The sequence below is a fragment of the Peromyscus maniculatus genome, chromosome 1 (assembly GCF_049852395.1).
Source record: "Peromyscus maniculatus bairdii isolate BWxNUB_F1_BW_parent chromosome 1, HU_Pman_BW_mat_3.1, whole genome shotgun sequence".
NCBI lineage: Eukaryota > Metazoa > Chordata > Mammalia > Rodentia > Cricetidae > Peromyscus > Peromyscus maniculatus.
Genome location: NC_134852.1, coordinates 9,619,440 through 9,691,528, shown reverse-complemented (window position 1 = coordinate 9,691,528; position 72,089 = coordinate 9,619,440). Strand labels below are relative to the sequence as shown.

Below are 72,089 nucleotides of genomic sequence, written 5' to 3'. Positions count from 1 at the left end.
TCATGGTTTGCCTGCATGTATGTAAGTACAGCAAGTATATAACTAGTGTCTGTGGAGGTCAGAAGAGTATGTCAGGCTCTCTGGAATTGGACTTGCAGATGGTTATGAGCCACCAAGAGGGTTCTGGGGCCAGAATCTAGGTCTCCAGCAAGAGCAGCAAGTGCTTTTATTCAGTGAGGCATCTCTCCATCCTTTCACACTGATTTATGTAGGTCAGACAAACCCTGCAACCTTGGATTGCGACCAGGCTGGTCTTTATGTTATTTTCTTAATGTGTTGTTCAGGGTGCAAGAGTGTTTACCAAGATTCTTCCCTCCATTGATTCATCAGAGAAATTGGTCCGTAGGCCTTAAGTTTGTTGTGCCCTTGTTTAGTTTTCATGTCTGGATAAGGTTTTGAAGATTGAGTTGGTCTTGTTCTTTTCCTTCTTGGCTTGTGGCTCTATCTATCTATCTATCTATCTATCTATCTATCTATCTATCTATCTATCTATCTATCTATCTATCTACATGTGTGTGTATGTATCTATATATATGTGTGTATATGTATAATTTAAATTTGTTCTTTGACATGTTTATATATATAAACATGCATTCTGATTACCGTCCACCCTCCTGTCCCTCATATCCCTCCCACACACATCCTTTTTTCTTTTTTAAAATTAAATTTATTTATTTTACAGCCTAACCAGTTTCCCTCCCTCCTCTCCTTCCATTCCCTCTCCCCAACCTCTCTTCCACCCCCATCCATTCTTCCTCTGTTTCTGTTCAGGGAGGGGCAGGCCTCCCATGGGTGTCAACAAAGCATGGCTTATCAAGTTGAGGTAGGACTGAGCTCCTCTCCTTGTATTAAGGGTGAGGCAACCCAGTATGAGGAATAGGTTCCCCAAACCAGCCAAATCATTAGGAACCGGCCCTGCTCCCACTGGTAGGAATCCCACAAGTAGACCAAGTTACACAATTGTCACACATACGTAGACGGCCAAGGATGGTCCCATACAGGCACCCTGGTTGTCGATTCAGACTCTGTGAGCTCCTATGAACTAGGTTAGTTGTTTCTGTGGGTTTTCTTGTGATGTCCTTGACCCATCTGGCTTCTACAACTCTTCTTCCCTTGAGTTCAGCCTAATGGTTGGCTATGGATCTCTGCATCTGTGTCCATCAATTGTTGGATAAAGGATCTCGGACAATTGGGGTATTCACCAATGTGGTCACTCTTTTTCCTTCTTACAAGTCCCTTTTCCATATCCATGTGTTTTTTAAAATTGTTGCTTTGATTGATATGGATCAATTTGTTGAACTTCTCAATTTAACGTTGGTTTTTCTGATTTTTAATTGTGTTATTTGACAATTTCATGCACATCTATAATGTTCTGATTATTCTCCCACCCCTGACCAATATTCCTGCTAATATTCCTTCATCACTCCCAGTACTCTTTCTAGGTTAAGGACTTTGACTTCTTCTCTTTTTAAGTTTTCTGTCTTCTATAATGATCCTCTGTATCTTATTGGACTCTGTATGCCTTTCCTCTTTAAAAGTTGGTAGTGGGTGAGGGAGGACTTGGAGGAGTTGGGAGAGGGAAACGTCTTCAGTTCTACTAATTGAATCTTCTTTATTTTGGTCAGTTTGGCTAGGCATTTGTCAATCTCCTCACTACCCCCAAAGAATCAGTTCTGTTGTATAGTTTTCATCTCATTAATTCCTGCCTTGAACTTTGTTGCTTGTTATTGTATATTGCTTTGGGGTTGAACTTCTTTTTTTTTTTTTGAAAATTTTGAGGTATGTTATGTTGAAATATTTCTGGTTTTTAAATGTAAGCATTCATTACTATAAACTTTATTAAATTTCTTTATCAATAGTACAGAGGATAAAAAGTAGAGCCCTATGAGCCCTGTCCCTTCCCTGACTGTTGTTTGGGCTGGTTTTATGTGGGTCCAGTGCAGGTAACTATAATGGTTAGTTAATGATAGCAGTTTTGTTGAGCCTAGAGAATGGCAGTGTGTAGCCCATCTGCCCTATCTTCTGGCTCTTACACACTTCCTGCCCCCTGCCAAACACTGCTAGAAAAAAAGAGTTGTTCCTTGGTACTCATAGGGCGCTGTCTCCTGGACCTGCCAAGACACGAAATTGGTGGCTGCTCAGGGCCTTTAAATGAGATGGCATGGCATTTGCATATAGCTGTATAATGCCCACTCATCATATTTAAGTTATCTCCTGCCTTCTCCTAGACACCCTCCTAGCATGGTTAGGATAACAGGTTGTGGCCCCACAGTCAGATAAAGCCTCTTTGTGAAGTTTCTTTTACAGCTGTGCTTTGGGAACATGATGAATAAAGGTGTTAACATACCTGTATCTTTTATTCAAGAAAACAATGACTCATTTAGGTACATACTTGGGAAAATGGTCAATGTCGATGTGTATATTTTACAACAGATGAAAAAAGATTTAGTGATGAGCCCTCACCATGTGTAACAATGTAAGAAGTCTTGAGTATTCAGCATCTGATTTTATTTTTAGCCTTAAGAATGTAATCACCATGGTAGGCAAGTGCTTAATATTCAGCCACATCCCTGTTCTAGATAGTTCTTAAATTAAAAAAAATTGAGTGTCAAAGTATGTATGCACACATACTGTGTGTAGGTGTCCACAGGGGCCAGAATATCCAATCCCCTAGAGGTAGAGTTACAAGTGGTTATGAGCCCCCACCTGATATGGGTGCTGGGATTTGGACTTGGGTCCTCTGGCAGAGCAGCAAGTACTCTTAACTACTGAATCATCTCTCAATTTTTTAAAATAAATTTTTATTTATTGATATTTTTTTTCAAGACAAGGTTTCTCTATGTAACAGTTCTGGTTATCCTGGACCTTGTTTTGTATACCTGGCTGGCCTAGAACTTGGAGATCTGCCTGCTTCTGCATGTTGTGATTAAAGGTGTGTACTACCACCGCCAAGCATATTTTTTATTTTTATTCATGTAAATGTATGTGCATCTCTCTGTATATATACGATGTCTAGTTCTATGCCCATAGTGGCCAGAAGAAGGCACTAGATCATCTGGAGCTGGAGTTACAGGCGGTTGAGAACTGCCTGATGTGGGTACTGGGAACTGAACTCAGATTCTCTGGAGGAGAATCAATCACTCTTAACCTGCCAAGCTTCACTCCAGCCCATATTTTCTTAATTTGGTTTTTATGACATGTTGCTATCCTTGGTACATCAATGAAATCTGGTAAGTTCTTGCTACAAGACCATTGATGTCTTATCCAGTGATACTTATTTGATAACTGGCAACTCTTTTTTCTTTCTATTACCAACTTACCCTTCAATGCAGAAATCTGAGGTCCCATTCTTTGGCAATCTACAATTTCGTCAGCCAGAGTTTAATGTGAAGGCTTTTCTGGCAAACCTGAAGATTGATGAATTAAAGAAATTTAAATTTCAACTAAAGACCTTTCCAGAATTCAGAGAAGACCTACAAAAGTCCTCATGTTGTGAGGTAGATGAGGCTGATAATGTGAAACTGGCAGATATTCTGATCAAGAAATTATCAAGTGAAAGGCTGAAGTTTGTGACCCTGTCCATCTTGGACAAGATTAAGAACACTGAATTGCCTCAACCCTCAGGTGAGTGTGTTGATTGGTTGTGACAAGGGTTAAGAGTTCATGAGGATTTTCTTTAGAGATTTAGATTTATCCCTTATAGACCATAGGATCTTTTTCATAACCATAATTTTTTTATTCTTAACTTTAGCATTGTCTTCAATTATTTCTATTCATAGTAAGTCAGTGAACATTTTTCAAAAATCTGTACTTCCTTGATTGACTTTCTTTTTAATTAAGAAAAATATTTCCATTCCTTTTTACACATCAATCAAAGATCCCCCTCTTTCCTTCTATCATGGTATCTCTTTCATTGCTTCCCACTCCATCCCTGTTCCAACTCAACCATCCATTCCCTTATGTCCTCATCCCCTGTCCCCTACCCTCCATTGCCCACCTCTCACCCCCAGTTTACTCATGGAGATCTCCTCTATTTTCCCTTCCCAGGATGATCCATGAGTTCCATTTTGGGTCTTATTAGCTAGCTTCTCTGGAGTTGTGGGTTGTTTTCTGGCATAATCATAAATTTTAAAAACTGGCACAATTATACAATTTTGGATCATAGCAATTGCATACCTTTCTAATTTGAAAATGGCCATTTGATGATGATATATGATGCATGTGACTTTGTTACATTAAAACCTTATTGTAGGCATTTAGTGCTATACATTTCCTGCTTAGTACTGCTTTTAATGTGTCCCAGACATTGTTATATTTTTACTTACGTACAGGAATGCTTTGATTTCTTTATTCCCATTTATATTATGTAATTTATTTTAAAAATATATGTTCTTTGAGAATCTCATACAGTGCATTTTGATCATATTTATCACCCCAAACTCCTCACATATTCTACCCATGCCTTTGATCACAGCACTTGAGAGTCGGAGGTAGGTAGATCTCTGAGTTCAAAGCCAACCTGTTCCATATAAGCTCCAGGCCAGCTAGGGCTACATAGTAAGATCCTTTGTCAAATTGTTTCTTTATTCTTGAATATCATATATGTTTATGAGATAAAATCACACCACATTTCCTGCCTTCACCTCCCCTGTATCCTTTCTACCTTTCAGCTTCATGTATTTTTCTTTTTTCAATAGCCTACTAAGTCCAATTAATGTTGTCCATATGTGCATGGGTGTGGAGCCATTTTCTTTCATAAAATTCTTCCAATTCTTTGGGACTGGAGGGTTTTTTGCCTGCTTTTCAAAGTTTGGGAGGGCCTAGTGGTCTGATAGCCTCTTCATATTTCTCTTGTTGTAGTTTCATTTTCTTGCTGAAAATGAGCTATAATAATGCCTCCTCCCCAGAGAAGGTATTGCCTAGCTATCCATAAACATGTTCTTTATATCTTATAAACAACTGGCCACATAGCCAGATTATAAAGCACTATAATCCTAGTACTTGGGAGGTTGAAGCCTGCCAGTTCAAGGCCAGCCTGAGCTACATAGGAAGATCCTTTCTCAAAATAAATTGATCATGTAACATGTAATGTACTTCTCATCCCTTTAGGGCCACTGATCTTATATTCTCAATTCATGGCAATTGTATCTCTCCATAAAGCCTGGGAAGATAATCCATGAGACTGGTTTCTCCTTAGGCATCAAGTACATACATATTATGAGCTGCATCGGATTTTCTTTATAACTTCAAGTAATATGTAACCTTGAAATAGTAACCTACTATACTTGCCTTTTGATCTTCAGTATGTCATTATTTTGTTAACTAAATAAAGACTTAACTATTGTGATTTTTATGCTGTGATGAAACACATCTGAAATGCCAACTCTTGTGGCTTCGAGAGCTGAGGATTGCAAGTTGAAGGGTAACATTAGGTTTACATAGGATACTATATCAACAAAAGATGATAGATGTGCTGTGACTGGGCTCCCATCTCTGTTCAGCATCCCCCAATTCATATAATGAAACTTAATTGTCAAAGAGATGGAACCTTCATAGAGATAAGTCATGACTGTGCAATACTTATGAATGGGGTAGCTACTTAGAAAAGAGGATGCAGGATGTCTCCCTTTGTTCAATCTGAAGCATCATGAGGCACCAAGAGGTCCATCTTTGCTCTCACCAAATAATTATGAAGTTATGGTTGTGCTATATTGTATTTTCTAGTCTCTAGAACTGAGAAAATTTTATATTCTCCATAAATTATCCAGCCTCAGGGAGTTTGGCATAGGAACGTGTATAGGCTAACATCCCCACAACCTCAAAGCTGAATTCAAAATATCTAGAGCTCTCTTTGACTTTATGGTATATGCCTTCAAGATAAAACTACATAAGAACATAACTACCTTCATTTTCAGAGTTCACATGGTTCCAAAACAATTGGAAATACACATGAACAGAGAATAAAGAATCCAGAAAGGGGGAAATGGACTGGTATCAGCATCGCTAGGTGCTGAAATAATAGAAGGGTTTGGCTGCAATGGGCCATTTGCTCCGGTTACATCCCTTTCTGCACACCATCCATTGTGTCACCAAGAATGGCTTCTCAATGATGTCAGGAGCCTTTACAAGAGAAAGAACTTGGCCTCCTGGAAACCTAACAGTCTACTGTAGTGTGCTTGGGTCCAAGCACATGACATGTGTTATGGTGGTAGAAGCATATGAGCTAGAGCAGTCCTTGCCATAGCTGCTGTAAGATAATGCCCCAGGCCAGTGCCTTAGACTATGGAATTTTAAGCTCTTGCTGCTAAGAAGACTGACAATGTAAGATCGGGTGTTAACAGGGTTGGTTTCTTCTGATACTGGCCTTGAGACTCAGAAGTAGGCTGCCTTGCCTTCTTGCTGTCTCCTCATATGGCCTTTTCTTTGTATGTGTGTGTAATGGCTTTAGTCTTCTTTGTTTATAGGTCCTATTGGCTCCATTCTTACACCCTTGTCTCATCACGGGTTCTTGTCAATACATCCTCCTGGAGGACTTAGTGCTTACTGTAGAGGTGGTCAGATTATCCTTGTTTTTAAAATGTTTGTTTTACGTATGCATGTGTGGGCCCATGTGTGTGCACACACATGCCTGTGTTGGTGTGCACTTGCTGCAGTGTGCCTGTGGTCAGATGACAGTTTGAAGTTGATCCTCATCTTCTATCTTGTGGTTTCTAGAGATTGAACTCAGGTCATTAGCCTTGGTGGCAAGTACCTTCACCCACTGAGCCCTCTTGCCAGCCCAAGACATAGCCCAGGTTGGTCATGAGCTTGTGATCCTCCTGCTTCAACCTCTTAGCACATCTTATTGATATGTACTACCACAACTGGCTCCATCCCCTTAAATAGCATGTTTCCTAATGGTTCAGAGTTTTTTTTTTAACAAAATTACTATATACCTTAACCAGTCTCCTAGGATGTAAGTCATCCCTGCCCCCCAAAACCTGAAAGACAGGTGTGAATCAAGAACTTGTCTATGGATATTTATTTAGGAGTGAGATTATTTGGCAGTGTGTAGGTAGATATAACCAATGATTATTATCCAATGACAAAAGGGAATGGACCACTAATGTGTGCTAAACCATGAACAAAAGCCAAAGATGGCCATCAAAAGGAAATTAGTCATAAAAGGTTTTGTGTTTTTAGAATTCCATTTGTACAAAGTATCCTGAATAAATGAATTTACAGAGACGGGATGGTGCTTCTTAGCTTCATGAAGGTGTAGAAAAAATGTATTACAATCACTGTATCTAGTGGGTTGCAAGCATTGGAACTAAACAATGATAAAGCATATTGTTGATGCACAAATACTATGAAATTACATGTTATTTTCCTTTTCAGTGTTGGGGATTAAACTCGGCTCCTTGCTCATGCTAGGCAGGCACTTTATTACTGAGCTACACCCAATTCAATGGTTGAATTCCAACCTTTAAAATACTACATCTTGTATGCGTTTACTGTAACCAAAGAGACTGCTAGAAGCTGCCTTTATTTAGAATAATGGCCGGTATAGGAGGAAAAGGAAACCTCATATGTCAAGCTTACATCTCTTTATTTTTCAGAGCATTTATAGACATTGGAAACAGACAACTCAGTGTTGGGAGATATAAGACGTCAGAGACAGAAGAGCTAGGTAGGTGTACAGAGTCTGTTTTTATGGAACATACAAGGTTAAGCCCCTTCCTGCTTTTTTCATGTCTGGATCTGTATACTATGTTCTTGTAATTTATTTTTTATTTTTTCCTTTTATTTTACAATACCATTCAGTTCTACATAACAGCCACAGATTCCCTTGTAATTTTTATTTTTGAGAATTTCATAGCTGTATACAATGCATGTTGATCATATACGTTCCCCACACCCCCTCCAATTCTTATATCCTCCAGGGTGTCTCCCTCCCAGCTTCATTTCTTATTTTTAGTTGCCTATTTAGTCCAATTAGTGATGTCCATATATGTACAGGTGTAGGGGAACCCACTGGCTATTGGACAAGCTACTCGTGGCCATGGCCCCATCCCCAAAATGTGGCTCTCCTTCCTCAGCAGCCATTACAACTTGCCAATACTGCCTCAGCAAGGGGCGGGGCCTCGGCAAGGAGTGGGGCCTCATTGGCTTGTTCCCCATCCATTCTGAAATGTGGACTGGCTTGATCTTGTATAAGTAGCTACAGTTGCTGTGAGTTCATGAGTGCAATGGTCCTGTCATGTCCAGAAGACACTGTTTCACACTGATTTTCCCAAATTCTGGCTCTTACAGTCTTTGTGCCCTAACTTCTAAGATGTTATCTGAGATTTTTCAGGGGAGAGGGGTATGATATAGATGTCAAGTTTATGGCTTAGCACCCCACCATCATGTATTCTCTGCATTTTGACCACTTGAGAATCTATGTATTAACCTCTGTCCATTGTAAAAAAGCTTTTTGTGCTGAGAGCTGTACCAATCAACGGGTATTAAGATAAATGTTAAGAAGGCAGTTTGATACTCTGCCTGTATGACAAAATAGCTTCTCCCTATGATTGTCCCCAAAATAGCTGCTTTCCCAGGTTTATATTACCAAGCATTAGTTCTGTCCTGTATGACAGGCCTTAAATCCCACCAGAAAGTCATTGGTTGCTCTAATAATAATAACATTCATGCCATTATTGCCACTATTGTGCCAATGGACATATTTTGTAGCATGTTTTTAAGAGGATACCAAGTCAATCAGCAACCTATTTTTTTTCCTATCAAGGAGAAAAAGATGCTACAGCTGATGCTTATGGGTGAGATGGTGAAGCACAACAGATGCACACTGCAGTTCCTGAGGTAAGCTGCACAGTCACTGCTGTCCCCCAGGGTAACTCATTGTGGTGCTCTATGGTTGAACACATGGTGATTTCTGTTCTCTGAGGAAGAATTCATGGTCTGTACTGTCCCATGGGGGTACAACCCATGGTCCATGCTGCCCTCAGGAGTAGAACTCATGGTTGGTGCTGCCCCCGGGGGGTAGAACCCATGGTCAGTGCTGCCCTCTGGGGGATAGAACCCATGGTCAGTGCTGGCCCCCCTGGGGGATAGAACCCATGGTCCGTGTTGCCTGCCCCTGGGGCATAGAACCCATGGTCAGTGCTGCCTGCCCCCGGGGGGTAGAACCTATGGCCAGTGCTGCCCCCCTCCCAGGGTAGAACTCATGGATATTTCTAGAACTTTTAAACTGGACTGGTATTGTGTACATAACTAAAGCTGCTATTTCATGTGTGTAGTAGCAGCCACATATATCCAGAGGACAGTATTTCACAGGATTCCTTCCTATCCTCTGGCACTTAGATTATTTATGGCCATCCCTCTTCCAAGATGTTCTGACCCTTGTATTGGAAAGATATTTGACCCATCTACAGTCTTGATAAAATCATGTTTCTTAATACATTGAGACACCATAAGGATAGATGGCTGAAATAGAATTTCCTATCTCTGCTCATTTTTTGAGACAATTAAAATTACATCTTCTAATTACTGGAGCAGATTTATAATTCCATTATAATAGATTAAGGCACAATTGGAGAAAGGTACTAATTTTGAAGAACTCCACTCTCAAATAGCCAATGGTCCACTAGGCACAGACATGAAGGGATTATAATCACCTCAATCACCAATAGGAATAACTTAATATCAAAAAGGTTAGGTGACTTGTGAAGAGTTTTGAACCCAAGAGGTAGAGCCATGGTTTCTAATTATGACCTTCAGTACACACTTGAAGATTTTAAATGTATGTTTGCCAAAATACCTAGGTTCTAGAGCCAAATGTAATAAGTTAGAAATATTAAATTGATAACAAATAGCAACATATCAAATATTAACATGACATTTTCATTTCCAACAACAGGGCAAGTTCCCAATTCCTTGTATCCTTACAACACCCAAACTGGATGTACTTTCAGACCTGGCTGCTTAAGCATCAATTTTCTTGTTTCTTGAATTTTGAAATTTCAAAATTCAACTTTTAAGGCTAGCTCTTTGAGAGTTGGAGCTTTTTGGCAGTCCATGGAATGGAATCGAGGGTTTCACAAATGTTAGAAAAGTATCTCAATACTGAGCTACACTCCCATCACTGAGAATTACTCATTTTGGTCATAGAAGAGAATTGTATTCAAGATTAGTTTTTATTATGCTTGGAGATGAGGTTGTATGTTGATCAAATACCCTGGGAGTATTTTTTATTTAAAAATTTTAAATTCATTTTATATACCAACCACAGATCCCCCTCTCATCCCTCTTCCCACTCCCCATGCTTCCTTCCCCCTGACCAACCCTGCATCCCCTTCTCTGAAAGTGTAAGGCATGGGGAGTCGAGCAAAGCCTGGTGCATTTAGTTGAGGCAGGACCAAGCCCCTCCCCCCTGCATCAAGGCTGAGCAAGGGCGTCCCACCATAGGTAATGGGCTCCCTTGGGAGTATTTAAATAGATGTATTTGAATAGGGAGCACTGGAAAGTATTTCAAGTTATCTTTAATAATGAAGGGTAGGGGTGGACATGTGAATTATAAGGAATGAAGATATGGTCTTCAGGGGATGGAGTCATAGTGAGCAGTTTACCCTTTATGTCCTCTGAGAATGCCTTGCTTCTGTTTATGTCACAGGCTAGGATCTTGTTCTGCCTCCATTCATCAATGGAATGACTTCTTGTTTCTCCATATGAACCAGTTCCTGACATGTGTGGACTTCTCGGGCAACAAGCTCCTGGATGGGGGTGCCATGTTGCTGTGTATGACTCTGAAGTGTCCCAGGTGCCTCCTGAAAAGTATTTTAAAAGTGCTGTATTTTCTCTGTTTGTCTTTAGACATGAGGCATAGTGACATCAGACTTGCTGAGTAACCAATATGGATCCAGCCACTGACACAGATACCTGCTCATGTTCAGTCTGTGGAAAGTGGTTCATGGATCTTCTTATTCTATCCCAACTAGGTGATAAAGGATATGGGAATCAACAATGGCTTGAGCTTCTTTCATTAGGAGGCAGCTGAGAAGGCTATGCATTGGAAGGTGTTTTTCATCTGACCAGCTGTTTCATTCTTTTGAAGGATGGAAAACTGTCAACTCACAGAAACCTATAGCAAGGAGCTCTTTTCCTTTTTAATGGTCAGCCAGAAGCTGACACATCTGAGCCTGGCCAGGAAAAACCTCGGAGATGGTGGAGTGAAAATCCTGTGTGAAGGCTTGTGCTCCCCTGATTGTAAACTACATGTGCTGGTGTAAGTCTTCATGTCTAGTTTCTTCCCCTACACCCACCCCCTACACCTGCCCCTCTCCCTGCCCTCCCTCCCCGCTTGCATCCTAGGAAACCCCATATTCAGGAGCCGTGTGTTTCTTCATAGCAGAAAAATTTGATTTGATCCTCTATCACTTAGAGATAATTGTGCAGTCAATTTGCATGCTAGCATGTACAAATAAACCTGGTAGCATAAAGCTTGATGTTTTAAAGTTATTTAAAATAACTTCCCAGAGGTTATCGAGTGTTTCTTATTTTCTTGTTCTGGGGGATAGAGCACAACAACACAACTGCTCATGGAATCAAGCATATGTCAGGTGCTCTGTGGAGACTCTAACTTAACACACTTGAACCTGGGTCTGAATATCATAGCTGCTGGACAGATGGTGTTCTGTAACACTTTAAAAATCCAAAATGCAGTCTAAAATGCCTAGGGTAGGTTTTGGTGTTTATTTTATTTTATTTTTTCGAGACAGGGTTTCTCTGTGTAGCTTTGCGCCTTTCCTGGAACTCACTTGGTAGCCCAGGCTGGCCTTGAACTCACAGAGATCCGCCTGCCTCTGCCTCCCGAGTGCTGGGATTAAAGGCGTGCACCACCACCGCCCGGCCTTTGGTGTTTATTTTTAGAGAGTTTGGAATCTTTAATTTCTTCTAGAACATCTCAGATTGCAGAAATATTATTCCTTTTAGATAAACTCCTCTGGGACTCCAGTATAGGTAACTGACTGGGCTCTCACAACATTGTTCAGGGGCATTGAGGACATGGGTTGGGAACAGTTTACAGTGAGGTGAGTTTCTGGAAAACACTATTTCTGTTGGGATGCAATGACCAGGAAGCCTAGGTCCTGCCCCTGTTCAGTAATTGGGCAACCGAATGTTATACCATACCCAGAAAATGCAGTGGTCCCATAAAGAGCATGATAAACCTCATTTCCCTTCTGTCTTCCAAGTCTCAGCTAAACACAATTCAATGATGCAGCCTACTTTGAAGCCAGGGTTCTGGGAAAGAGAACCTGTGTGGTGAAATCATTTCATGACTGCAGAGATGAGAAAAGAAAAACAACACTAAAATTATAGATGCTTCTGCTCTGTTTTGACTGCGACTGGGAATTATTAACAACTTCTGTCAGGGTTTGTATAGATCTAGGGGTGGACTGGCAGAATGATGTTTGTGTAAATAGCAACCTCCCTTGCCTAATAAGAGCAAAGGCAGCATGGAGTTGATAAGGGGGATCCATTCCCCTTTCCCTGCCTACCCAACTTTGTGATCATTAAGTTAAATTTGTGCAACTGATTTGTGCCAACTGTATACTCTTAGATGTATGGTCATTCACTGGAGTATGGTCAACCCTACATAAATTGGATGTATATATCACAATGCCTCATCCTAAGATTCCAGGATCATTTTGAAAGAGGGTGCATATGAACTCAAACTGATCATTACAGTATGTTCAAGACCAGGTAAAGCTCAAATCAGACAAAATCCAAGCATTGGAGACTATGGTTAGGGCTACTATTGCTGTGGTTAAACAGCATGACCAAAAAGCAAGTTGGGGGAGGGGAAGGGTGTGTCTGGTTAACACTTCTATATCACTGTTCATCACTGAAGGAAGTCAGGACAGGAACTCACACCAAGGCTACGGGATCCTGGAGGCAGGGGCTGAAGTGGAGGCCGTGAGGGTTGCTGCTTACTGGCTTGTTCCTCATGGATTGATCCCCCTGCTTTCTTATAGAACCCAAGACCACCAGTTCAGGGATGGCGCCACCAACAGTGGGCTGAGTCATTCCCGTCAATCACTAAGAAAGTGTCCCACAGTCTTGTCTACAGCCAGATCTTCCGGAGGCATTTTTTCCCAGTTAAGGCTCCCTCCTCTCTGACTCTAGCTTGTGTCAAGTTGACATAAACCTAACCAGTACAGAGGGAGATGTGGTCATGAAGTCCCACCTCGAGTTGAGGATCAATTGACTATTGTTATCTTTTAGAAGGAAGAGTCGGTTTTCTTAAGTGAACCTTTTACTAGTTATTGGCATGCACTTTCAGTTTGTGTTTTTTTTTAAATAGTTGGGTGTGAAACCTCTCATCACCTTGTGCATACTAGATAGACACTCTGCCACTGAGCCATAACCCCAGCTTCTCACTAATTTCTCTATTGCTGAGACATGACTCTACCCCTTACTTGTGGATTCTAGGCAAGTGTTTCATCACTGAGTTACACTCTTAGCCCCTGAGCAAAACATTTTTTGAGATAGCACCTTAAGTAGCTCTGGTCTGGTTCCACATTTCTTTACTGCAGGATCCCTAGAAATACTATACAAGGCCTCAGCAGGAGATTACCAAGGAGTAAATGCTGTTTTTTTCCTTCAAGGCTCTGTGGATGCTCCATCAGTCCATTGCATCAGGAACTTGCCACTGCCATTGCTAGCAACCTGAAGCTGGAAACTCTCGACCTGGGCCAGAATATCTTGGGGAAAAGTGGAGTAACAGTGACCTTGGATGCTTTAAAAGATAATACTGTGCACTTGAAGACAATCAGGTATGGCCTTTCTGTTTGACCTGGTGAATTTTCCATGAAGAGATTAATGTCTTGGGGAGCTTTAAGTGGGAGTGCACACTATGGGATCCAAGTTAAGGCACCTTCCAATAGAATCAGTCAAGTTAGCCTTCTGATGATATCCTCTTACTTAGGAAAAGTTGATTACCTACTCTCCAAATGTAAAAAATATTCAATTCCAAGGAAAGAACATTTCCCAGAATACTCAGTGTTAAGAATACACAGATTGATGCCTTCCAGGGGTGTCCACCCTTTTGACATAGCAGTTGACAAGGTCATGTTGCAAACTTTATACTTAAGAACTGTACAATCAAATTACAAAATCACAAAATGTCTCAATATCCTAAGTTTATGATGTTTTTTTTTTTTTTTGGTTTTTCGAGACAGGGTTTCTCTGTGTAGCTTTGCACCTTTCCTGGGACTCACTTGGTAGTCCAGGCTGGCCTCGAACTCACAGAGATCTGCCTGCCTCTGCCTCCCGAGTGCTGGGATTAAAGGCGTGCGCCACCACCGCCCAGCAAGTTTATGATGTTTTTAAATGGACTTATTTTTATTTTATGCGAATGGGTGTTTTTGTCTGTATGTCTGTGCACCATGTGTATGTAGTGCCAGTGAAGGCCAGCAGAGAGCATGAGATACCCGGAAAATGGGAATCATGGATGGTTGTGAGCCACCACGTGGGTCCTGGGAATTGAATCCGGGTCCTCTAGAAGAACAGTCAGTGCTCTTAACTGTAGAACCATCTCTGCAGCCCCAAATTTATGATTTTTTGTATTGGCCTGTGTTTATAACATTCCTGAGGCACATCCTACAGAGTAGAAGCCTGAGTGTGCAGATACACACAAGTTCACACAGGTATTACATCATATACCAATGTGACTATGCAGTTATCCCCAAGGGAGCTCTAGGTTTCTGACTTTTAGAAATTTGTCCTACAGATGGACTGTCAACCTCATCTTATTTAAATATTCACTTTTGCATTATTTGGTTATATGCAGAGAACCCTAATATCATTATTTACCGTATTTTAGTGAGACAAATCTAAATTTAACATTTTAAGAAGACTGTGGGTGTCATCTGCCTTTCCATTCAGACAGTATCTCATACTGTATTGCAGGCTGTTCTAGAGCTCACTATGTAGCTAGTGCAGGCTGGCTTTGAACTTATGGCAGTTCTCTCACTTCAATCTCCCAAGGGCTGACATTACAGCTTTGCATCATCATGCTTTGCTTTAAAATTTCCAAGGACCAGGCAGTAAAGAGAATAGGCTACTTCATAGGCAATATGTGGGCATTATGTTTTTAATAAAGCTTTTCTTAAAAACAAACAAATAAAACCAGGTAGGTTGCTGGCTTTCACCAGTCTTGCTGGCCTCTGCTCTGGTTCTTCTTCACCTCTGTTTCCATTATTTCCAGATGGAGCACTAGTAGTGATGTGAGCCCAGGATTCTGTTGTATTTCTTACTACTCATGAAGCATTTCTGATGAACAGACCATTGTCATAGCTACTGAAAAATTTCATCACTCAATTTCTTGAATGTTAAAAGTGGCCTTAACTGGTTGCACTACTTTTCAGTTGCTGTGATAAAACACTGTGGCCAAGGAAACTTATAGAAAGAGTTTATTTGGATATAGGTTCCAGAGGGATAAGGGTCTATCATGGTGAGAGGCATGGCACTAATCCACAGGATAGCAAAGAGCCAAAGAGCAAGAAGCTGAGAGCTCACATTGCAACTATGTGTAGGGAGCAGAGAGTGAGTTGGAGATGTCATGGTGCCATGAGGCTGTTTTTTTTTTGTGGTGCCCTTGACTCTACTGGCTCCCCAAGCTCTGCCTAAGCCTGATGTTTGGCTGTGGGTCTCTGTCTCTGTTTTCATCAGTTGCTGGGTAAAGCCTCTCTGACAGTTGGGCTAGGTACTGATGCATGAGGATAGCAGAATATCATTAGGAATCATTTAATTGATTTTGAAAAATTAATTTTGTTTTATTCATTTTTTTTTACATCCCCAAATTTCCCTTCTTTTCTCCCCAGTTTCTCTCCCAATCTTCTCTCCCCCCATCTACCCCTCCTCTGTTTCTCTTCAGATATGGACAGGCCTCCCATGGATATCCTCTAGCTGTGGTATATCAAATTTCAGTGAAACTATGAATCTCTTCTTCTATTAAGTTTGAATGAGGCAATCTGGTAGGAGGAATGGGTCCCCAAAGCAGGCAACACAGTCAGACAGCCCCTGCTCCCTTGTCTAGGAGCCCCACAGGAAGACCAAGTTACACAACTGTGACAAATGTGCAGAGGGCTGAGGTCAGTCCTGCGCAGGCTCCCAGGTTTCAGTTCAGTTTCTCTGTGCTCCTATGAGCCCAGGTTAGTGGGTTCTGTGGGTTTTCTTGAGGCATCTTTGACCCCACTGGAGCCTATAATCTTTCCTCCCTCTCTTCTCCAGGATTACTGAAACTCGACCTAATGTTTGACTCACCCCCCATGTTTGATTCTATCCTAGGTCTGTCTCTGGGGTATCCTGCCTCTGAGTCCTGGCCCTCAGTGGTGAGCTCCATCTCAGGGTATGGGTCTCCAATTAGGCCAGTCATTAGTTGGCCCCTCCCACAATTTCGGTGCCATCTTTACCCCAGCACATCTTGTAGGCAGGACAGATTGTAGGCAGACACATTAGTGGCTGGGTGGTTGTCCTAGTCTCTCCACTAGAAGCCTTGTCTTGTCAAATCAGGAGTGTAGCCCACCCAACAGAGATGACTGGAATAGCTGATTAAAAGAACAAATAGCACATACTTTTCTTACTGTTTGCAAATTTCATACATAAGTGTCTTGACCAAATTCAATGCCCCCATTCTCCCCTTCCCACTTCTCCTGTGCCCACCCCACCCCACCACTCTTCTTTCTCATGCCGTGTGCTCCCTTTACACTCAGCGAGTCCACTCTGTGCTGCCAATGTGTGCCTAGGGTCATCCACTGGGAGTCTATCAGGGTCAAATCCTGGAAGCAATATGATCCCTCCCCACCCCCTACAGCCATCTATTTCCTATAACTCTTCAGTTAGGGGTCAGAGCTTCCTGAGAAAACATCAACTTAATGATATAATTTACATTACAGATGCTAAGCTAACAAGTTTTCTGCCACCCTGAAACAGATTCTTTTCTTTGGTGGGAGCAGTTAGGAATGAATGTCTTGAAGACAACATGACTTAAGCTCCCTGGGAACATTACTGCTCTGTGGTCTTACAGGTTGAAGATAGATAATTCGAGCCTGGATAATGGAGAAACTGTTGGAGAAAATAAAAGAGAGCAAACCCAGCTTGAGGATTGACAACGCCACCAGCACAACTGCACCATCGCCTTGTGACCTTGTCTCCGAGTATGCTGAAACTGTTCCTCTGACAGCTTAGGGAAGGCAATCTGGGCTGGAAGACATCCGGAGCACCGAGTGATACGACTTGACACTCAGTGACTAAGACACTGACTTTTTCTCTCTGCTTAATGGTAAATTCTGCACACATCACACACCCACTTTTGTCCACCATGTGTTCTCACCAGCATAATAAAAGTTTTAAGTCACTCCATTTAAAGCTTCACTTATTTTACTTTTTTTCACATACTGACCACTGTTTCCCTTTATCTCTTCCTGTTCCCTCCCCACACCTCCCTTCTACCCCTGTCCCATCCACTTCACCTCCATCTCCATTCAGAAAGGGGCAGGCCTCCCACGGGAGTCAACAAAGTGTGGCACATCAAGTTGAGGCAGGACCAAACTCCTCCCCCTGCATCAAGGTTGGGTGAGGCAACCCAGCATGGGGAATGGGTTTCCAAAAGCCAGCCAAAGTGCCAGGGACAGGTCCTGATCCCATTGCTAGGAGCCCTATAAACAGATTAAGCTACACAACTGTCACACACATGCAGAGGGCCTATATTGGTCCCATGCAGGCTCCTTAGGTGTTGGTCCAGAGTCATGAGCTCCTGCCAGCTCAAGTCGGTCATCTCTGTGGGTTCCCATCATGACCCTGACCCCCTTGCCCATACAGTCATTCCTCTCTTCAATAGGGCTCACAGAGTTCAGCCCAGTGCTTGGCTGTGGATCTCTACAATGTAAAGCTTCATTTATTAACAATCTCAGAGGCCATTTGGCAATAAATTTCATGATGGACATACTTAGGAATCCACAAGGATGACCCCAGCTTAGACTAGCAGTAGTGGAGAGGGTGCTTGAACTGGCCTACCCTGGTAAGCAGATTGGTGAATACCCTCACTGTCCTCATAGAGCCTTCATCCGGTAACTCATAGAAGCAGGTGCAGAGATCCACAGCCAAGCACCAGGCTGAGCTCCAGGAGTCCAGTAGTCTGGAACTCTTGATCTTCTGCCTCCAGCTGCATACTGAAGAGGTGAGGTGAGTGCATTTCACCACATCAGTTTTTAAACGTTCACCGCCATCTCTGTCAATCTCTGTACCTCTTTATATAAGCCTGTTCTCTCCCCCTCCACCCCTCACTTTTTTTTTGGTGGGAAACATACTTTCCCCTGTGTTGCCAAGAATCATTTCTTTTTTTTTGTATTTATTTTATAATACTATTCAGTTCTACATAATAGCCACAGATTACCTTGTTCTCTCCCTTCCTGCCCCCTCCCCTTCCCCCCAGCTCACCTCCCATTCCCACTTCCTCCAGAACAAGGTCTCCCCTGAGGACTGGGATCTACCTGATAGACTCAGTCCAGGCAGGTCCAGTCCCCCCGTCCCAGACCGAGCCAAGTGTCCCTGCATAAGTCACAGGTTTCAAACAGCTAACTCATGCAACGAGCCCAGGACCTGGTACCACTGCCTAGATGCCTCCCAAACAGATCAAGCCAATGGACTGTCTCACCTATTCAGAGGGCCTGATCCAGTTGGGGGCCCCTCAGCCTTTGGTTCATAGTTCATGTGTTTCCATTCATGCCAAGAATCATTTCTATTAATTGAAAATTCAGGTCGACTTATGAATTTTTCTTAGAGAAAAAGTTCAAAGTTACTATTTAATTGAGCATTTGTTCCCAGGCATTGACACAAGGTAATTGGTCTGCAACTTCCCATGATTTTTTCCACCAGACTCAAGTAGACAATCACTACTTTGAGTCAGCGTTCCTACATTCATATTCTTATCACTGATTCTGTAGGATGAAAACCTAAGGGACAGCTTTAAAGTCATTGAGAATTTCTGAGTCTACAATGTGTTTTGGTCATATATACTTCTCCTCTCTCCACCGTCTTCCCATGGACCACATCCATAAAGAAAACTGACTCTTCCCTAGCAGTCATCAAAGGTCTGTGTCTCTTCAGGGGGAGGTTGGGGGCACATTATGAGCCTCTCCCCCACCCACACTGGAACGTTGCCTGGCTTGATCTTATGCAGCATTGTCCCACCCAGGAGACACTGTTTTGCATTGGTCATCCCTGATCTCCTCACTCTTAACAATCTTTTCTCACTCTTCAGTGTTCCCTGAGCCTTGAGCAGTCTGTACTATAGATGTCCAATTTTAAATTGCTTTCATATAGCACCTCCATTTTCGATGGCTCCATGGTAGTAAGTCTTGCCAAATATTCAAGATTTCTGTAGTATTTGGGATTGTGCTTGGCTGGTGTTAACTCAGGCTTTGGGGTAACTATAGTGGGGTGAAGCTAGGCAAAGAAGTCTGGTACATAGTTCACAATAATAGAAAATATGTTGGAGAAATTAAGAATTGAGATTTCAATAAGTTATTAAATGTTGGACTGAGTCAAACATTTGGGTAAAAGTGATCTCATTAGAGAGTCTACGTTGAAATGTATAGTTTAAATATTTTTCTTTTGCCATGCTAAGGGGTTTATTTCATGGTCTTGTACAGGCTGGATGGGTCTTTGGGATATACCCCCAGTACTTTTAAATTTCATTGAGAACGTCATACATGTATACAATGTATTTTGTTCATATCTGTACTCATTTCCACTCCAACTCCACCCAGACTCTCCTACAGCCTGCCTCTCTCTCTCTCTCTCTCTCTCTCTCTCTCTCTCTCTCTCTCTCTCTCTCGTGTGTGTGTGTGTGTGTGTGTGTGTGTGTGTGTGTGTGTGTGTATTGATAGCCCACTTGAGTCCAGTTAGTACTTCCAGTATGCTATGGGTCTAGGGCTGACCACTGAAGTATGGGCAATCTACCAGGTATGGGCCATGCCACTGAGGAAAACTGACTCTTCCTCAGCAGCCATCAACAGCTCCTCAGCTATGGGAGAAGTCTTGTGAATCCCTCCCACGTCCATGCTAGAATGTTTACTGGCTTGGTCATTTGTAGGCAACCACAGCTGTTGTGAGTTCACAAGTGCACCGGTCCTGTCATGACTTGTAGACAGTATTTCACAGCAGACCTCCCCATCCTTTGACCTCTTCCAAGTTGTCATCTGACCCATGGCGAAAAGGGATGTGATATTAGAGTAGAGCACCCCACAGTCACATGTTCTCTGCATCTTGACCAGTTGAGTCTCTATTAACCTCTACCCACAGCAAAACGCTTATGGAGCTATCACATAATATTTGTACACATTTCTGCTTGTCACAACTAGGAGGTGCTGTTAGCACTAATGGATGGAGATCAGGGTTCTTCCCATAACATCCAAGTTATCAACACAGAGGACAACATCCTCTACTTCTGGCAAAGAAAGATCCTGGTCCAAATGTCACTACTACAGACTGCTGTACTACAGAAACCCTGCAGTTCTGATCTCAAAGAAACACAGGTGTGGGAAGTGGGGATCATCAGGTACCCCAGAGATAAATTTCCTCACCCGGTATTAATACTGAGGTAGGCGTGTGTGTGTGTGTGTGTGTGTGTGTGTGTGTGTGTGTGTGTGTGTGTGCAAAATCCTGAAGAGTGTTCAGGTAGGAAATCCTAAGCTATTTATTCTCTATTTCCAAGGTTTCAACATCAGTATGGTTGACATTAAGGGCCAGATTCTTCACCGAGTGGGTAGTACACATTGTAAGATTTTATTAGTCTTGCAGTTTCTGCTCACCAGAAGCTTATAGAACCAGCAAGACAGATGTTTTTTTTTTTAAATAGTCAGATGCGTAGATGCCAATTAATGGTTGCCAGGGGCTAGAGGAAAAATTCAGAATAACTTGTTCACTGGATGCAGCATTCTTGTTAAATATTTTTCTATTACACTTTTAATTGTATGTGTTTGTGTGTTGATGTGCACATGTCATAGCACCCTTGTGGAGGTCAGGAGAACTTTCTAGAGTTGGCTCTCCCCTTTTACCTTAGGGATCACAGAGCTTGAACTCAGGTTTTCGGTCTTGGCAGTAGATCTTTTTACCTGCTGAGTCATCTGGCCAGCTCTCTCGAATTACCTTTTTGGCTGATGTAAAAGCATAGGAAGTAGCTAGCAGTGATGGTCACACACAATGCTGAGTGCAAAAAGCCACTGGGCATCAAAGGGTTGAAATGTTTTTAAATTTGTAGGGTGGTGATAGTGTGTGGGGGTGGTGGGTGGCAGGGCGGGCAGAATATCCCTCAGTTGATGATGGACATCTTAGTCAAACATGAATATATAGTGTGGCATCTACACATAATGTGCTATAGGTGATAATTGAATTTTGAAATAGAAAAAATTGAAAAGATTTAAAAACATCCTACACAAAGCTCAAGCCAGTAAGTTTCCAGCATGGATGGCTATGAAGGCCCCACCTGCAAACTGAGGAACTATTTGCAGTTAACAGGTGATGGGGGTTATTTTTTCTTTGAGAGTGTAGCCACTGGTAAGTTCTCTGGCAGGTTATCCTACATCAATCCACATATGCACAGCCAGTGGTTTAAGAAATGATTTTTTACAAAAATTCTCACTGAGACTGATGAGATGGCTCAGTGGGTAAAGGTGATTTCAGACAAACCTGATGTCCTGGGTTCAGTCCCCAGGACCCACAGAATGATGGGAGAGAACCTCCACATGTGTGCTGTGGAGTGTGAGTATGCGCGCGCGCGCGCACACACACACACACACACACACACACGCATAGTTAATAACTTCAAAACTGCATAAACTTATTTTAAGTAGTTGTATGAGTTTTAAAGTTAGCATACAGGAGGCTGGAGAGATGGGGAAGTGGTTGAGTGTGTGTTGCTCTTCCAAATGGCCTGGATTCAGTTCCCAGCACCTGTATCAGGCAGTTAGCAATTATCTGTAGCTCTAGTGTGGAGGAGTCTGATACCCTCTTCTGGATTCCATGGGTACTTCATGCACGCAATGCATATACAGACATTTGCATGCGTGCGTGCGCATGTACACACACACATACACACACACTCACACACACACACACACATTCACACAGTTAGCATAGAAATCAATGGGTTTCGTTATGGCCCCTTCATTTATTGTTTTTGTTGACTGTCTTGCCCCCATCTGTTCACAGAGCTTGCTGATATGGCTCGTCTTCTAGCTGCTTGCTCTAGGGACTCTCTGTGCCCACCTTCTGAGGTTGGAATTACAGGTGGGCTTCTATGTACAGCTAACATTTACATAGGTTCTGAAGTTTTATGCTCAGGTCCTCACACTTTTATGGCAAACATTTTAAACACTGAACCATCTCTCCAGACCCCAAACTTTATAATTTAGGCACGATAAGAGATTAACAATAAAGTAAAAATAATTATGAAATAGGGTGCCTCTGCCTCAATGTCCCAAATCCTCACTGCACTGTGGTAATATTTTTGGAGACAGGGCCTCACTATATAGCTATGAGCTGGCCTGGAACTAACAAAGATCCACCCGGCTTTGCCTCCTGAATGCTGGAATTAAAGGCTTGATGTTTTTGGATGATGGTTGAGCATGTGTAACTGAGACTATTGCCTAAGGTGGAGGGTAGAACAAGGGGGATGCTGTATAGTCTTGTCTTTGTAATTGGCTTTTCATAAAGAAGAAAAGAAAATGAATTTAGGAAGGGTGGTTTTCACGATATAATTCTCCACTTGGAAGGTGGAGGCTGGAAGATCAGAAGTTTAAGGTCATCCTGAACTAATAGTAAGTTTAAGGCCAGCCTGCGCTATATGAGGCCACTCTCAAAACAACGATGCAAATAACTTTTGCAATAGAAATGATATATTTGACAAAATAGGTTATCTGAAGAAAATCAAGTTTGACAAGAAATATAAAAGCACTGTGGTATCAGAGACCCTTTATTTTTTTTATTTTGATTGTTTTTAGTATGATAATATCCAGACTTTTATTTTTTTCTCTTTTTGTTCTTTTATTCTACTGAATGGTCTGGCTTGTGATTATCAAGAGTAATGCAGTTGGAACTGAGCACCTTATTTTTTTAATCTCATTTTTAAATTTACTTTTTTTTTTCATTTTACATACTAACCACAGTTCTCCCTCCCTCCCCTCCTCTACTATCCTCCACCTCCCCCAACTCTACTCCCCAGCCTCTCCTTAGAGAGGGTAAGGCTTCCCATGGGGAGCCAACAAAGTCTGGCATATCAAGTTGAGGCAGGACCCCCGCCCCGTATCAAGGCTGAGCAGGGTATCTTTCCATAGGGAATGTGTTCCAAAAAGCCAATTCATGCACCAGGGATAAACCCTGGTCCCACTGCTAGAGGCTCCACAAACAGACCAAACCACACAGCTGTCACCCACATTCAGAGGGCCTAGTTCGGTCCCCAGCAGGTATGAGAGACCTTTTAAGTGTATTGCCAGGACACAAGTGAAAAAGAGTAATGGCGGAAAGACAGACAAATACGTTTTCTCGTATTTGGGATGTAGATTTATCGCAAATGACATGAAAGTAGAGGAAGATTATTTATGGGAAAAAGGGGATAAAGCGGGCCCTGGCAGGGTGACTATGAGCCAAGCACAATGATATGCTTTCATGAGTGTGTTACAAGTTTATTTTATCATGCCTCCACCAGTGGCAAGGGTCTGATGATTCATGTTAGCTGATTTGTGGGTTTTTCTGCACATGTGTCAGTATGAGTGACTGTGAATGGGGTTAAGGTTTTTTCAAACTTGGAGGAACAATTTTGACTATGAGAAAGTGGTGGATCTAGGGAATGGAGTGACAACTCAGTGGTTAAGAGCGTGTGTTGCTTTTTTTTTTTTGGTCTTTTTGGGATAGGGTTTCTCTGTGTAGCTTTGCGCCTTTCCTGGATCTCACTCTGTAGACCAGGCTGGCCTCGAACTCACAGAGATCCGCCTGCCTCTGCTTCCCGAGTGCTAGGATTAAAGGCGTGCACCACCGCCCAGCTGTGTTTGTTGCTTTTACAGAGGACCAGAGTTCAGTTGCAGAACGAAGCTTGGATACCGCACGACTGCTTGCCATTCCAGCTCCATTGATTGTGACATCCCTATTCTTGACTCCATGGGCACTTGCATGCACATATTACGTGCAAATAAAAATTTAAAAAGAAAATTATGAACCCTAGTTTAATGGAAGAAGCTGATAAAAGTGATCTGAAGTTCTGAGGCTATAGTTCAGAGAAAGAGATTTGGGTATCAATCTGAGGAAAATTGAAGCAATATGCTTGGCCAGCATCAACCCAGGCTTTCATCTATGGACAGGGCATATTATCACAGAATGTGAAAGATCTGGCACTGGACTGAAAGAATCTGCCAGCTTACCTTATCAGCTCCTTTTCTCATTCTTGTGCCCAGATATATGACAAGATGCAAATTTAGGGAGGAGAGGTTTACTTTGAGTCATGGTTTGTGGGTGTATAGTCCATCAGAGAGGGGAAGGCATGCCAGCAGGTGTTTCTGTGATTGCATCTGTAGATAGCTTAGTGATGAAAAGCAGTTCACAACCATAACTCCTGCTTCAGGGGATGTGATTCCATCCTTTGGCCTCCACAGGCACCTCTCTCTCTCTCTCTCTCTCTCTCTCTCTCTCTCTCTCTCTCTCTCTCTCTCTCACTCACACACACACAGCCCTCACATAAATAAAATATTAAATTAATAAAAACATGTTAAGTGGAACTGGTGTTGGAGAAGCTTGAAAACACGATAATACTATAACCATTTGAAGATAAGCAGTGAGATGATGAGAGAAACCAGAGCAATGACAATCTCGGGGAAGAAGTGAACAACGTATCAGATATAACCAACAAGAGGTGAAGAGCACATTGTGTGTTACCTTACCAGAAACTTGTTAGTGATTATTACAATAGTAGCTTGAGAGGAAACAGTGGTGGAGAGAAGATGATTTCCAGGGACTTGGGGAGTCACGTGAAGAAAGAAAAGGTAGCCAAAGAGAGGGGTCTTATGAGAAACCCTGTCCACATGTTGATCTTAAAAATTAAATTATTTTTAGACAATATTGCACATGTACACCTTGCATGGTGGTCACTACCACCCCCACCTTTCCACCACTCCTGCCCATGCCCTCATCCCCACAAATCTCTTATGTTCATTTTGTTTTGTGACCCACTGAGGTTAACCAGGTCCATCTGTGTGATGGTGGGTTTGGAGCTATGCTCTGGAGCCTGTAGAGGGCAGATACCTAAAGATGGAGATTTCCTCTCTCTCACAGAGTCTATCAATAGTATCTCAGAGCATATCATGATCTTGAGGTAATAAATTTCTATTATGTTGCCAGTCTTGCAGTATTTTGTTGTGGTATTTCTAACGGACAATATGCACCATCTGTGTTTAAGATTTTGATACTTTGTCCATTATGGAAGTTGTGTTCATTTTGAATTTTTAAAATAGTGCTTTTATATATAATTTAACTTAGCAACTGAAGGTTTTTGTTTTCTCTGCATTCTTCTTTTTGATGTTTAAGATACCATGTTCAGTATCTCAAAAATTGTAAATACAATACAGGACCCTTGGATCTTGCTTGTGATCTGTTTGAGAGATTTGATTAGAATGAGTTAAGAATACAGAGTTAGGGCTGGTCAGGACCAGTTCCTCAATTCCTCGAGGAGGCACCTTTACCAAGACCAAGTTCTGACTCTAGGTATAGGGATATAAAATATTTCTAACTTGCATGATATTTTGCTTAAGATGACAGTTTTCTTGCCATAAACTAGAATAGGGAAGATTCAACATGTCATAAACTCACTCTAAACCAATCCATTTAATCTTGGATTGAATAGGGTGTTGGGAGATTATAATTTTATAGTAAGTTAGAAAGTTCTGCTAATAGGAAAAGAGAAAATAAAATTCAATTTGGAGTCCTGCCTCCAGCAATGGGTACAACCATCAGTTGCCTACAGTGCAGTGAGTGACATGTATGTCAGAGTTTAGTCTAGTTTCTCGATATTACTCCCCATTAAATCTTTGTATTGAACCAGGCATGGCAGCACATGCCTGGAATCCCAACTCTTGGGAGGCTGAAGATGGAGGACCAAGAGTTTGAGGGTATCTTGGGCATGTAGTGAGACTCTGACTCACAAAACAAAACAGCCCCAACCAACCAACCAACCAACCAACCAACCAACCAACCAACCAACCAAACAAACAAACAAACAAACAAAAAATAACAGTAAAAAGCCTTATAGCATTTCTTTGGGTTTAGGAATATTCCTTGATATGTAACAGGACATTTAGCTTTAGAGATGGATTTAACCTGCCTGATGTGTCTGTATAGAACAGAATGGTGATCCATATTAGTATATTAATGGGACAATCAAATAGTTCAAAGCAGAAAAAGCTGCTGGACCCTATACCCTATATCAAGACTCAGGAGTGTCAAGTTCTGTGTTGTATTCATGTACCCATTCATCAGTGGGTTTCCTGATATCGCACTGATGACTAAGAACATAATCATCAAGCTGATAGACTCAATTCACATGAAACCCATATTACAGTTGGGAACATAGAGATGTGAACACTGACAGGATTCTGGGGCTATTATAGGAAATATCAAGGGCAGGTTCAGTGGCTCAGCTAGAAAAAACACTTGCCACCAAGCCTGATCATGAGTTCAATCCCCAGGACCCACATAGTGTATAGACAGGGAAACCAAGGTTTGGCTGAGATCCAGCTAGGACACACCTATGTCTCTGGACTATTTGTTCATAGTTTGCATTTTTACAGGTTGGTTGTGGCTACAATGGTTTTTGAACCATTTCATAATGTTTTAGTTAAGGTTTCTAATGTGATAAAACACCATGACCAAAAGTAACTTTGGGGGAAAAGGGTTTATTTCAGCTTACAATTTCATACCACAGTCCAGCACTGAGAGAAATCAAGACAGGAACCTAGAGGCAGAAGCTGATGTAGAGACCAGGAAGGGGTGCTGCTTATTGGCCTTTTCCTCATGGCTTGCTCAGCACACTTTCTTATAGAACCCAGGACCACCAGCCTAGGGATGACGCTGCCCACAGTGGACTGGGCCCTCTACATCACTTATCATCCAATAACTTGCACTGTAGGTTTTCCTACAGGCCAATATTGTGGGGACATTTTCTCAACTGATGTTCCCTCTTCCAAAATGACTCTAACTTCTATCAAGTTGACATACTACTAGCCAAGCAGTACATGTATACTTATTGGTGTTGTTGTTTGGCACTTATTTTGAATGAGATTCTTGCAGACAAAGGAAAGAAGAAAGAAATAGGGATAGGCTAGCAAGGAGAAGGCTCAGTAGGTTAAAAACAATTGCTGCATATGTCTAACCTGTATTCAATTTTTGGAACCCACATAAAATTTATGTGTTTAGGAACATATATGTATATACATATACATATATGTGTAGCAACAGTTAATGAAAAAAGAGGCCATGCATTTGAAAGAGGGCAAGGAGGGGTATATGGGAGTGCTTGAAGAGAAGAAAGGGAAGAGAGGAAGATATATTCATCTCAAAAAAATAACAGAAATAATTTTTAAAAAAATGAAAGGAGAAAACTGACTGCACAAAGGTATCCTCTGACCTCATATGAGTGACATGACATATGTGTGCATATGTGTGCTCACACATCACACATGGACACACAATATAAAAAATGAATTGAGGGTAGAGCTGAAGATATGACTCATTATAGCCAGTCTTTCTTTGGACCAGCTCACAAATAACATGGAGACATTATTAATTATAAAGCTTGGCCTTAGCTTAGGCTTTTCTCCAACTAGCTTTTATAACTTAAATTAACCTGCTTTTACTAATCTATATTTTGCCATGTGGCCTTTACCTCTCTCCCATTATGTATTTCTGACTTGTTTCATGTCTTGCTGGAATCTCTAGCAAGCCTATATTCATCCCGAGTTTCTCTCTTTGCTGGAAAGCTCTGCCTATTCTCTCCTGCCTAGCTATTGGCTAGGGAGCTCTTTATTAAATCAATCACAGTGACACATCTTTACACGGTATAAAACAAATATTGTGCAGCACCACAGTGGTTCAGAGCACTTGGGTTCAATTCCAGGCACCCACATGGCAGCTCACAGCCATCTGTAACTCCAGTCTCTGGGGATCTGACACTAGGTACACACATGGTGCACAGACATACATGCCTGAAAAACACCCATCCACATAAAATAAATAAAATTAGAGAAAAAAAGACCAAAGTAATAAGGAAATATTCCCATGGCCAGCACATTGGAAGGTAGCTATTTCTAGGAAAGACCAGAGTGGTTAAAAGTATGGCTTTCAGTAAATAAGCATTAAAATATGCAAAGCTTGACAGAGACAGCAAGAATTTGCCTACAGTAGAAACTTAGAGGCTTCATCTCACCAGTGACACTACCCCTTCATTCCTGCAATGACCTCTTCCTTCCTCCAGGGGGCAGCATAAAGCTCATATGGTCCCAGGTCCAGGAGTTGCCTTCACTTCGCTCATAGATATTGCATCCCTTTGTTCCTCTTCAAGGGAACGTTGTGCTCTCCATCTTCTCCTGCATTCCCAACTTGCTGATCTGTTGGTCCCCTCTTGATCCCTTTTCCTGCTGAGCCAGTCTTCAGCCAAAAGCCATACTACAGCCGTCAGGACCACGCACGCCAGACCAATCCGAATGAGATTCTGGGTAGTATGATCCCAGAAGGCAGAGTCTAGAGTCAGAAGACAAGGGTGACTGCGGACAGAGGCTACACCCACCCCATCCCCCCTCTTCTGCTTTTCACTCCCGCTTTGTCTTGCACCTTTCCTCAGAGTCTACGCTTCTAGCTGTTTGCTTACCCTCCTGTAATCCTGATTCTTCAGTCGTGGAGTCGGACACCAAATAATCTGAGGATAAGGAAAAGAAGAAGGGATGAGTGAACAGAGGATAGTGTTGGATCCTTCCTTTGAAACATTCTTCTTTCTGTATATGGCCCATGGCATCCTATGGCTTTCCAATGTTGGTCCTCACCCAGAATTCCAAGTCCTAGGGGCTTTATATGGCAATAGAGTAGACTAGTGAAGAGATGGACATACTCAAGTTTGGATTCACCCATAGCACTAATACATGTGTCGCCATGCCAGATGGAAACTCTTGGGAAGCCTCATTTTCCTCATCTATTCAATGTAATTTTCTTCTCACAGGAAGACAAATTCTTCACCATCTGAAGTGAGCTGCCCCCCCACTCCCCATCATCATTTCTGTGATGCTTAGGTTTAAATGTCAATGCCATACTCTATAGTTGTCTGAAAAGCAAATTCAAGTTCAAATCTAATTATTGAGATCAGGTTGGCTTATGAGCACGTCTGTGTAGGATTGCTTTAATTATTAATTGATGTGTGAAGACCTAGTTCATTGTGGATGTCACCATTCTCTGGGCATGGTTGTATGAACAGCATAGGACAGGAGAACACTTGATGAGATCAGAAACAGGTAGCATGGATGTGTTTGTTTCTCTCTGTGCTTGACTGTGGATCCAACTTGAGTCCTCAAGCTTATGTGGTGAGCACTTCACCAATAGCCAATTCCCAGGTCCTTTCTGGTGAATTTGGAAGTGACTCACCAAGAGAATAAGCAGGGCCTGTGGGTGCAAGGCTGGTGTTCTCAACACCTAGAAATAGAAAATAATTCATTTTTAAAAAGAATTTTAGGTCTCCTCCAGTATCCTTTATTCCTTCATCTTTCTCTGCCCCTCTGGTGTTTCCAAGTGGCTGGTTGGATCTTTAAGAAGCAGGGAACTCTTTGCTATCTTTTTAAAAAAATCACTGTCAAGGGTATCCTCTAGGGCTGTGGTTAAGATACAGGTGAGCGGGTCCTTACCTGAGATGAGGAGTGTCACAGGCTCACTGGGGGAAGACCATGTATAGTCACTGTAAGAGCCAAAACATCTGTATGTCCCTCTGTGGGCTCTAGTCATAGGGCCCATGGGGAACTCTGCTTGCCTGTTCCCATATCTTTGCTGGACTTGGTTGGATCGTCCTTCCTTGAGCAGAAAGAATTTGCTTGTCCCAGACACCAGATGGCAGAAGAAGGTCACATTCTCCCCCAAGGTTACTTCGTGCCCTGGGTGAACCTGGAGTTTGGGTGTGTCATACAGACCTGTGGGAGAAGGAGAGCTGGTATATAGAGAGCATTATCACACCCTGACTCCTCAACCTACTGCTTCCCTGTCCCTGTGACCAAATGTCACTCCTTGGAATCTGGGCTGCTTCTGCTTCCTAAACTTGTGCTTGTCACAGATAGATCCATTATCCTTTAGGACTGAGGGACTTAGGCCATAGCTTCTGCATCTCTACTCGTTGGCTTTGAATTTGTTCCTCAGGACCCAAACCACTCACATTACCTAGAAGTCTGAAGATACTCTGCCCCTACCCAGAACCATTGCTTCAGAAACTCTAGGACAGCCTTTTACATTTTAAAAATTATCATTTTTTGATATTATAATTACACCATTCCCCATTTCCCTTTCCCTCTCCCAAACCTCCTATCTACCCCCCTTGCTCCCTTTCAAATTGGTGGTCTCCCCTTTTTCAGTAATTGTTGTTACATATATATCTGTATATGTATACATATATATATACACATATATACTTACACACACACACACACACACACACACACACACACACACACACACACACATATGATTATACATGTTCCCAAATACATGAGTACAACCTGTTCAGTCAGTATACTGTTACTTGTTGGTATGTTTTCAGAGTTGACCATTGGGTATGGGCTACCCAATTGGTGTAGTCTTTGCTGGATAAGACTATCTCCTGCTGTCAGCCTTCCTCAGTTGCCTTTAGTTCTGTGTGTAGGGTTGAGGCCTCCTGGGCTTTCCCCTGCCCTAAATAAATCATTTTGAGGGAGGGATTTGGGGAGGTAACTCGGTGAAGACCTGAATTTGATCCTCAGCTCTGGACTTGATCTCTAGTATCCACACAGAAAGCCAGCACGGTGGTGCATGCTTAGGATCCCACTTCTGGAGAGGGTCCGCTGGCCTAGTCTATGTACTTGGTGAGTCCCAGACTCTCCCAAAAACTAAGGTGAACAGTTGTAGCAGGAATCTTAAAAGTTCTTATTAATAAAATCAAACCCGAGGCAAGTTATTGGGGTCCATGCTGGTAGATCAGAGAGACAGAACAAGCCACAGCTATCTCACCTCGCCGGATCCTCAGCTGGTCTTGTCTCCTCAGACTGGAGGCCTCTGAGTCCTCATCCGGAATGGGTCTCAGCTGAATTACTGCTCAAAAGCCTGAATGCTTAACCAGTCAAAAATCTTAACAAGCCAAATGCTTAACCAGCCAAAAGCTTCTAGTTTCTGGTCCTCACGCCTTATATATCTTTCTGTTTTCTACCACCACTCCCTGGGATTAAAGGCTGGCTTTCTGGGATTAAAGGTGCGTGTCACCATGCTTGGCTATTTCCAATGTGGCCTTGAACTCACAGAGATCCAGAGGGATTTCTGCTGTGGGACGGTCTGTATGTCAAATTGCTCTCATTGGTCAATAAATAAAACACTGGTTGGCCAGTGGCCAGGCAGGAAGTAGGTGGGACAAGGAGAGAGGAGAATTCTGGGAAGCGGAAGGCTGAGGCGGAGAGACACTGCAGCCGCCGCCATGACCAGCAGCATGTGAAGACACTGGTAAGCCACCAGCCACGTGGCAAGGTATAGATTTATAGAAATGGATTAATTTAAGCTATAAGAACAGTTAGCAAGAAGCCTGCCACGGCCATACAGTTTGTAAGCAATATAAGTCTCTGTGTTTACTTGGTTGGGTCTGAGTGGCTGTGGGACTGGCGGGTGACAAAGATTTGTCCTGACTGTGGGCAAAGCAGGAAAACTCTAGCTACAAATGGCACCCAACGAGAGGGCAAGAGTTTCCACCTAAAACCTGAGAAAAGATTCTAAAACGGAGCTAAAAACAGCTTCCTAATTGTCTCTCTCAAATGAGCGGCAGCCTGCCGGTTTGAGCTTCTGGCGGATTCCTAGCGTGTGAGCTTGATCTGCAGTATGGCGGGAATGAGGCCTCTGCAAGTGGCACATTAAGCTGCATGGTGGATTTAGCCTTTGCTAGTACAAAACAAAAGAGGTTTCTGGGCTACACACTGCTTGGATAAAAGCATAGACCCAGGATGGCTCCCAGAGCTGGCGGAAAAGGTACCACCGCCGTGTTGGGAAGCTGAAGTGGGCGGAGCCAGCAGCCACAGCGCCGTTTCAGGCTTAAAAGGCTGCAGTTTAAAGCAATAGGCTTAAGGTAATATAAAAAATAAGCCACATAAAGATGGCTACCACACAGAGAATCTGGATTATGTTCTTTTTGATATTCGTAACTGAAGAAAAACATTTGATTACAAAAGCTGTTGAGTTATGCCAAAATGTGTATTTTAAAGGTACCTTAACTTCAAAATTTGGATGTAAGGATATGTTGCTTTGGAAAAGAGGCTCTGCTTTTGTTTCCACAGAAAGCCAGAGGCTATGGATTTGTTCCAGATTAAGATACATCAGGTTTGACCAGCCAAGACCACCTGAAAGGTCTCCGATGACACCATGGCCCAGATGATCCAGCATCCAGAATCATTTCAAGGCAAATGGCTCAGACGATACGGTCTCACGGACTACTCCATGATCCTAAAATTTTCTTTGTGTCCCCATAAGATACAGCGCCCCCTTCCAGCAGGAAGTAGTAAGAGAAGCTACGCCCAAATTCCCAAATATACCAAGCTGACTTTGGAGATGTGTAAAACTTAAAACCTTCCTTTTTTAAAAAAAAAAGAAAGGGGAAGTGCTGTGGGACGGTCTGTATGTCAAATTGCTCTCATTGGTCAATAAATAAAACACTGGTTGGCCAGTGGCCAGGCAGGAAGTAGGTGGGACAAGGAGAGAGGAGAATTCTGGGAAGCGGAAGGCTGAGGCGGAGAGACACTGCAGCCGCCGCCATGACCAGCAGCATGTGAAGACACTGGTAAGCCACCAGCCACGTGGCAAGGTATAGATTTATAGAAATGGATTAATTTAAGCTATAAGAACAGTTAGCAAGAAGCCTGCCACGGCCATACAGTTTGTAAGCAATATAAGTCTCTGTGTTTACTTGGTTGGGTCTGAGTGGCTGTGGGACTGGCGGGTGACAAAGATTTGTCCTGACTGTGGGCAAAGCAGGAAAACTCTAGCTACAGATTTCTATCTCTGGAATGCTAGGATTAAAGGTGTGAGTGCCACCATTTTCTAGCCTTTGTATTTAGTGGCTGTCTGTTCTCTGACCCCAGATAAATTTATTAGAGTACACAATATTTTGGGGAACACAATACCACAAACAGTTCCTGGAAAATGGCACCTGCAGTTGTTCTCTGGATTGCACACACACACACACACACACACACACACACACACACACACACACCACATCCCCTCCCCTGTGAACACATGGACTGGCACACACTTGTGCAGAGGCAGTCAACACATGACACCACTACAAAGCATTTGTATCCCTCACCTCTGGAACTTTTTCTTCTCAAAACCAGAACACTTTATACTATTAAACAACTCCCTTTCTGCCTTCCCAAGATCTGGCAACCTCCCTTCTACATTCTTGGTCTCTGTGAATCCGACTGTTCCAGGTGACTCAGTTAAGTGCAGCCAGACAGTATTTGTCTCCATTAGCATAATGTCCTTGGTGTTCAGTCACATCATAGTGTGTGCCAGAATGTTCTTCCTTTGCAAGGTAGAGTAATATTCCACTGTATGAATGTACCACGTTTTGTTCATCCATTTATTCACCAAGAGACAGTAGTGTTATTACTTCCTTTTGGTATTATTTAGTTTACTTATTTATTTAGTTTCTCTATTTTTCCTCTGTGTGATTGTGTATGGCATATGTAGTGTATGCTCCCGTGTGTGTATCAATGTGTGCACCTGTATGCTCATGTGTGGAGGCCAGAGTTGGGTGTCCTGCTCTTTCACTCTTCATCTTATTCCCTTGAGACAGGGTCTATTGAACCTTCAGCTAGGCTGGTGGCTATGAAGCCACAGCAAACTGGTGTTGGTCCTGGCCCAGTTCTAGTGTTACAGACACACCTGACTTTTTATGTGGTTTCTGGGGATTTGAATTCGGTTTCTCATACTTGAACAGCAAGCTCTCTTATTCATGCACCATGTAACCAGTCACCTCTTAGCTATTGTGACTAATGCTCCCATGAACATGCATGTGCGAGAGCTATCTGTGCTTTTACAATGTCTCTAGATAGTTTTTAAGCTTGGATAAATTTGAGAACCATGTGTGTGGCTACATTTTCTGATGAAACTCCATCACAGGCCAACCTCTTCCTGCCCAGCTTTGGTTCTCTTGTCTATCAGTCCTTAGTCTTACCCCAGCACACAGTGGCCTATTTTAGAAACATCTTTCAGAGATCTTGACCTAAGACACATTTGATGCCAGGACAGAGAGCTGACCCTTGTTGTTTACCCTTGTAGGAAGTAGCTGCAATTGGACACATCCCCTGACTTCCAGCCAAGATAAGCAGTGTCAGAGCAACGGGGCTTTGTGAACACAGGCACTCCCCATGATTCATACAAACATGGCTCTTTCTATAAAAACCAAGACACTCACCAGTAACTACCAGATCCAGGGGATCGCTGGGTTCTGATTGAAGCTCCCCACTCCGATAGAAGCAAGTGTACTCCCCTGCAGTGTGTAAGGTCATTTGTGGAATGAAGACGTTTACTTTACTCCTTGATCTATGTGACTCTGCTTTCTTCAAGTCCAAAATGCTTCCTCTAAAGAACAGTTGATACTCAGAGGCACTCTGAGGCCCCTGGCACCAGATGTACACAGGGGTTCCTTTTGGGACCCTGGTACTGGGTTGGGCCCAGATGATGGGTTTCGGGAGATTCTCTGAAAAGGAACCAAAAGCAGGAGTCCCAGGTGAACCATTTCCTATCTACTCTACTTACCCTCAGCCACCAGCTTGAGGCCATCCATCATAGTGAGGCAGAATGCTCATCTCTGTTTCTGGGATGTTCTCAGATAGACTCTGAGATGAACCTGAGATGAACGATCCCGAGGCTCTCAAGGGAGGAAGGACTTACGTTCTTCTGTGTTGATCCTCTGGCTCAGACATAGCTCTAGAAAACAACAACGATACAATGTCTTCCTCCATCCCTGCTCTTGATTCCACCCCCCTTTTATGAAGGACTTACGGAGGCAGAGTAGGGTAGTGAGTGTGGACAGCATACCACTGGCGAGACTAATGCTGAACCGTGTGTGTGTGTGTGTGTGTGTGTGTGTGTGTGTGTGTGTGTGTGTGTTTGGACTGAGTCCAGTGGGTGAGGGAGATGCACAGGATGTGGTAGGTGAGCTCCAACACCAATCACCATGGGACTTTCACACTTTTTTTTTAAACAGAAAGGGTCACAGATCTCCACTGACCTTGGGCTTCAGGCAAAGTTGTGGTTCACACAACACATTTAACCACATTTTGAGTCTAAAAGGTTCCCTTGACCATCATCTGCCCAGTCTGAAACCCGTTTCTTGGTCAACCTTTAATTCATTTGGGGAAGGCATGGGGGAGATTTACAGAGCAAAATGTCTGAGGATTTCCCAAAATGGGAATTTTAACTGTGTGCAACATGCATGTGTTTGGATTTGATGATTGGTTTAATCAGAAAGCAACACTAATGCGTTATTAAAATTTTTGCTATTTTATTTCAGTAAAATGCTCTTATTCTATTATTTTTATTTTCATGTGCATGTGTGGTGTGTATATGTATGTGTATGTATGTTTGCATGTATATAGAAACATCTGTGTGCATGTGTGCATGTAGAGAGGCCTGCAGTTGGTGCCATGGATCATCTTTGATTGCTCTTCCACCTTATTCACTGAGGCAGGGTCTCTCAATCAAACTCAGAGCTTACCAATATCTCCCTAGATAAGTGGTCCTGGGGATTCCTTGCCTCTGCATTCCCAGGCTGGAACTACAAGTGGGCTTCCATGTCCATGTGATGTTTTATGTGGGTTTTAGGGAGCTAGACTCAGGTCTTTATTCTAGCCTTGCAAATATTTTAATCACTGAGCTATCTCCCCAAACGTATTAGGTGTGTGTGTGTGTGTGTGTGTGTGTGTGTGTGTGTGTGTGTGTGCACATATCTGTGTATTTTTGGATACATTGTTCCTCAAGAGCCAGGAACTTGCCAATAGGCTAGGCTAGCTGACCCATAAGTGCTAGGTATCCACGTCCTGCCTCCCCAGCACAGTGATCATGAGCATGTGTTACCACCCTTGGTTTTTATGTTTTAGAGATTTCATTTTAAATTATGTGTGTCCATGTGTGGGTATGTGCACATGAGTGTAGTGCCTGTAGAGGCCTCAAAAGGATTCCGTAGAGCTGGAATTACAGGTGGTCATGAGCCTCCTGATGTGGATGATCTTCACTGTTGAGCCATCCTCCCAGGTTCTACCTGGCTTTGGGTGACTGAACTGAGGTCCTCATAGCTGTAAGGTGAGCATTTTACTGACTTGTTGGTCAGTTTGCTTTCTCTCCCTTTCTCCTCCATTAATGTTGGGGTTTGTTGGTTTACTATGTTGGACACCATGGATTCCTTCTTCCTGTCTCGATTACTTCTTTCTCTCATGAAATTTATTATTTCCTGTACCCTTGTGACTGAGAGCATCTTTCTTCCTCCTATGTGCATGATATTAATTTTGTCATCTTCTGTGAGGCTTGCTTGGTGATCATGACCAGCCTCAGTTTGTGTTTATCTTAAAATATCCTTACTTCCTTGTCAACTTCATGGCAAAACTCTCCTGGATATAGCAGCATTAGTTGAGTCAATTGATTTCAATTCTTGAAATACATCATCCCACACTTTTCTGCCTTTTGGGTTGCTGAGAGAGCTTACATTATTCTGATATATGTGCCTTTATAAATGAGCTGGTATCTTTCCCTTATGGCTAAAAGACTATTAAAAATAGTCTTTCTTTGTTTTGTGTTTTTGATATCTTGACTGTATTATGTCATGCAGAGTTCTACTCTGATTATGTCTATTTGGAGTTCAAGATAACTCTTGTGTTTGGATGTCTAGGTCTTTCGCTCGACTTGGGAAACTTTCTGCTCTAAGTTGATTTTATAGATTATCTAGACCTGTGATGCATTTGACGACATTCTTGCCATCTGGTGGGGTCTCAGATTTTGTCTTTTAATCACCGTTCTACTTTCACTCTCGTTGCTGTGATAAGTTACCCTGGCAAAGGAAACCTAGGGGAGAAATGGTTTATTTAGCTAACACTTCCACATTAACATCTACCACAACTGGAGCGTCAAGCCAGAATTCACACCCCATTTTCTCAAACTCACAATTTCTGACATTGTTGGTTGTGAGCATAGCCATCTTTCCAGCCCTCATGATTTCTTCAATCCTATGAATGTTTACATAATTTCTTTGAGATTTCCCCAATTTTATTAGCATAAATAAAGCTTTTTGTGTGACATTTAGCATAAATATGTTAATTGCATGTATAAAGCTTTTGGTGTGACATTTCCTTATAGGCATGAACTGTTTTGTGGTCCTGAAGATATCCATCCTCTCTGTTACTTTTTACTACCCCCTCCCATCTTCTCCTTCCACATCTCTAATAATCCCCATTTTACTTTTATGTCCTTTCCCCACTCCAAATACATATATAATAGAAAATATATGTTTCTGGTGTTTGTGAGACTGGTTTATTTCTTCTACTTTTTCAATTATTGGTCCAATGGTGTCAAATACATTGGCACTGTGACAAGTCAGAATGGCTAGCATCTTTCAAAGTTGTAAATGTCAACTTTGTGCCCCAAATGAAGTTGTCATTTAATACAGTTTCATATTTCCCAAATAGGATTGGATTGTGACCTTCATTTGTTCTTGTGTTTATGTATTTAATTTACATTTAGACAAAACCAATACCTTAAAGACAAAGGAGGGGACTTACTATTGCAGCAAGCCTACCAGTTGTTTATAATTGGTGGATACACATTTAAAAATATCCAAATCCCTGTGTAGATGCGGAATGGGTGTCACAAAGTCCCACCCCTGGCTGAGGAACTGTTTAAGCCATTGATGGCTGCTGGGAGAGGGAGTCAGTATTTCCCCATAGGGTGCAGTCATTGAGAGGCAGCCCATGTTCCAGGGCATGGCTCTATCAACCAGGCACATACTGGTCATATTAACTAGGTTCAGTGAGTTTTAAAATACAGCATATGAATTAAGTGGGGGGTGGGGGTGTGGGAGTGGTGGTATGGAGAAGGAAGGAATTGAAGGAGATGGGAGTGGATTTTATCAAAATATATTCACATATGGAATTCTTGAACAGTAAAAATAAAAATATAAAGAAGAACTATAAAAAAATAAAGAAGAAAACCTGAGAAGTAAAAGAGAGGTCCTAGCCTGGTGGTGTAGACCTGTTATCCTAGCTACCCAAGAGGCTGAGTCAGGAGGATTGAGGCGATGCTACATAAAAGAAGAAAGACTCTTGGTTTCGGTTACTCAAGCGTGGGCCTGATATACTCAGAAGGGTTTCTCTCTCTTGTGTTCTAATCTAATATTTGTTTAATCTAAAAGAAGCCTAGTGTAAAAGACAACTTTGTAATCTAAGAAGCAGTGTGAATATCCAGAGGGCCTGATCCAGTTGGTGGCTCCTCAGCTATTGGTTCATAGTTCATGTGTTTCCATTCGTTTGGCTATTTGTCCCTGTGCTTTTTCCAATCTTGATCTCAACAATTCTCGCTCATACAAACCCTTCTCTTTCTCGCCAAATGGACTCCTCCACCTGGGGCCTGGCCGTGGATCTCTGGACCCACTTCCCTCAGTCTTTGGATGAGATTTCTAGCATGACAATTAGGGTGTTTGGCCATCCTATCACCAGAGTTGGTCAGTTTGGGCTTTCTCTCAACCATTGCCAGTAGTCTATTGTGGAGTGTCTGAGACAGTTGATTAGCTTGAACTGTTTGGGAGACATCCAGGCAGTGGACCAGGACCTATCCTCAGTGCATGAGCTGGCCCTTTGGAACCTGGGGCTTATGCAGGGACACTTTGCTCAGCCTGGGAGGAGGGGACTGGACCTGCCTGGACTGAATCTACCAGGTTGAACTCAATACCCAGGGGAGTCTTTGCCCTGGAGGAGATGGGAATGGGGGGTGGGCTGGGGGGGAAGATGGGGGGGCGCAGGAGGGGGGAGGACATGTAAAATTAAATTAAATTATAAAATAAAAAATTATAAAAAATGAAGTAGTGTGAATAAAGTTCATACTCTGTATATACCAAACAGCACAGCAAATACAATAACAAAAAAGAATGAGGAACTGTTGTCTTAATTTACAGGAGTCTCATAAGGTAGAAAATATTATGTTCCTGGCCATACTTACTCAGAACAGCACACAAAGTCATAATCACAAATCATCATTTTGTACCCATATGAGGTTTCCAACATATTTTGTGTGTGGGTCATTGATTTCAACACCTCGATGATTCCAGCACATAGTCTTAGACCTGGTCACCACATCTCCCTTCCTCCGACCCCCCCCCCACATTCACACACTTCTTGAGTCAAGGCATAAATGTGTCACACAGGTGAAATAGGAAATGTGGTAAAACTGAGGTTGTGCATTCAGCTGAGCTTGAAGGCATGACTTACATTGTATGTCCAAAGTATAATATGATTGATTGTAAGCTTATCCTAGAGGTCAGCTAATTTTGAACAGGCTGAGTATATAGGATGTCAGAAGAATTAGTACATAGCTCTGAAGATCTCAAAGCACATAATTGATTATAAATTGGATGAGAGTTTGATGTGTAAAGGCAAACTGTAAATAGCATTTCTTAAAAAAGAATTCTTACAGAGAATCACAAGTTTGATGTAGACTGGGCCACAAAGTGAGTTCAAGTCTATCCTGGACAACTATATGAAAACTCTTAAAATGAAAAGAGGGCTGGGGATGCAACTCAGTTGTAGAAAACTCATCGACCATATGTGAGACCATCAGTTCAGCCTCCAGTATCACAAAAGGAGGAACACAAAAAGGATGTTAAAAAGATGGAAAATTATAATTATAATCAATGGTCTCGGTTTGCTTTCTACAGCTGTGGTAAAACACCATGACAGAAGCAACTTGGGGAGTAAAAGATTTATTTGGCTTATAGGTTACAGTCTGTCATCAGGGGAAGCCGAGGTAGGAAATCAAGGCAGGAACATGGATGCAGGAACATGGATGCAGGAACTGAAGCAGAGGCCATGGAAGAGTGGTGTGTACTAGCTTTCTCAGTTTGCATTTTATAAAACCCAGAACCACCTGCCCAAGGTGGCACCATCCACAGTGATCTGTGGCCCCCCACATCAATCATTAATCAAGAAAATGTCCCACAGATTTGCCTACAGGACAATCTGATTGAGACATTTTCTCAATGGACATCTCCTCTTCCCGGATAACCCTAGCTTGTGTCTAGTTGACTGCTCCCTTCCCAAAAAACACAACCAAGAAAAAAACAACAACTAACTAAGGGAAGGGGAAAATGATGTAGTTATATTATAATCTCACAAATAAAAGAAAAAATATATTAAAAAAACTAACCCTCATACTAACCAGTAGAGAAGAAATAGCATCAGATCCACCTAGGACCACACCGTGTGATAACTCTGTGTACTATGGATTTTTTTGTCTTGAAAGAAAGGAAGACAAGGCTGATTTGGTCCATGTTTTCAAAGAGAGTATTCTATTATGGCAGGAGAGCATGCAATAGGAGCAGCTCCATGGGAGTGACAGTGGCAGAGAGCTAGATGGGAACCCAAAGTGAGCATCACCTTCAAAGAGTAGCCTCCAGTGGCCTACATATATCACATCTCCCCACACAGCGCCCTCTGCTGGGGAGTAAGTGTTCAAACACATGAGCCTGTGATGGACACTTTACCCTCGAACCTTACGTTCCGCAGATGGATCCAGGCTTCTAATGGCTTTTCCTTTTTGCAAGATGCATCCCCACCTGCAGTTCCCAGTGTTTACCCACAGCCACTATTTGCTCCATCTCTGTGCAGCCAATTCCTGAAAGTCTTCCTTGTGTGATACCCTGCGGCTGTTCCAATCTTCAGCTAGTATCACCAAGAGAACCACAAGGACCAGCCCTGCCATACCCATCCGGATTGAATTCTCCATCATGGAATTTTGCTTGCTGGAGTCTAGAGACATAAGGGAAAGAAATGGGTAATTATTGGCCATGATCCATTCTATCTCAGTTCTATATCCCTGAAGTAGGGACTCTTTGCCCTATACATTGCCAAAACCCGGTCTTAGCCCTTTTTAATGAGCTCACATATTCACAGTCACCACACTTCTAGGGTGTGTGAGATAGAGAAAGACCAAGGGTGAGAAATTGTGGTTCCAGGGAAAGGAGGAGTTGTGCTTTATTTTCTCACCTCATTTGGTCAATACCTCCCTGAGTCAGGAGCTCTGAATTTTTTCCTTCATACTTTCCTCACCCTACATGACAATTTATGTTCCTCTCAAATGTGGCAAAATAGACACACCATCACTGCAAGATTTAAGATAAGTTTAGCTAAAACATATCTCTACTTAAAAATGACCATTGTGATAATGATGGAGCCAATTGCCTTATGCATGCTAGGCAGGTGCTCTGTCGCTCAACTTCATTCCAACTTCTCATTTCCAATTATTGTATGACATTTGTAGACAATGATGCTCAAGTGAGCTACTTTTTTTAAAATTTTTTCATAGGTTAGTTGGTCTTTATCTTTATAAATCTGTTTCCCCTGCCCCCATGGCTGTAATGTAATATATGAGCCGACAATGTTCAGAAAAATTGAATGTTCAATAATATTCTCCTGTTAAACGAAAGTTTCTCTAGCATGCATAAGTTTGTGAGACTCTATCTCAGAACTACAAATAGATTCCATGACCTAGTCAATTATATGAAATGTGATTTTTTCCTTTTATCATTATCATGAACATGCATTTTAAGATTTAGTTTGGTTGAGTTCATTATTTCTTTTCTTTAGAGCAAGCATGTCCTGTATCTTGTTTTAGAAGCCATTTCCTATGTCAGGGTCAAGGTAATTCTCTTCTGTGGTCTCCCACAGGATATACTTGGCAGTTAAGCCTCTAATCCATCAGCAATGTGTTCTTGTTTAATTGAACTTTTTTAATTGAACTCTAATTATTCTGCAGGGAAATCCAGGTGTCTCTCTGCCACTCATTGGAAAGACCCATCTAGCTTTACAACCTTGTGACACACGGTTACCACACTGCAGAGCTCACAGCATCGCTGGGGTGATGATACTTTTCTCAAAAGATGGGCAGGAGAAGCAGAATGTGGTCAACCCACTCAGCTACCAGCAACTAGTTTCCTCTACCAGAAATCTCACCTTTTTTTTTGCTCCTTCAAGTGCAGTTTTATATGTCAACAACAAAATAGATGAGTCTTATGATTCAATCTTTATAGTCAATCACTCCCAGTGGATTCTCAAAGTGAATTTAAAGATTACTAGCTACTAAAATAAGTGACCCTGAATGTGATTCTCTCCTTTATCAATAGACTGAGAAGATGGAGGGATGGTGCAGTGGTTAAAAGCATTTGCTGCACTTGCCGAGGTCCTGGGTTCAGTTTCCAGCACCCACACTGGATGGTTCAGAATCACCTGTAAATTCAGCTTCAGGGAATCAATCACCCTCTTCTGGCCCCTGCCAGCATTGTGCATACACACACACACACACACACACACACACACACACACACACACACACGCCCCTTTCTCCTCATGCTCCTCGGGAGAGTGAGTCTTTACTGCCATACGCCTCTTTCTCAGAACACCTCTTCACACTCCCACCTACAGGCAGCACTGGTGGAAAACAAAGAGCCGGACTGTGATGCATCTACCTGTGACAAGGATCTCCAGGGCATTACTGGGGGCTGACCACACATGGGGGCTGTTGCTGTGCCAACCGTAGCACCTGTAGTTCCCAGAGAAGCCAGCGTCCACAGGACCAAGACTGAAGTTGCCCTGATACTCTTCAGGTTGGTGCCATGGCGATGAAGTGTCTCCCTCCTTGGCCAGTGAAAATCTGCTGAACAGGGTGTGTGCTGAACTGCACTGGAAAGAAATGTTCCCTCCTGGTATCAGCGCAAGGCTTTGATCTGTGGAGAGGACAGGTTTGTCGTATAAGCCTGAAAGAGAAGACAGTGAGCTGTTAGCAAAATTTTGTTCTTTAAACAATTGTTTTCAGGGGCTGGGGGCAGTGGGTCTGCAGTTAAAAGCACTGGCTGCTCTATCAGAGTGGCAACTGCTTGTAACTTCAGTTCTAGGGATTTGATGCCCTCTTCTGGCTTCTAAGGGCACTGCATTCACATGGTCCACTGGCAGGCATAAAATCCATATACAGAAAATAATAAAAAAAATCAGTTGATGCTGGAGAGAGGGATCAGCAGATAAGAACATTGGCTGCTCTTTCAGAGGTCCTGAGTTCAATTCCCAGACCCCACATGGTGGCTCACAACCATCTGTAACTGCAGTTCCATGGGATCCGATGCACTCTTCTGATGTGCAGATATACATTCAGACAACACACTCATATACAGAAATAAATAAATCTTTTAACAAGAAAAACAATTCAGTTGAGGAAATTGACTAAAAGATGTTCTCCTTTTTCTATTAAAAAAAATATTTGCAGCCAGGCATTATGGTTTGTGGATGTAACCTCAGCACTCGGGGGGGTGGGTGAGGTAGGAAAGTCACGAGTAAAGGTTCGTGTGGGATACTGAGTGAGACTCTGTCTCACAAGTAGAAATTTTATGGAATTAACTCCATGTCTATCTGGGGCATACGATGTACAACACGGTTGTTTCCAACCACGAAGACAAAAATGGATATAACTGGAGATTATTATATTAAGTAAATTTAGTCAGACTCAGAAAAATCATGTTTTCTCTCAATTGTGCATCATAGACTTTTATATAGATACATAAATTAATGCATGACTATATGACGAGAAAAGAGAAGCAGTACTAAACACACACACACACACACACACACACACACACACACACACACACACACAACCTGACAAGAACAAAAGCAAACTTATTATTTGTTATGGGGATGGAATCCAGGGCTTCATGTATAAGAGGCAAACACCACACTACTTTTCATTATTGACTTTTCCCCCCTAATTTTTAAAGATTAAAAAAATTAAATATCTTTTATTGATTCTTTGGGGAATTGACATCGTGCGCTGCAATCCCACTCATTTCCCTGTCCTTCCATATGTGCTGTTCCCCCTTGCAGCTCCCCCAAAGAAAAACATTAATTAACAAACAACCCCCCCCAAACACCTCACTCCTTTGTCCTTCCCACCTCTCCAACACCTCTTGGCTCATCTTAGTGGCACTGGGAGCTGCGGTGTGTCACACAGTAGACCCTTTTGTCCCAATGGCTTTACTTGCAGTTGTCCATGGTAATAAGTTGTTGGTCTGGTTCAAGGCCTCTCTGGCTTTTGGTACACCATCAATACTGCCCCCCCACAAAACTCCTTTTAAGTATCCCACTGTTGTCCGGAGTCATGGAGATGCCGCAGCTCTGGTTCCACAGGACCAGTCCCTTCATGTGCTCCATAGATGGGGTAGATGTTAGGGTAGGCCAACTCAAAGCACTGGATGAGATACCTGTGTAGTAGCTGAGCTGGTCATTCCTATCCTCTGCTGGGACTACACCCCTCCGGCAAGGAGCAGAGCTAGCTCTCCTGTGTTCCCCACCATCGGGGTTAGCTATCCTGTGCCCATGGTGAGGGAGGGTTGTGGCCAGATCTCCTAGGGCCAAGGCAGTCAGGGCCAGCTCTCCCATGTGGGGCGGGGCCAAGTCTCCTGCTGCAGCAACGGGGGGGGGGGGAAGGGCCAGTCAAGGGTGGGGCCAGCTCAGCATGTCTCTTGGATTTTGACATGTGTGATTTGCATTCTCTCCTCCCCCAGGGGGTAACATGGGCCACAGGCATCAACACAGACCCCAAATGCAGTAGGACCATGGACCCAGACATGGCCCTTGTCAGTAGCTCAGACTCAGATGTCACTCTGGTTCTGGGGCAGGACAGGCCACACAGATCAGTATGGCCCTGACAGCAGCATGGCCACAAATGGCTGCTCAGACCCCTGGCAGCTGTAGTCTTTGATGCTAACAGGAGCTGCAGACATCCACACAGACCCTGGCTGAGGCAGGCCACAGATGCAGACATGGCGCTCTGCAGCAGTTCAGGCCTGGCCGTCACCATGGCCCAGTATGATCTGGGGGCAGATGGCACTCAGACACCAACACGGTCCCAGGTGGTGACCCAGATGCTCGGCATCTGCACGGCCTTTAGTGGTAACAGGAGCCATGGACATCCACACAGATCCTGGCTGCTGTAGGGTCACAGACCCAGACATGGTTCTTGGTAGAAGCTCGGCTGAATATCATCATGGCCCTGGGTGGCAGTTCAGGCCACCCACATCAACCTCTTCCTCACTGCCTTTGCTTCCTCGGTTCTGCCTCTCTCTCAGCACATGATCGGCTCTGCTTCTCTTTCTCTCCCATTTCTCCACCATAGAGTTGCCTTGAGGTGCTGGGAGGGCCTGTGGGTGAATTCCACCCACCCAGGCTGGCTTGTGGGTCGATTTTTTTATTTATTTAAATTTTGAGACAGGGTCTTGAAATGTAACTCAGATTCGCTTTGATCTTATGATCCTTCTGTCTCACCTTGAGTGCTGGGGTTACTGATGTACACCAGTACACACCCAATTTTTCATCCCTTCTTGTCCCCTGTCCTTCTCTCCCCTCCTCTCCCTTCCCCTCTCCTCCCATTTCCACTCTCTCTCTCTCCTCCCGTCATCTTCTCCTCAACCCTTCCCTTTCTCTGCCCCTTCTCTGTTTCTGTCAAAAGGCTCTCATGTAGCCGGGGCTGACCTCAAATTAACTACGGAGCAATGGATGACCTAGAACGTCTGCTTCTCCTGCCTCCACCTCTGGGATTATTGAGTTACTAGTGTGCATCATCACATCTGGCTTATTTTTAAAACTAAAAAGGTTTTGTGTGTTTATCATGTACACTATGATGTTGTATATCTATCATGCAAGCCAAGACATTTGATAAATGTATACATTTTGTAATGGCTAATTGGAGTGAATAGCACATATATCACCTGACACAGTTATGTTTTTTGTGGTAAAGAACAGTTGAAATACAACATGCATAGCCTCTGGTTTTCTTGTAATGACCCCATGACCCAGTGTAGTCATGAGAAAAGGAGAAAAGTATCAGTCAATTTCCAAGAATGGAAAGTCCCAGAAAATACTTACCCATGCTCTTCAAAACTGTCAAGGCTATCAAAAGCAAGAGAGAGAACTAAATACAATGTAAGATCTTGGGTGGGGTCCTGGAGTAGATAAAGGCCATTAGATAGCAACTAAGGAACTCTGAATATACTTGAGATACCAGCTAAGAGAGAGATCAATATTTATTCATTCGTTCTTGATCTTCTCAGTCTTCAACATCTTCTTAGTTTTTCTGAACCTAAAGCTATCCTAAAAATATGTGAGGTGGGGAGGATCTGGGAAGAATTGCGGGAGGGAAAAGAATATGATAAAAATATATTGTATGAAAACAATTTAAATAAAAATTAAAAAAGTATGAACATCATCTAATGCAGAGACTCACAGCTGCCCAAGATATAGAGAAAAAAGATAGCTGTGGTCCCAAACATAAACAAGACATTTATACCATCCCTGTCTAAGACTCAGGGAACACTGTCCAAAGGTGAATGGGAAGTATTCAAGAGTCAGAGGACAGGGTGAGAGCTAGTAAATGTCATTCTCTAGACTTGACAGACCCACCACAATTATTAACATACAACCGTAATTACCTGCATTGGGTCCACACAAGAGCAACCCTGTCAACAGTAGGTCAAGGAAGCAGGGGACTTGGGGGATGAGGAAGTAATCAGGGGCTCCTGCCCTTTATGACGGGATTACTGGCTCTTGACAGACTCTTGGGGAGGGGGAATCTTTGCCTTTAGTTGTGTACCTACTGAGGTGCCTGCCAGGCTCCAGACGTTATCTACAAACCCTTAGTAATGGGAATGACACTGGTTAATCTCAGTGTGTCACAAAACAAAAATGAATAGAAGTGGGGGCGAGAGTGGTTAGTGTGCACTGCGTACACTGTGTGAAGTTACCTCCTAACAATTGTAATGAACAAAAATAAAAGCAAAAGCCAAAGTCTGCTCATTAAGACAAAACCATCTGAAGGCCAGGTTCCCAAGATGTCTCCTTACCTGTCACCACCACCTCCAGGGGTTTGCTCCACTCTGACCAGTGGTACTTCTTCTTATACTGACACTGATAACCTCCTGCCATGGTTGTATTCATGTGGTTGATGATGAATTCAGCCTTCTTCTGAAATCCTAATTTCTTCTCGATGACTGTGTGTGTGGAGTTTTTCATCAGGGACAGCTGATACAGGAAGGCTTCGGGTATTCCCCGGCAGAGAATCCTCACAGAACCATTCCAGGGAACCACAGGACTTGTGGCAGCAGATAAGGTAGGAATGGGAAGTTCTGAAAGGAAACGGAGCCTAGGCTCAGATGGCTTGCAGAAGCTATTTTATTTCATCTGTGTTGGGGGCCATGAGTTAAACTGCAAAGGACCTATAACCATTTCAATTTGAAATAGTATTGTGTCTGGAGATAAATCTCAGTTGCTAAAGTGCTTGACCTGCAATCTCTGTGTTTCAATTAATTTCTTTTTCTTTTATATGTATTGGCGTGTTGCCTGCGTGTGTGTCTGTGTAAGGTGTCAGATCTTGGAGTTACAGACAGTTGTGAGCTGCCACGTGGGTGCTGGGAGTTGAACCGGGGTCCTTTGGAAGAACAGCCAGCACTTTTAACCATTGAGGCATCTCTCTAGCCCCCTTGATTTGCAAGAATGAGCACCTAACTTTGCCTCTCCAGACCTCACACCAACAACCAGAAGTGGTGAGGTGCACTTATAAACCCATTGTGGAGGCAGAGGCAAGCAAATTCCAGGGCTTTCGGGCCAGTCAGGCTAGCTTAATCAGTGAGCCCCAGGCCAGTGAGAGATTCTGCTTCAAAGAACAGCAGTGAGTGCAGAGACTCATGGCTGCCTGTGATGCTGATAATTTGTGAAGGCTGAGTGTACAGCCCTAAATGGGAGACTTAAACCACCTCCTCTTAGTCTCAGGGAACATAATTGGAAAGTGTGTGGAAAGTAGGTAAGAGGTGGAAGATAGAGAGACGAGCTGTCAAGTGTCATCCTTTGGGGATGACATAGCCAATGCAAACATATTTCACAGCAGCAGCAGCTGCTGGCAAAGAGTCTGCAGAATACGGCTTGTCAATAACTAATGATAGATGGGACAAGAGCCCCCCTGACCTCACCCCTCTTTGCTGAATTATTGATTACTAATGGATTCTGAGGAAGGGGTAGGCATTATCTTGAGTTATGTACCCATTAGTGAGTCCTTCAGGCTCCAGTGGATGCCTGTAAACCCATGGTTACTCAGGAGGCCCTGGTTAAACTCATTGGGCCAAATACACACACACACACACACACACACACACACACACACACACACACACACACCCCTCACACGGCACGGACATGTGAAAGAGACTTGTAGGGAAGAAGTGGAGGGTAAGGAGTGTAGGAGGGAGGTAAGAGAAAGTGTGCTAGTGTCATCAATAAGAATTCACTGTATACAGGTATGAACTTGTCAAAGAACAAGTGTAATTAATTATTTTTAAAAGAACAAGAAGGTGGACATCACCTGAAGGGGAACAACAGCAATTTTGTCCTATGTCCACTATATGCACACAGATGTGCATGCTCACCTGCACATATATGAACAACCCTCCCAAAGGAAGCAGTTATTTTGGCTATATTTCATACATTGACATATATACAGGGTTTTACTATGCAGTTTCAAACTCACAACCATTTTGCCTCCCAAGAATTTGGGTTACAGATGTGTACCGCCATTGCTAGGCTTTTTAAAAAAATGACTGTTTGTGTTAATTTAGTTGCACTGATTGCTTCATCATGCTGTACACTCATCATCACCATTTATGATGGTTTCACAACCTCAGATAGAAACCCTGTAACCATGAAGCAGTAAATTGTCACTCTCCCTTAGTTAGCATCTGGACTTCAAACCCATTTCTTGTCTCCAAGTACCCAAAATAAAAAAAATTGTAAAAGAGATATGTGTGTGTGATTGCATGCATATTTGTGTATATTTTATAATAATACATACACACATACATGTATAAATACACACACATGTGTATGTATGTATGTATCTGATAGAGGAATGAAGAGTTCTGAGGGCCAGGGCCAGGTGACCTGGAACCAGAATGGGCAGATCCTGGTGCTGAGTCCAGGACCTCACAGGGAGCCAGAACATGTTAGTTATCTTCCTGGCTTTACTGTTGATTGCCTTGAGCAAGCGATTTTTTTGCATCTTTAAGAATTTATTCTCAGCTTTTAATCATTGTATGGAATAGGCAATGGGGCACTCAAAGCCCTCAGATTCTCTTCGTCGTGGGTGTCTGCTCCGTGGGTGCAGCTGAGTTGGTGTAATGCTTCCCATCACACAGGAAGTCATGGGTGTGACCTTTCGTATCACAAAGCCAAACCAAAACTAAAATGTAAGTACTACGTGTTCACTCTCATATGTGGATGTTTAGAAATGTGATTTTAAAATGCTTTTTCATTTCCACATGTGCACTTAAAATACACTTTGGTCATTTTCACCACCCCCATTTCTCTCTCTGATCTTCCTGCTCTGTTGCCAAATTCACCCTTGTCAAAAAGCCCTTTAGTGTCTACTTTTTTCCCTTCACCATGTGGGTTTTTTTCATTTTTAATTATTTTTTTTCATTTATTTTACATACTGACCACAGTTTCCCCTCCCTCCTCTCCTCCCATTCTCTCCCCACCTCCTATCCACTCCCTCCCAATTCACTCCTCCTCCATCATCTCCATTCAGAAAAGGCCAGGCCTCCCATGGGGATGCACAAAACATGGCACATCAAGTTGAGGCAAGATCAAGCCCTATGCCAAGGCTGGGTGAGGTAATCCAGCATGGGGAACAGGTTCCCCTAAACCTGATAAGCACCAGCTGATGAACACCTTCGGAATATTGTAGGATACAAGATTAACTAAAAATTCAGTAGTCCTTCTACAGACAAATGGTAAATGGGATAAGAAAAAATCAGAGAAACAACACTCTTTACAATAGCCACAAGTAACAGAAAATATCCTGGGGGTAACTCTAGCCAAACAAGTGAAAGACCTATATGACAAGAACTTTAAGTCTTTGAAGAAAGAAATTGAAGAAGATATCAGAAAATGAGAAGATCTCTCACACTCATGGATAGGTAGGTTTAACATATTAATAATGGCAATCTTACCAAAAGCAATCTACAGATTCAACACAATTTTAATCAAAACCCCAACGCAATTTTTCACAGACCTTGAAAGAACAATACTCAACTTCATATGGAAAAACAAATAATCCAGGATAGCTAAAACAATCTTGTACAATAAAGAAACTTCCAGAGGTATCATCATCCCTCACTTCAAGCTGTACTATAGAGGTATAGTTACAAAACCAGCTTGGTATTGGCATAAAAACTGACATGTGGATCAATGGAATAGAACTGAAGACCCTGACATTAATCCACACACCTCTGAACACCTGATTTTTTGACAAAGAAGCCAAAACTGTACAATAGAAAAAAAATAGCATCTTCAACAAATGGTGCTGGTGTAACTGGAAGTCCACATGTAGAAGAATGCAAATAGATCCATATGTATTGCCCTGTGCAAAACTCAAGTCCAAGTGGATAAAAGACTCAACAGTTAACAAATCCATTTACACTGAACCTGATAGAAGAGGAAGTGGGAAGTAGCTTGAATCTGTTGGTACAGGAGGCAACTTCCTGAATATAACACCAGCAGCACAGACACTGAGATAGACAACTAACAAATGGGATCTCCTGAAACTGAAAAGCTTCTGTAAGGAAAAGAACACCGTCAATAAGACAAAATGGTAGCTTACAGAATGGGAAAAGATCTTCACTAACCTCACATCTGACAGGGGTGATCTCCAAAATATACAAAGAAATCAAAGAGTGAGACATAAAAAAACCAAATAATCTAATTAAAAATGGGTACAGATATAAACAGAATTCTCAACAGAAGAATCTCAAATGATTGGAAGACACTTAAGAACTGTTCAACGTCCTCACTCAGGATGATATTTTCTAGTTCCCTTCATTTGCCTGCAAATTTCATGATTTTTTTCACATCCAAGTAATACTCTACTGTGTATATGTACCACATTTTCTTTATCCATTCTTCAGTTGAAGGGAATTTAGGTTGTTTCCATGTTATGGCTATTATGAATAATGTGGCTATGAACACAGTTGAGCAAGTGTCCTTGTGGTTTGATTGAGCATCCTTTGGGTATATGCCCAAGAGTGCTATCTTGGGCATATACCCAAAGGTTTTGAGGTAGATCAATTCCCAATTTTTGGAGAAACCACTATACTGATTTGCAAAGTGGCCACGTGGGGGTCTTGCCCCACTGGGAACTTAGGTCACCCCTGAAGAGGTGGCCTAGAACTAAGGAAAGATAAGTGCACTGCTCACCCATTTCCCAGCCTTCCTCTTAGTTGGAGACAATCAGATGCAGTGGGGAGTCAAGCAAGAACTTGTTTATTGTTAGGCAGTAAGCCTCTTTTATAGATGAAAAACCTCAGAACCCTAGGAGGAAGTGGAAGGAACCAACCAATTGTTTTAAAGTTTACCCTATACTCATTTCCTTGTTTAGGAGTTGTTTATGCACTGACATTATCTCCTGATCTTTGTATCTTATCTCAGCATAAAGAACTTGAGCAAACTTCCTTTCAGCATCATTTGTATCTAATCTCTGCATAAACAACTTGGGCTAACTTCCTCTCAGCATCATCTCTGTAGCTCATGTATGTCCCACGGTGGCTGTATCAGTCTGCACTCCCACCAACAGTGGAGGAGAGTTCCCCTTGCTCCACATCCTCTCCAACATAAGCTGTCTTCAGTGTTTTTGATCTTAGCCTTTCTTACAGAATAGTCACTAGGGAAATGCAAATCAAAACAACTCTGTACCATCTTATACCTTTCAGAATGGCTAAGATAAAGAAACAGTAATGACAGCTTATGTTAGAGAGGATGTAGAGTAAGGAGAACACTCCTCCACTGCTGGTGGGAGTGAAAACTTTTACAGCTATTTTGGAAATCAATATGGCGGTTTCTCAGAAAATTGGAAATCAATCTACCTCCAGGCCCAGCTTTACCAATCTTGAGCATATTCCCACAGGATGCTCAGTCATACATACAACAAGGACACTTGCTCAACTGTGTTCATAGCAGCATTATTTGTAATACCCAGAACTTGAAAACAACCTAGATTCTCCTCAACCAAAAAATGGATAAAGTAATTTGGTACATTGACACAATGGAATATTACTCAGATATAAAAAACAATGACCTCACGAAACTAGCAGGCAAATAGAGGAATTAGAAAAAAAATTATTCTGAGTGAGGTAATCCAGACTCAGAAAGACAAACATGGTACGTACCCACTCATAAGTGGATATTAGGAGTAAAGTAAAGGATAACCAGCCTACAATCCACAGCCACAGAGAGGCTAGATAATAAAGAGGGCCCCAAAAGAGATGCACGGATTTCCCTGAGAAGGGGAAATAGAACAGATCTCCTGGGTAAACTGGGGTTGGGGTTGGGGGTCGGGTGGGGGGATGGGCACATGAGGGATTGGGTTGGGTGGGCTTGGCATGGGAGGTAGTTGGGGGCAGGATGGAGTGAGAGAGTAATGCAAGAGAAGCTTAATAGAGGGGACATTTGGGGGTTAGGGAGAAACCTGGTGATGTCTTCTTTTGACCCACCAGTTTTCATCAGAGTTTATTGGATGTGTGTGGGATGCTATTTAATGGCATGTAGGCTACACTACTGATGAAAATGACAATCCCTTCCCCAGAACCCATTAACTGCCCATAGACCCCCCAATGAGGTTTGTGACTACCTTCATGATTTCATATAGTTAAAACAGCTGAGTAATTTCACACCTGATCCTAACACTCAATCAATCAGTCATTTAGAAGACATTGAAAGAATAGTTAACATATACCCGACATCACATTTTGCCCTGTAGATACAAGATTAAATAAACAATAATTGATGATGACAATAAATTTGACCTGAATATAGAATAATGGTCACTAGAGGGATTGGGGACAGACAAAGGCTGAAAAATGGGCAGTTCAATAAATTCTAGTTCTCTAGATGACTACAGTTTTCAATAACCTATTGTGAATAAACAGGAGAGAGGAATTTGAAAAGCCCTAAATACGATATACTAAGGTAAAAGGCAAGGACAGATATTCAAGGTTGTCCTCTGACCTCCACATGCATACTGTGGCATTTTCATATATATGGAGATATAAATATTAATTAATCTGGTTTGGTTAGCACATGTGGTCTGAATACACTGAGTATTTCATCCCATTGTACCCTGTAAATTTGTGCAGTTGAGATCCCAAGTGTACACGTGTGGCTCTGTGATCAACAGTGTCAAGTTGTAGAAAAGATCAGGCGACTGGTGTGGAAGTTCAGACAGGGAAGTGGAGGGACTGTGTGGGAGGTGTGCCTAGGTGGGATGGAGCACTGTAGAGAGAAGGGGCACTACAGGAAAGGCTGAGGGTTGATAAAGGCACAGTGAAAGATAAACTCGATGAAGGTAAGCATGGGTGAAGAGGGGAAGAGACAGACATTCTGGAGGAGCAGATACAAGCCAGGAAGAGGAAGGTGGGAGGCAACTTAGAGCACTGCACCTAAGACAGCTCTGAGGAGCTATCTGAGGGAGATACCTAGAACTGTGTCTTAAGCATACAAATAACTCAGTCTTTGGAAGGATTCTGGAGAGAGAAGACATGGTAGGTGAGGGGTTCACATGTACTAGGAGACCAAAACAGGAGTCAGAGTGACAAAATATGCAGAATTTAACCTGATTACTGCTTCCTTCAGTCTAAGTCAATGCTTCCCTCAGTACTACTTAGGGTTCAGCATTGTGGTAGAGTATATGGCTGTATAATAGAGCTAGAGTAGACCGACTTCCTCTAAATAGGTGAAGTAAACAAACCTTGGTTTTGGAGAAAAAAGGAATCAACACTCAGGAGGATGTTAGACAAAACCAACTCTTATGCTTCCTCTTATGACTATTCAGTAGAACACAGGTCTTTGTTAGACATGCAGCCAGCAGAGGCCAAGGCTGTATCTACAGAGGGCCCTGGGGTCCCCTTAATGAGATAACACAGTGATGGAAACAGAAAACAATAGAATGGGAGTTTACTTGGGCTTCAGACTATCTTTCCAACATTCTACTCCACAGCTGTCATGAGTAGCATTTAAGGTTTTGTGACAGATAGGACTTAGAGGGCACTTACCTTCTTGTGCCCAAATTGTCTGGCCCAGGAAGACTGCTGGAAGAGAACCATTGGTAAAAATTTAACCTTCCAATATCCAAACTCTGGTACAAGTCTCCCTGCATAATGAGTTATGGAGTGAATCTGTATGTATGTAAGTATGTATGTATGTGTGTATGTGTCTGTCTACCTATCTTTTCATTTATCTACAGCCTATCTATTATCTATATAGCTATTATCTATAGTAATTTCAGTTATCTCTCTATAATCTATTATCTATTATGTATGTATGTATGCATATATGTATGTGTTGATCATTTCTACCTACCCATATAGGTATTATCTATTAATTGATAATCTTTTATAAATTATCTGCAATCTATCAATAAATCTGCCAGTAAGTTTCAATCACTGATTTATCACCTCTATAGATAATCTAGTTTTGTCTGTGTTGTATCATTTCTTCTGTCTAGCTCTAGATTTCAAATGTATGTCTGTATATCCACAAGAATACTTTTTTCCAAAAACAAACACACCTGAAGGGTCACCCTTACATTTTCAGTCTCCCTGTCTCTACCCTGCAGTTATCAAAAAACCCAGACAGCATGAAATGTATTGAATAGAGGCAAGCAAGCCCCACAAGATTCTAACAGAGACCCAGTTACTACCACCTCAGCAGAATGATAAGGAGATTAAACTATCCTTGGCTGCCACTAAAATCAATTAGCTTTTGTGTTAAGAGAGGTTCTAGCTTTTGTGGAATCTCTGTCTTTCTTTCTAACCCAGTTTCATTTCAGGACTCACCGAGACACAGGAAGGTGGTGTCCTGTGGAGCCATGATGTTGATATGTCCTCAACTTCCTGTCTGTGTGCATTAATAGACAACAGATACTTTTGAGACTGTAGGACTCACAGGATGTGTGAGGTCTGAGTTCCTGACCACAGGATTTCTACATCTTTTGCTCCATAGGCAAATGGAACAGTTCCTTTTTGAAAAGTTCTCAGCTGCTCTTGGGTGGACTTTTAGAAGAGGCCAAGAATCCTGTTTATATTTCAGACATGAAAGGAGGGTTTTCCTCAATGCAATGTTGATTGGTGCTCAAATTCCTTTGTCTTTTTGCACCTGGAATTTCTTTTTAATTTTTGCTGGCAGTCTTTATTATGCATCCCAGTGTATCTCATAACTCACTTATGAAGCACAGCCTGAACTCAAAATGAGTTCCTTCTCCTTCACCTTGCCAAATGAGGGAATACAAGTGTGCACAACCATATTTGTTTTTAACCTTTTTTATTCCGATTTTTAAGGGAGTAAAGGTTTATTTGACCCACAGTTCCATCATTATGTGTGAGTTACAGAGACAATCACTTGGACAGGTCACATTGCATCCTTAGTTAGAACAGAGATAAAGGAATACATGCTTATGCTCAGCTTGCTTTATTCATTCTTAGGCAGTCCAGAATTTCCTGCTTAGGAAATGGTGGCATTCCCTAAATATTGGGAAGATCTCTTCACAATAAATAGGAAAAATTTCCCCAGACATGCCCATACACCAACTCTCTGATTTAGACAAATTCTCTGCCACACTTTATTTTGAAGTGATTCTAGATTGTGGCAGGATGACATTTAAAACTGAAAATCACAATAGCAATAATGCCAAGATAACACTACCTTTTACAATTGCCTAAAAGATTTAGACAGAAGTCTCATCACTTTATCCATCTATACCACTCTTGAGAATATACCTGAGGACTTTCAGTCATTAGCACACCAGCACACAGCCTCTCACAGCACCCCTTCCCATCCTCTGGCTCTTACATTTGTTTCACTGCCCCTTGTTTTATGATGCTCCCTGAGTCCTGTAAGAAGTTGATATGCTTTACAGGACAGCCATTTCTGGGAGAGGAATCAGCATTGAATATGATCAAAGTATATTGTATGCACATGTGTAATTTCCTTAAAATTAAAGAAGCCTTATATTAAGAAGAGTTCTTTGTTTTTTCTCATTCTTTTTCTAGTTTTGTCACACACACACAAGCTATGAAAAAATATGTATAAAAATGTCATAATGAAACCTAATACTTTGTGTGATAATGTAAAAAGTCAATACAAAATTAAAAAGTAAAAATATAATTAAAATCTAGTTTCTATATATAAAGTTATATGTGTGTTTATCTTTCTGAATCTGGCTTATTTTGATACACATAATGATTTCAAGTAGCATCTATTTTCCTGCAAATGTTCTATTTGACTTTTCTTTATTAATACAGAAATTTTGTTGTCACTTGAACCTAAAATCATTTCTCTGCTTCATTCTTGGAAAGGAACTTGGATTAAAGAGACTTCAAATTAAATTCCATCTTCATGATGTTCATAGTCCCTGTAATCTTAACTTTGGGAGGCTGAGGCAGGAAGATGGCAAGCAGACAGACAGACAAACAGAGATGCCTCTCCTAGTCCATGCAGGATGGACTGAAAATGCAAAAATCCAAAAGAAAAATATGCAAAAGAAAATATATGGGGTAGTTTCACACCTTGGCAGGTCATCCTAAATTGTATAAGAAAGCAGGCTGAACAAGGCATGAGGAACAATCTTGTGTGTGGTGTATCTCCATGGTGTCTGCTTCAGGTCCAGCCTCCAGGTTCCTGCTTTTGCTCCATGAATGGATTTTGTCCTGGGATTGGGTAATATGTGTAATCTAAATTGTTATGGTCCTGGAGAAGTCCCACAAAAGACCACCATCCACCTATGCAATCAACAAGAGTGTTTATTATCTCAAGAAAATTTCAGCATGCTGGGGCTGGCCATTTTACACAAAGGTAAAATGGCTATGGCCCTGAGTGGGATGTGTGGGCTTCTTCTAAGACAGCTAAGGGGAGTTCTTAGGGAGGTTAGGTTATTTTAGATATAATTGGCTCAAGCAAGTGGCAATCGTATTAGTACATTCTAATTGGCTAGGGCTAGTCAGGGGCTGGTTAAGGCTATAGTTTTTCCATTTTGGGGTAGGCCTGGACAAGTCCCAGGATTTGCCCTTATTATGGTTATAACCTTGTGCTGTTGTGGCTGAGGTCTGGTACTGCATGCACCAGGCTCCTTGTCCTTGCTGTTGAAGGTGTTGGAAATTGATTGTCCTTTGTTCATGGCTCTTTCTCAGAAACTGCCTGCTCAGTTCCAAGAAGTAGGGACTGAGGCCTAGTTCTTAAATGAGTTATTAGGGCAGGTTGTCATGATATTTGCCTAGCACTCTCACAAATAAACCTATTACCCCAAATAGCTTTTGGCCATGGGGTTTTATCACAGCAATATAAAACATATAAAAGATTGGTAGTGTGTACATAGATTGTGTGGCTCTTTCTGAAGAGATATGAGAAAACATCTGTTGATCCCAAGTATGGCACCAATGACATGTCAGAAAATGATCCACCCAGGTCTATTTCACTGAATTAATGAGTTTATTAGATTTAATTACAGGATCATGGATGGTAGGATAATTATTGGAACATGGGTGCCTCAAAGGTGGCTGCATCTCAAAAAGCCCATGCCAGCAGGGGTGAAGACTCATGAAATCTGCATTCCTGGAGCTACCTGAATGAGTTGCTGGCAGCTTGATTAATTGGAAGAGCTCCTCTCCTCAGCTAGTGTTATTGCACATAGAACCTTGTGTGTTTCAGGATCTTCCTGAGACTTGTGAGATTTTGTTTAATGAGTTCTCTTCCAAAGGCAATGATTCAGTTCAGAGGAACTAAGTTTTCAAAATCATAGTAATAGAAACATGTGAGAAGGAGGAGAATTCTTACCTCCATTACATCCTAGAAAATGTTTCTCAATAGAGAAGTCTACATTGAAATATTAAAGAAATATATAGATGTTACTGTTGAGAGAAGACTGTGACAAACACCATTTGGTATACACAGAACAGTATATGATAAAGTCCAGTCTTAAGAGTGAGATTCTTGTTGTTGTTTGGCTCCAACTGTTTTGGAGGCACCCAGGCAGGGGGATTGGGATCTGTCCCTGGTGCATGGGCAGGCTTCTGGAACCTGGTGCCTGTGGTGTGACACCTTTCACAGCCTTGGTGCAGTGGGAAGGGGCTTGGACCTGTCTAGGCTCAGTGTGCTGGGCTCTGCTGATTCCCCATGGGAGATCTTGATTTGGGGGATGTGGGGATGAGGGGTGGCTTTGGAAAGAGGGCTAGGGGGTGGGAGGAGGGTTGAGGGGAGATCTGTGGATAGTATGAGGAGTGAGTAGAAAACTTCTTAATAAAGAAAAATGAAAAAAACAAAATAAAATAAAATATGTGATTTTTTAACCATTAAAAAAGAGTGAGATTCTTGAGTATCAGCAGGAATGGAAGAAAGTCAGTAATTGTGTGTAAATAGGATCAAAATCCAGATACATATAAGAAATTGTCATGAGATTCAGCATGTTGTATAACATCATTACTTATTAGAAATATATACTAATAAAATAGTAGAGCCTCTTGTTGATAGGGAATTGTGAAATACGTAACATGGTTATAGCTTCAAGTAGGTCCTGATTTAAAGCTAGTCAGGTTGTAGAGTTCACCAGAATGAAATGATATAGAGACCCATGGAATAAGAAATAGAGTTAGATTTCGGTCCAGTGGACAGTGAGTGACATAACATTTGTAAGCAAAAGAAAGCCACCCTCAGAACTATATTGGAATAAAGAAGGATGGTCCCGAAGTTAGAGACCCATGTCTTCAGATTATAACTTTTGTTCCACTGCAAATATCAGTGTTCTTAGAGAAAGGGCCGTGGTTACCACAGAAAACTTCCTCAGACCATTCTTTGGGAACTCATGGAGTGCGGACAATCTTTGATTTCAGCTTATTGTTTCTTGATTTCCGTGTACACAGTGGGATCTGTGGAAAATTCCTTGTGAATCTGGGAAATGCGAGTGGTCAGTTTTTGTTTGAAGATCATCTGCTCAAATTTTAAGTATGTTACCTCCCGCACTTTTTGTCTTTCAGGGTCCTAGAAAGAGGTAAATGTTGAGTCCTGTTTACACATAACCTTGAAGAAAATAAAGGAATATTAGAATGTATGGAAGAGAGCAGACTCAGGAGGACCTACCTGTCTGTTCAGTGTTGTTCTCACTTCAGAGTCTTGGTCCATGATGGCTGCATTTTAGAGGACAGAATTAATCAAACCCATGTAATAAAGTACTTCTGCACCCTCATTTCAAATGCAAAGTACTAGTGAGAGATAAGGTAAAACCCAAGGTTGCTCACCTGCCCCAAGTTAGAATCAGATGTCCTGCCTCTGTATAGTCACAGCCACATCCCATACATGCTGCACCCTGGTAATTCTTTCTTCAGAATACTCTCTTTTTCTCTCTCTTGCTGCCCACCCACTCTTGTAAAACATCCTCCTAGATATTATTTGGATGTGGAGATGCAAAAGATACCATGAGGAATTAGTTAGTAGTCTGAGAGCTGAGGGAAAGTGCAAAGGCTCTGGTGCATTCTTCAGAAAGCCCTGCCTCAGTTTCCCTGTCTTGGCCCAAGTATCCTTTTGTAAATGAAGAATACATACCTGCATTTCTCTGCTCTTGTTTCTCACACTACTCAGACGACATTCACTGACTTGTTCCTGAGACTTACTCTTTTTGGCAGAGCAACAATAGTAAAGAAGGATGATGAGGAAGACAAGGATCGTGGTCACTGATAGTCCAATTAGAATATGCAGGTTGCTGTGGTTATCTGGAGGAAGATGTGAACCCAATAAGAGGCACATCTTAGGATCCCCATTTTGATAAATTGCATAATATTTATTGATTAAAGGATACTTAATATAATATTGACAAGTCTTGATCAAGAACCTACTAATAATATTCTACTCAATAGAAATAGTATTAAACTGACCCCTAATGACTTATTCCCATATATGAATGCTAGTCTTAACTGTCAGCAGAGGATCTTGTATTTGTGATAGATGGTGGATGGTCAAGTTGCAGAGGAGAAGAGACTATAGAATTCTTGGTACTAAATGAGATGCTTCAATCTCATATCCTCCAAATGTTCAACGTCATTGTGAAAGAGATGGAAGAAGAGCTTGAAAGAGAGGCTATGGATAACCATAGGGATACTGTCTTCTGTACACTGCAGGGCAGTTGAATATACGCACTTCACACCAGGTTGAGATAGCATGCCCAAGAACAGTGCAGTCTCAAGCTAGACAAAATCCTAGCATGGAGCATGGAGGTGAACATGAAGTCCCATCCCTAGTCCAGGGGCTGTACATAATTGATAACTGTTGGGAGAAGGAGTGTTAATTTCAGGAGAATTGTTACTAGTAAGTTGACCATGCTCCCGCAGAAGCCCACACATTCAAGTGTATGTGGACATTATGCCAGTTGCAGAAAAGTGCAGGACACCAGGTAGAGGTCGTGTAATCACGATCTTAATCTGAGTTTGATATGAGTGTGCACTAAATATACTTAACAACTTCTACATCTACAACTCCCTTGAACCAAACAAAAAGTTCTCCCAAAGGGCAAAAGTAAAGTCATGTCTATTCCATCACAGGCAATTTTTTTTGAGACAGGGTTTCTCTGTGTTGTTTTTTGTGCCTGTCCTGGATCTTGCGTTGTAGACCAGGCTAGCCTTGAACTTTCAGAGATCTGCCTGGCTCTGCCTCCTGAGTGCTGGGATTAAAGGCGTGCTCCACCACCGCCCGGCCACAGGTAATATTTTTATAGAATCTTCCCTTCTGCTTGTTTGCTTCCTTTTTAGGCCCCCATCACCTCCTCTCCAGAAGGAACTGAGCTAGAATGAGCACTTCATTGCTCCTGGGATGGGAGTAAAATCTGCTCTCCTTTTCACTTGTAGGGGTTCTCAAGTACAGTTCCCGTGCTGTTCCTAAAAATCTTCTGATGTTGCACAGTTTTAGAATCAGAGATGGGAGATGATGATGTTAACACCACCGAGCTGTGAGGGAGCTGAGCCAAAACAGGAACCCAAGAGTTTTTGGTCTCTATGTTTCCACAATAGTGAAGAGGAATTATTTACTTACTAGTTTTGGAGTCTGGTTCTGTGCAAGAAGTGCAGTTTCTTGATGAGTTTACTATGGAAGGGGACAGGAGAGGGATAGACTTCATCAAGAGGTCCTTTCAGTTTGGATGGTGACCAGCACTCACTCCATCTCTTAGTGCTGAGCTTTCAGTGTCATTATATGGTTTGCTTTGAGGTATTGACTCTCTACTTGGATTTCAAGTTGTGTGAGTCAATAGGAATACTGTAGAGAGATCTATGTGAGTGAGAGCTCAGGAGGGCTGCTTCCTCTCTGATTTGCCAAAACTGATTGTGACCTTATCCCTAATGAGTCTGTCCTGACCTTTTTCTAACTCTCCTTGGTAATACATGTTCCAGTGTGGCTGGCCAAGTAAGATAAGGGATGTTTGAGTGGCTTCTTGTCTATTATTTTGTAATCTGATATCCATTTTTTTATTAAGAAAATATTTTCATTCATTTTACATACCAATCAAAGATCCTCCTCTTCCTTCTTCCCACCCCACAACCTCCTTTCCCAACCCATCCTCCACTCCTCCCCACAAGAAGGCAAGGCCTCCTATATGGAGACACATTCAGTAGAGGCAAGTTCAAGCCCTTCCCATTGTCTCAAGGCTGTGCGAGGTGCCCCATCACAGGTAGTGGGCTCCACAAAGCCTGCTCATTTACCAGAGATGGATTCTGATCCTATCGCCAGGGGCCCTCCGAAGCTGATCAAGCTACATAACTGTCTCACCATGAAAAGGGCCTAGTCCAGTCCCATGTAGGCTCCACAGCCATTGATCCAACTTTCATGAGTCCCCTCTAGTTTGGCTTGGTTGTCCCTGCAAGTTTCCCCATCATGATCCTGATGCACTTGATCATAGAATCCGTCTTCTCTCTCTTTGCTTCGTCTAGTGATTGGCTGTGGATGTCTCTGATACCCATTTTCAAACTCCATATCTTTTTTTTTTTAAAAAAAGTTCTTAAATGAAGTATAATTATCTCTCTTTCCCTCTCCCTTTCATCTCTCCATTCCCTCTGAGGTAATCTTCCTCCAAGCTTTTTCATATACTCCTTTAAGTTGATAGCCTTTTTTCTTTGATTACTATTAAGTGTGTATACACAGGACTGGAGAGATGGCTCAGGGGTTAAGAACACTTGATTGTTCTTCCAGAGATCCTGGGTTCAATTCCTAACAACCACACAGTGGCTCACAACCATCTGTAATGAGATCTGGTGCCCTCTTTTGGCCTGCAGTCATACATGCAGACAGAACACTGTATACATAATAAATAAATAAATCTTTTAAAAATGTGTGTATACACACATATTTATACATATGTTTATGTATATCTTACTGAGACCTTGCTTGTATATCTATATATGTCTATGTATCTATCTATGTATCTATCTATCTATCTTGCAAAATAACTCCCAGAAACCCTTCTCTGTAGCTGCCTAAGATACTTTTTCTTTACCATCAGTAGAGACATGGCTTTAATATATCATTTGTCACAGACATGATATCTATATCTATCTATCATCTATCTATCTATCTATCTATCTATCTATCTATCTATCTATCTATATCAAGTTTACTATGGAAGGGACAGGAGAGGGAGAGACTTCATCAAGAGGTTCTTTCAGTTTGGACAGTGACCAAGTTAAAAAAAATATATATATATATATCATGAGGCTCTCTTACATGTATCAGGAAGGTACAAGAGGTCACTTGGGGATGACGACACATGGGAAGAGTTACTGTAAGAGCCATAGCATCTATAGTTCCCTGTCTGGATTACAGGACCAAGAAGGAAGTTGGCCTTGAATGTCTCACTGTGGCTCTGCACTGCAGGCAGCCCATGCCCCTGAGGCACCCCTTCTATGGACAGATGGAACATGTCAAACTGATGGTTAGAGATGCAGGACAAGGTCACATTCTCTCCTGACATCACCACAGGGCCCATCAGAGATGACAAAGGAGGTTTCTTGTATAAACCTGGAAGAAAAGAGGCAGAGACAGTTAGAGGGGCAGCTCCTTCCCAGTGTTCATTCACTCATCAGTTCTCTATCTCTGCTTCCTTTTCTGTGATTTTTCTCTCTCTCTGTCCCACCTTTAACTCTTCTTCTTTCTACTTCTTCCCATCTCCCTCTTTTCTTTTATATTATCTTACTAAATCTCTGACTTCAATCCTGTAACCATATATTTTGCCCAAGGTTTTGTTTTTTGACAGTTGGGTCATTCCAAATGCCTTTAAAGTTTGTTTTTATTAACATTTATTAATTTTGTATGGCAATTGAGTTCATTATGAAATATTAAAATATATAATATATTTTTAGATTTGTCTTCATTGAAAATTTGAAATTAAAATATAACTACATCATTTCATGGCCTCTTTTTCTTGAAGTGTTTTTGCATATAATTTATATGTGTAATCTTGATCATATTTATGTGATCATTCTTCTTTTCCATCAACTTCTACTGATTCTATTCCTTTTCCCAATTGTTCTATTTTGTGTAGGGAAAAGGGTCTGTCTATAGAAACCCACCCTGACCCTGGAGCCCAGAACTAGGGAAAGATGGCTTCGATCAGGGCAGAAAAAAACACAGTTTGGCTGAGTCAGATGAGAACCATCTCTGCCCCTGGCCAACTGACTTGTGAAACTAACCAATCACTGAGCAGGACAGTAGAACCCGGGCCCAAGCCAACCCCTGGTTGACTCCACCCCCAAAACATCCTGTGTAAGCTGCTCTGCCTAGTCAGTTAGAAAAAAAGGTTGCTCTTTCCACCCTAGAAGTGGCAGCTACTCTCCTGGACTCCTCCTCCCCAAATAAATCTATTTCTCAAAAGAGTTTTGGGTGTGAAGATCTTCATTTACTGGTATAGAGAAGATTCTTGCTGACATGTCCCTCAGTGGACAAAACAAGGGAGAGCTGAAAGAGCAGAGCTGAACAGAAGATCTTTGCTGAAATGTCCCTCCGTGGACAGAACAAGAGAGATGAAAAAGTAACGGTTTTCTCTGGAGCCAGAGGAGATTGCTACATTTCTGCAGGGGTTTCCCCTTTTGCAGAGTGAAGCAAAAGAAGCAACATCTTAGGCTGGAGAAGCAGAGCTCTGTTAGAAATCTCCCTTAAGTGGGGGCTGAGCAAAGCTCAGCTGTAGTGGCTCTCCAGGAGAGGAGCAGGATTGCTATATCCTGCGAGGAGACCATCCCCCATCACATCATGTATACCCTGACTTTCCCAAACAGTCAGGATACCCTTCCCTGCTGAAGCAGTTCCAGGCATGACTTTCCTGAGAAGTTAGAAAAATTTCCCTTCCAGGATTGGGTTGCTTCTTTGTAGTTTCAGCTGTGAGAGCTGAACACCTTCAGGGCAGAGCTGTTGTTCTGAGCAGCTCAAGGTGTCTAGAATACCTTGCCCTCCAAGGCTGGACTGTCTCCTTGCAGTTCCAGAAGATGTTGCCTGACTCCCTAGGTAGTCAGGACACCTTTCCCCAGAGTTGTTGCAACAAATTTACTTATATTGTTGGTGCCAAAACCCAGGACCCAACCCAAAGAGTTGCAACCAATTTACTTACATTTTGTACATTCAGCTTTTCCAAAAGTTTAGTCAATCAATGTGTTTAATTACAGGTACTTATTGTTTTTAATTTGCATACAAAGTAATGGACTTCATTAAGACATCCTCATACAGTTCATTTTGTCCATTTTTTCCCATCCCCTCCCTTGTACTAGCTTTACTGTTCCCTTTTCCATTCCACCCATTTCTTCTTCCATGGCATCTGTATTCCACCTCTTTCCCCACTACTCTTTGTTAATCTCCTTTTCACTCTCATGGTTAGTTTTCCTGACCTAGAACTTCCTCATCCTATGTACATTGAAAATCTAGAATCTGATTTCATTCTAAGTTATTCATTTTCTATATTGTCTCTTTTTACATATTTGTGTTAAATAATCTCACTTTTCTAAGTAGAGAATATTCGAGGATTGTGCTTGTTTCCCTCAAACAGTGGCCACAATGATTTCCCCTTTCTTGTTCCTCTTCGTGTGTGTACTGCACAAGTGTGATCTATCATCTGCCTTCCTAGCTCTGTTTTGAAGTATCCAACTTCTGCTATTATCTTTACTTTCAAATGTTCCATTCAAGCTTAAGGCTTTTGCAAATTTTTTTCTTCCCTCACATACTGTTTACTATGTCCTCATCCATTTCTATCTCTGAGTCTTTCTCCCAGTCCCTCTGTCTGACTTACTGTCTGTATATATTTCCATGTCACTGCTTTATTTGTTTCTGTTTATCATAGGAGGAAAGCCTGTAGGATTTTTTTCAGCCATCCCAGAATGTCTGAGTTACTTTGGAACATGTACTGACAACAGTTTGGAGATGTAGACTGTAGCAGGGTCCTTGCTGTTGTTCCCTTTGGGGGCAGGGGCCAAGTAGGCACAGAGTCAAACCACTCAGACTCCAGGAGAATGTCGAAACAACAAGCTCAGTTTATTTAGGAAGAGGCGAGCCTTATATACCCCCCACCCCACCCTGGGGGGAGGTCTGATGAATATGCATCAGCTCACGTGACATGGCTGCCTCTCATTGGTCCAGGTCATCTCCAGATCATGTGTCAGCTGCTGTTGCTAAGACCATCAGGCAGACCCAGGATGGCTCTCAGAAAGTATCTGTTTTACTTGTTTGGGCCGCCTGGCCCACAAGCCCATTAGGGATGAGTCATCCCACATTACCCAGGGTTCTGTTATTCTAGGATGAATGATTGGTCAACCACAAGAATTCTATCAGTGACATCTGCACCAAAGCCTCAGGACTCATGAAGAACCAGCCCCACTCAATACATAAATTGATGTCAGACACATGTTGTGTCTAGGACTTCTGGCAGATGTCTTGTAGAGGTAAAAGCCAAACAAAATTTTGAACTGTCCAGGTCTCTGAACACTAGTAGAAGGACGCCATTGTCTCAGATTCATATGAAGCTAGGCAAGCCGTCCCTTTCTTTTTACCTCTAGTTGTGACTCCTTTGACCTCTCTGCATCTGTGGTTCACATTACAACCAATGGTCTGTTTTTGTGTCTCTGTTTTCATTGTCTATGTCAGTAATATATGCAACAAGGCTACTTTTCTCTAAGTTTCACATTCCTCATATTCCTCATGACCTCCCAGGACTTGCAGTCTATAGAATAACTGCTCTATATCACAAAAAGGATGATGAGCAGGTAACACCCTCTTACCTGTGATCTTTATGTCAACAGGGTCACTGGATTCGGACCACTCATATGGTGTGTGATTGTAAGAACCATAGCATGTGTAAGTCCCAGCATGGTCAAGTGTCACAGAACTTATTGAGAAGTTGGCATGGGAACCCCCAAGATGAGATTCTGCAGAAAGCTGGAAAGAATCCTTGATTATCTTATTTATTTATTTATTTTTTGCAGAGCCAAAATGAAGTTGTCAATCATAATCACTGAGTGACACTTCAGGGTCACCTTGTCTTCTGAATTTACCAGGGGATTTGGTAGGGCCAAGAGGAAAGGCTTCCTGTAGATTCCTACAATAAAGAGATTGTGAATATGAACCTGACTCCAGTCTATGAATGCCAGGAAAACTATGTTTTTTCCCTTTAGCCTGTTCTTCCTGTCAGTGCCCCAGTGTTTCTGTCACTGTTTATGCCAACTTTGTACACAGATTCTTTCATCTTTCTTTGACCATTTTCCACTTCTATGGCTCTTGTAAGAGCACAATATTTTCCCTCTGGCCTGGTGCAAGACTGCATTTGTTTAATCTGTCTACTCTAACAATTATTGTCCCCTTCTAAGTTGGAGAAGGCAGAAAACATGGCAAACTTTATGCCAGGTTCCTTCATGGTCCTTTTAATGCTACTTTGCACTAAGTACAATCATTGGCAAGATAAGAGGAACTCTGCAACTCCCCTGGTTCTGTTCCCAAAGACCCAGTATGCTTCCATCCCTTCCTGGTCCCAAACGCAGAAAATCTTTCTTAGATTGAGAAAATAAGATATTCCATTATATAGTCAGATTCAAACAATATCTATGTACAAATTCAACCCTACAGAAGATACTAGAAAGACAACTCCAATGCAAGGAGATTAGCTACCCCTATGAAAACACAGGAAATAAATAATCCCACACAAACAAAACCAAAAGAATGGAAGATCACACACACCCACATCATCATCACTATCAATAAAAAAGAACAGGAGTTAACAATCATTGGTCATTAATAGCTCTTGCTAACAAGGGACTCAATTCCTCAATAAAAAGACACAAACTAATACAATGAATGTGAAAATAGGATTCAACCTTTTGTTTCATACAAGAAACACACCTCAATCTCAAAGATAGACATTACTTCAGAGTCAAGGATTGGAAAAAGTTTTCCCAAGCAATGAAAAAGTTTTCCTAAGAATCAAGCTGTTGTAGCAATTCTAATATCTAACAAAATAGACTTCAAACCACAATTAACCAAAAGAGATGGGGAAGGAAGCATCATACTCATTAAGGGAATAATCCAACAAGATGACAGTTCAATTCTTAAATTAAATTAAATTTGTCTCAAATTAAAGGCACCCACATTTGTTAAGGAAAATTTAATAAAGTTTAAATCACACACACACACACACACACACACACACACACACACACACACACACACATTAATAGTAGGAAAATTCAATACCTGACTTTTACCAATGGGCAAGTAATGAAGACAAAAACTAAACAGAGAAATATTGGAACAATCTCGTGTTCTATTACCAAAGGGACCCAACAGATATACATAACAGTTCACCCAAATGCCAAGGAATATATCTTCTTTCTAGTACCACACTGAACTTTTTTCCAAAATTGACCACATACTCAGTCACAAAGCAGTTCTCAACAGGTACAGGATAATTGAAATAAGGCCTACATCATATCAGTTCACCATGTATTGAAGCTGGAATTCCAGAGCAACAGAAACAAAAGAAAACCTGAAAACTTAGGACAACTGAAGAACTGTTTTGTGAATGAAAACTGGGTCAAGACAGAAATGAAGAAAGAAGTTAAATACATTATAGAATTGAATGGAAATGAATGCACAACATAACCAAACTTATAGGAACAGGAAATTTCATGGAACTAAGTACCTACATAAAGAAATTGGAGAAATTGCATACTAGCAACTTAACAGCACACCTTAAATCTCTAGAACAAAAAGAAACAGGCACACCCAAAGGAGCAGAAGGCAGGAAATAATCAAACCGAGGGCTGAAATCAATAAAATAGAAACAACAACAACAAAAAAGAATTGTTTCCTTGATGAAATAAAAAAGATAGACAAACCACTAGAAAATCAACTAAAAGACAGAGAGTGACTATCCAAATTATGAAAATCAGAAACAAAAATGAGGGCATAAGAACAGACAACAAGGATGTCCACAGAATCATCAGGGCTTATGTTAAAAACCTGTACTCATTAAAATTTTAAAATCTAAAAGAAATGGACAATTTTCTTGATAAAATAAAATAAAGATCATATAAACAATTTAAATAGACTCATAACCCTTAAGGAAATAAAAGCACTCATTAAAAGCCAATACAAAAAAAATCACAGGGTCAGAGGGCTTTAATGAAGAATTTTACAAGACTTTGAAAAAGATTTTGCAGGAAGAGCAAATGCCAATATTCCTCACATTACTCAAATTATTCCACAAGATAGAAACAGAAGGAACATTTCCACATTGTTTTTAGGAGGACATAGTCACTATGATATTCAAACCATGTAAAAATTCAACAAAAAAGAGAATAATAGATCAGTTTCCCTCATGAACATTGATGCAAAATACTCAGTTAATTCTCATGAACCTCATCCAAGAACACATCAAATAGATCACAGACCCTAGTCAACTAGTTTCAATCATAGAGATGCAGACAAACATAAGTGACCCTAAAAATTCTACCTGGGAATTCCAACAGTTGATAGACACCTTCAGTGAAGTGGATGTGTGCAAGATTATCTAAAAAAATTAGTAGCTCTCCTATATACATATGATGATCAGAATAAGAAAGAAATCAGGGATAGAATACCCTTCACAATAGCCACAAATAATATAAAATATATTGGGGATAACTCTAACCAAACAAGTGAAAGACTTTTTTGACAATAACTTCATCTTTGAGGAAAGTAATTGAAGACAATATCAGAAGATGGAATGATCTCACATGCTTTTGAACTTGTAGAATTAAAACAATAAAAATGGCCATCCTATCCCAAACAATGTACAGATTCAACATGCTCTCCCTAAAAATCCCAACATCATCTAAGTGGTCCATTTTTAAAAAAATATCAGGCAGTGTGTGATCTTATTTTTCAAGTAAGTGTGTCTGTGAAAGGGTGGTGGGTTGTTGTTCCTGGTCTTGGTTTTCATATTTTCACACACACACACACACACACACACACACACACACACACACACACACACATATATATATATATATATATATATATATATATGATCAGTTTCCCTCATGGACATTGATGCAAAATACTCAGTTAATTCTCATGAACCTCATCCAAGAACACACACACACACACACACACACACACACACACATATATATATGTGTGTGTGTGTGTGTGTGTGTGTGTGTCCAAATTGTGATTCTGGGTTTCTAGGCCATGGAAGATATGTGGAGAATGGAAGACAATTTTGTAGGATCTTCTTTTGGCCATCTTCATTAGGTGATCAACGTCAGGTTCCAGCCTTCCACACTACAGACATTTCCCACTGAGTTGTCTCACTGGTACTCAAACAAGATTAGTTGAAATATTACATTAGTAAAATATTGTCTTCTTTTCAGATTGTAAGCATATTGTTGCCTAAGGATGGAGGAAAATATGACAATTTGAGTAATAAATCCTATTTGCAAATGAAAAACAAAAAACAAAAAACAAAAAAACCCACCAAAATTCCAACACAAGTCTTTTTGGACCTTGAAAGAACAATACTCAACTTCATATGGAAAAACAAAAAACCCAGGATAGCTAAAACAATCCTGTCCAATAAAACAACTTCTAGAGTTATAATCACCCTTGACTTCAAGCTGTACTATAGAGCTATAGTCATAAAAACACAAGATAATGGCATAAAAACAGACAGATTAACAGAATCAAACTGAAGACCCAAATGAAAATTCACACACCCACAGACACCTAATTTTTGAAATGGAAGCCAGAAATATAAAATGGAAAAAAGAAAGCACCCTCAACAATTGGTGCTGGTCTAACTGGATGTCAGCATATAGAAGAATACAAATAGATGCATATCTATCACCCTGCACAAAATTTAAATCCAAAAGGATCCTTTGATTTTACCTCAACCTAAAATCAGGTACAGGGACTGATGGGAATAGGTGCAGATACTTACAGCCAAGCATTAGGCAGAGCTACAGGAACCCCAAATAAGAGGGGGAAGAGCAACCGTAGGAGGCTCAGGGGTCGAGGACCCCAGAAGAACACAGTCCACACCTTCACCTAAGCAGGATTCATGGGCTACAGTCACAGAGACTGAAGAGACATCAGATAGCTTGTATGGGTCTGACCTATGTCTTCTGCATATATGTTATGGTTGTATAGCTTGCTGTTCTTCTGGGGATCCTAAGAGTGGGAGGTGGGGTTGTCTCTGACTCTTGTTGGGACCCTTTTTCTCCTACTGGATTGTCTTTTCCACCCTTGATATGAGGGTATATGCCTAATTTTAATTTACTTATAGTGTTGTTCTTGGTTGATATCACTGGGAGACCTGATGCTTACTGAAAGGAAATGAAGTAGCAGTGGATCTGGGGGAAAGGATGTGTGAGGGGAGGGACTGGGAAGAGTGGAGGGAGGGGAAATATATGCAAAGAGAATAAAAATACCCTGACAGTTATTTTTGAAAAAAAAAAGAATAAAGATTTAGAACTAGGAACCACAGATGAGAAAATACATGCCATTTGTTTTCCTGGGTCTGGTTTATCCTACTCAGTACAGTATTTCCCATTTCCAACTATTTCCCTGCTCATTTCACTGTTTCATTATTCCTTACTGCTGAATAGTATTTCATGGTGTACATGCGACATATTTTTATCATTTCTTCATTAGCTGAAGGAGATTCTGGTTGTTTCCTTGTTCTAGCTATTGTAAACAGAGCAGAAAGGAACACAACTGAGCAAGCATCCATGGCATAGGATGTCAAGTTCACTGGCTATGTGCCAAGGGATGGAAATGATGCAAATATAGTTCTCATGTATGAAGGTGTAAAATAATTCAATTTAAAAAGTAAAAATCTTTTCTAAATGTAAATAGATATGATCT

General features: G+C 41.8%; 2 protein-coding genes and 1 long non-coding RNA gene across 3 annotated transcripts; 1 reads left to right on the top strand and 2 right to left on the bottom strand.

Moving 5' to 3' along the window:
* The first annotated feature begins 16,327 nt into the window (after nucleotides 1–16,327).
* On the top strand, nucleotides 16,328–17,403 carry LOC121826453 (uncharacterized). The gene is made up of 2 exons (XR_013049239.1): nucleotides 16,328–16,373; nucleotides 17,069–17,403. It is a non-coding gene; the product is annotated as an uncharacterized LOC121826453 (long non-coding RNA).
* Nucleotides 17,404–26,965: 9,562 nt separating this feature from the next.
* On the bottom strand, nucleotides 26,966–35,436 carry LOC143272837 (natural cytotoxicity triggering receptor 1-like). The gene is made up of 7 exons (XM_076569109.1): nucleotides 35,353–35,436; nucleotides 35,242–35,277; nucleotides 34,763–35,047; nucleotides 29,973–30,251; nucleotides 29,716–29,763; nucleotides 28,952–28,999; nucleotides 26,966–28,824 (listed from the first exon to the last, which is right to left on the bottom strand). The coding sequence occupies exons 1-7, from the start codon at nucleotides 35,384–35,386 to the stop codon at nucleotides 28,574–28,576; spliced, it is 981 nt and encodes a 326-aa protein (XP_076425224.1). The 5' UTR covers nucleotides 35,387–35,436; the 3' UTR covers nucleotides 26,966–28,573.
* Nucleotides 35,437–39,543: 4,107 nt separating this feature from the next.
* LOC143271907 (immunoglobulin alpha Fc receptor-like) lies at nucleotides 39,544–55,583 on the bottom strand. The gene is made up of 5 exons (XM_076564559.1): nucleotides 55,523–55,583; nucleotides 54,740–54,775; nucleotides 47,492–47,773; nucleotides 43,073–43,360; nucleotides 39,544–41,357 (listed from the first exon to the last, which is right to left on the bottom strand). Exons 1-5 carry the CDS (start codon nucleotides 55,554–55,556, stop codon nucleotides 41,194–41,196), a joined length of 804 nt encoding a protein of 267 aa, XP_076420674.1. The 5' UTR covers nucleotides 55,557–55,583; the 3' UTR covers nucleotides 39,544–41,193.
* Nucleotides 55,584–72,089: the final 16,506 nt, after the last annotated feature.

What these genes read in the sequence shown, in the direction of transcription:
- LOC143272837 (XM_076569109.1), bottom strand. Translation starts at nt 35,386, where the DNA reads ATGCTGTCCACACTCACTACCCTACTCTGCCTCC. An exon ending in CACTACCCTACTCTGCCTCC is followed by an intron (nt 35,278 to 35,352) that starts GTAAGTCCTTCA and finishes GTTGTTTTCTAG; the next exon opens with AGCTATGTCTGAGCCAGAGG. An exon ending in AGGCCCTGCTTATTCTCTTG is followed by an intron (nt 29,000 to 29,715) that starts GTGAGTCACTTC and finishes CCTTATCCTCAG; the next exon opens with ATTATTTGGTGTCCGACTCC.
- LOC143271907 (XM_076564559.1), bottom strand. Translation starts at nt 55,556, where the DNA reads ATGGCTCCACAGGACACCACCTTCCTGTGTCTCG. An exon ending in CACCACCTTCCTGTGTCTCG is followed by an intron (nt 54,776 to 55,522) that starts GTGAGTCCTGAA and finishes GTTCTCTTCCAG; the next exon opens with CAGTCTTCCTGGGCCAGACA. An exon ending in CCTGGAGATCCTTGTCACAG is followed by an intron (nt 41,358 to 43,072) that starts GTAGATGCATCA and finishes TTATGTCTCTAG; the next exon opens with ACTCCAGCAAGCAAAATTCC.